The sequence below is a fragment of the Scleropages formosus genome, chromosome 7 (assembly GCF_900964775.1).
Source record: "Scleropages formosus chromosome 7, fSclFor1.1, whole genome shotgun sequence".
NCBI lineage: Eukaryota > Metazoa > Chordata > Actinopteri > Osteoglossiformes > Osteoglossidae > Scleropages > Scleropages formosus.
In genome coordinates this window covers 26,404,650-26,456,360 of record NC_041812.1, presented here as the reverse complement: position 1 = coordinate 26,456,360, position 51,711 = coordinate 26,404,650, and the positions used below count along the sequence as shown (strand labels likewise).

General features: G+C 47.6%; 3 protein-coding genes across 4 annotated transcripts; 2 read left to right on the top strand and 1 right to left on the bottom strand.

Moving 5' to 3' along the window:
• Window positions 1-8,626: 8,626 nt before the first annotated feature.
• On the top strand, window positions 8,627-12,538 carry mapda (N6-Methyl-AMP deaminase). Its single transcript, XM_029253550.1, has 10 exons — window positions 8,627-8,659; window positions 9,562-9,692; window positions 10,095-10,155; window positions 10,283-10,370; window positions 10,450-10,531; window positions 10,676-10,802; window positions 10,945-11,025; window positions 11,371-11,509; window positions 11,980-12,080; window positions 12,175-12,538. Exons 1-10 carry the CDS (start codon window positions 8,627-8,629, stop codon window positions 12,364-12,366), a joined length of 1,035 nt encoding a protein of 344 aa, XP_029109383.1. The 3' UTR covers window positions 12,367-12,538.
• Window positions 12,539-12,982: 444 nt separating this feature from the next.
• Window positions 12,983-17,040, bottom strand: LOC108926247 (la-related protein 6-like). Its single transcript, XM_029253380.1, has 3 exons — window positions 16,263-17,040; window positions 15,021-15,222; window positions 12,983-14,656 (listed from the first exon to the last, which is right to left on the bottom strand). Exons 1-3 carry the CDS (start codon window positions 16,940-16,942, stop codon window positions 13,568-13,570), a joined length of 1,971 nt encoding a protein of 656 aa, XP_029109213.1. The 5' UTR covers window positions 16,943-17,040; the 3' UTR covers window positions 12,983-13,567.
• LOC108926246 (leucine-rich repeat-containing protein 49-like) lies at window positions 16,716-51,409 on the top strand. 2 transcript variants are annotated; one of them, XM_029253382.1, is made up of 10 exons: window positions 16,716-16,792; window positions 18,927-19,091; window positions 35,916-35,999; window positions 39,412-39,575; window positions 39,663-39,755; window positions 43,658-43,892; window positions 43,993-44,178; window positions 44,269-44,378; window positions 49,167-49,326; window positions 49,490-51,408. In XM_029253382.1, exons 3-10 carry the CDS (start codon window positions 35,931-35,933, stop codon window positions 49,703-49,705), a joined length of 1,233 nt encoding a protein of 410 aa, XP_029109215.1. In that variant the 5' UTR covers window positions 16,716-16,792; window positions 18,927-19,091; window positions 35,916-35,930; the 3' UTR covers window positions 49,706-51,408. The 2 variants fall into 2 exon arrangements, with proteins under 2 accessions (XP_029109215.1, XP_029109214.1); XM_029253381.1 differs by lacking the exons at window positions 16,716-16,792; window positions 18,927-19,091 and adding an exon at window positions 32,328-32,609 and having other exon boundaries at window positions 49,490-51,409.
• The last annotated feature ends 302 nt before the right edge of the window (window positions 51,410-51,711 follow it).

Sequence of the window (51,711 nt, the reverse complement as noted above, 5' to 3'; positions counted from 1 at the left end):
GTGTGGAGCGAGAGGGGCCCGTCTCCGATTGCCCAACACGTTTCACGTACGTACGGCTCCCTCGCGGGGTTAAATGGTAGGGGAACATGGCTGAGCCCCCACAGACCCCCCCCCACCACTTCAGAGCCACCTGGGTAGACATCCCCCCCCCAAATGTGTACCATTTTTCCTTTAAATGCCACGCCTACTGTTCATCATTGTTTTACACAGAAATGCCCATGCAGTTCCACACAAACTTTTATTTCTCGTTCAGCGCCAAGGTGAGGACCACTCATAAATGTGCTTTACACATGATGTACACTTGACTACATATATATATATATGTAACAGGGACCTCTACTCCGGAAAGGAAAGTTCCGGAACTGAAACCCTAAACAGTCTCTCGCCACGTGTTTCACGAACATCTTCGACATAAGCTGTAAATGATCTAAATGTTGGAAACGTTACTGAGAACACCAGTTCGGAAGCTGCTTGGGAGCAGAAGCAATGCGAGTCGATATCTGATGTATTCTTTAATATTTAAAGAATTGATTTAATATTTAAGGTATAGGAGGAGCCCATGTGCACAGCTGTCAGGAGGCCACACAGGTCTGGATCTAATTCAGGGGAAACAGAATCTGTTAATGTGACGTCTTTAGCGTTCCCACTTCTTCTTCCCAGCAGCAAATGAATGCGTTTGATGTGTCGCTTCAGCAGGGATGTAAAGCACCACGTATGATTTCGTTCGGCTGCTCTTGCTTATGTGGTCGATGGCGTATTTTTTTTAAACGAGAAGTACGTCGCTTTGCGCCGTTAAAACATCGAAACCAGCGGTGAAGCCAAATGAATTTCGAAAAAAAAAAATAAAAAAGCAACACTGAAAATTACCACCTGTACTCTTGATCATACCAGCTATGCTCTGCTGACATCCCAAGTCCGCGTCTTAGCTTTAACAATGGGGCCGCGAAGCAGATTGACGCAAGTCGATTCCGTTTACTTTGGCAGGTCGAAACGGCTTAGGTCGCTCTTACGGACCCTCTTAAAAATCGGATACCTCGAGACCTCCACTCAGCTTCTGGGAACCGAATCAAAACAAACACGAGCAAAGGGGCCTGGCCTGGAGGAAAGGAGGGGAACACAAGGACTGCCGGTGTGCCGGCGCTACGCAAGAGCCGATTTTTTTAAAATTCATTTTGTCAAGTGTTTTTTTTTCCCTCTGAAACAGTCTAGATTTCTCTCGAAGGAAAAAACCCAAGACTGGGGAGGGGGCTTTGTCTCCTGTCCACACAATGACCCATTCATGGCACGTTGAATGGCAGGGGGGGTGTATGCGAGTGGGGGTGGATCTGGAGGATCCCGGTTCCTCAAGGATTAAACCCCCCCATAAAGCTCTCACTCCGACTACCTTTCCCTCATTAATTGTATCAACATACCAAGAGTAAAGAGAACCAGGAGGGGTTTTTACTAGAGCTCTTCACGAGGCTGCGCTGAAACTGAGGCCAATTAAAGCCCAGAAAAGGGGGGAGGGGGGGTAGTAGCAGAGCAGGCTCCTTTCTTGTTTCTGTCTTATCCACTGGAGTTGCCTTCCTGTGCGCTGAATAAGCGAAGTGCTTTCCCATGAACCACCATTAATCGCCCAGGGGGACTGACGAATGGCGGAGTCTTCCGAGCCCTAGGCTTCAAGCGGGTCCTCCGTCCTAAGATGCTCGAGAGCTTTGCCTTGCAGGGCTCACTGCCCCGTCTCTCTCTCCTCTGCTATCATTTCTACACAACGTTGATCGCATGGACCTTGATTAACGTAAACACATGCGGTTTGCTCCCCGGAATCAAAATGCGACAGATGAGCATATATGTATCATAAAAATTCCCTGTGGGTTAAGGCTAAAAAGAAACTAAGGAGAGTGTTTTTTTAAGCTGAGACCCCCGGGGTGAAAGTGGCCACTAACAGCCTGTTTGCTCTACACCTTCATTGAGTATTTCGTTACATTATCAGATCAAATCAAATCACTTTATTGTCACTCCACCATAACCGCAAGTGTGCAGGTGGTGAAAATCTTTGCTGCGTTCTCCACAGCATAAGCTGCAACTATACAGACCACAAACATACACCACCTGTATGGCATCTACACACACACACACAGCCTGAAACCACTTGTCCCAAGCAGGGTTGTGGCAAACCAGAGCCTAACTCGGCAACACAGGACACAAGGCTGGAGGGGACACACCCAGGACGGGACGCCACTCCATCACAAGGCACCCCAACCGGGACTCGAACCCCCAGACCCACCCGAGAGCAGGACCCGGCCAAACCCGCTGCGCCACCACACCCCCCACAGCATGTATAGTGTTCACATAATACAATATAGACAATATACTTGCCAGATCCAATGTACAGATAATATGCGATACACATTACGCAATACACGGTGCGCAAGGACCACAAAGTAAAAACACAGCGCCAATAAAAAACACAGTAAACATACACATACGTAGTAGTACAATGGGAGGTAGAGTCATTACAGACTTAACATGGGGCAAAGGGCATTCAAGGGAATAATTATTTATGTTAATATAACCTAACGCATAACAACATTATCTGCTTTTATACGAACCATATTATATAGAGAACACAACAGCTTCAATGGGTGTATATTATTGTCATATTTATGCACAAATGCAATTAGATTTGATCAGCTGCTGTATGATATTGTGTGCGGGGTCTGCAGGGATACATTTCCAGACATATTTCTAATTTTTAAATAATTTTACGTTAAGCACACGTCCCACAATAGGCCTTTACTCTCTGCGCGAACCCTCAGTTTGGACTGAGCCTTCGAATGGAAAAAATGCAACATTAAAAACGTGAAACAGTGAAATGTGCGCGAGAAGCTGCAGGAGTTCAACCCGCCTGGGTTATTTAACCTCCGCCTTACGCACGCGAATGCTCGCCTACGCCTTACGACCTCCTGCTTGGCACGGACGCTTGCCTCTCCCCGGCGTGTTTGACGTTCCTAAGGACGTATGTCCGCGGGTGTGAGTGAATTTGTAGCGAGGACCTGGTCCGACCCGTCCAAAGACCATCCTCAGGGCTCTACCACAGCACAACTCCACGTGAAACCTTGGGGAACCCTGTAACCCTGGGAGAACGTTCACATACCATCTAACAACTGCCCAGCTCGGTTCCTTCAGCCTTTCTCCATCTCCATGAGGTCCCCCGTCGCAGAATCGGATAGAGACACTCGATCAACACCCAACACAAAGAAGCTCCATGTCCTCAACAACCTACCTCGTTATGTCGTTACACCTATATTCATTTTTTCATACTTCGTTTAAATGCCAATACTGCAATATTTACCACCGTCCCCTTATATTCAGCCTTTATTGCTACACATTCTATGCCCCGTGCAGATGTCACTTTGTTGTAATAAAAGAGAGTGAAATCGTTTAGGCGTGGAGAATAGCGGCGGGGTGAACGCGGGGGCAGGGCGGATGGGGTCAGCGGCTGGGGTCAGAAGCGCAGATTGGCTTTCGCTGGTGAAGATTTACTGGAGAGACGTGCAGACCAGGGAGCTGCCCGCGTTCCCCGGCGGTACAGAGAAAGGGGGCCCAGTGGCCGCTTCAGGAAGGGTACAGAACGGGAGGAATGTAGCAGCCGGCGGGTGTCCTCCGCACGGCCCTGCAGTTGTACCCTTGAGAAGGTACTGGGTGCGAGTTGCTTCGCCAGAACGCTCGGCTTCGTGAGCGTAAGGCACCTTAGGTAAACGCGTCAGATGAGCAGAAGCAGAAAGACGTCTCTCACGAGGTGTTCGGTTATTTGCCGAGCTCGGCATTTAGGTTGCAAACGTTTCGAGACGTTTGCAACCTAAATGACGAGCTCGGCGAACAACAGAACACCTCAACCGTCTACCCGAGCTACGAAGACCACCAGTATTCTCTACGATCCTCAACGTCTCTCATGAACTGCAGAATTAATAGAGGTTCTACAGTGCCGCGGTATTGACCGTCGAACCAGGCGCGCGACATTCGCTCGCGAGACATCTCGGCGGATGCGTCCGTGGCAGATCCACCACGAATGACTGAGCCGACGAGGACACGCTGGTTTGCATGGCTTGCGAAAAAAAAAAAAAGAAGTCAGCTTTCGGTTTAGTTGTGGTCACCGTTATGCACGGTGACACCGACAGTCCTACTTTCCTTCCAGGGCTCGCAAGAGGGCATCTGGATGCCAGCAGTCCATGGCTGAAGCCGAGGGCTCGGTCCATTCCCGCAAAAACTCCCCTCCATTCTGAGGAATGAAAGGCGCTGGTGCGTGACCCTCGCGCTCAGGTGCTCACGGTAACCAACAGCAGAGTTCACACTACAGCCACACGCTATACCGCGATACCCGAGCTGTGACCGACCTTCTCGTCGACCGTACAGCCGTTCAAAGCGGAGGATGGGCTGTGCGGATGAGGCCGGCGCATCGCAATTCCTACTGAATTAGGCCCACGTACGCGGCGGCTCGGCCGTCCGGGTCTCCTGCACATGGCTCACATTTGCAATAGCTCTAAGCATGGAATTAAATAGCTTAATGGCCTCCGAGCTTACTTGGATCATCTAGAAAAGATTTCGGGGGAGGCGAGCGGCTAAAAGCCTTTCTCTTTAAATTCAGTCTGTTGGGGAAGGTCTCTGTAAAGTGTACCGGACGGGTTCATTGAACAGGTTGCATGGACAAGATACTTCAGCTTTTTTCGTCTAAAGGCTGCAGTGGTATAATGGCACAGGTGAAGCTGTTTGCGATTTAATACGTCGAACGTCTTGCCTTTGCAGAGCCTCACGCGCCTCAGCAGCACTTGGCAATGCAGAGGAGGAGCCGATGTCATCCCTGATTTTCACGGTCACGGGTATCTCCATCTCCAGGAGCACCGGAGCTCGGTCCACTCAGTCAGGGCTGAGACGCTGTGAACCTCGGCGGAGGGAGAGGTTTGGGTCGCCACCCGGGCGCTTCATCGCTCCGAATCCTGCGTGGGCTGGAAGCCGTTCCGCTTCTCAAGTGGCTTTAATCTAGCTGATGTGCTATGGCACAAATCCTCTCGATCCAGCCTCCAAAGGGTTCGGGAAGGGTGGGGGGGGGGGGGGGCTTAGGGAGTATTCAGGCACTGCTCTACAAGATAATAGTTTTAATTTGTTTCCAGCGTAGAATAACATTGAGAAACGAACTGTGCGCTCAGAATGAGAACCAGATGACAGGGCCCCTCATACCACACACACGCACTGGCACAGAATTCATCCAGAACTCAAGCCCACATCTGGATCCTGATCCTTTCTCCTCCACCACCTCCTAGATGAGGTCATGCGGAGCTGGAGCTAACGAACCCCCGGCCTGGGACGAGGGGAGGCCTCTTTCTAGGAGAAGGGGGGAGGACAAGGACTGCGAACAACGGCGAAAGAAGTTTCGTTGGCCCTCCCAGGCCAGACTGACCCCGAACCCCAGACTGCCAGCTTCCGGAACACTCTCGCTGAGCTCTGTGGCATTTGACATACGCAGCACTTCGCTCCGAGGGGGGTAGCTTTGTTCAGCCGTGAACCGCTCGCCTTGCAGCGCCCGGTCCCGGCCGCTCGGTGCGAAGAGAACGCGTAGTGAGTCATTGCTGAAGCAGATGTGCGCCTGGAGAGCAACACGCGGGCACATCTGTAACCCCAAACAAACGGGAGGGAAAAGCACCCGGCCGGCGAAACACGTTAGCTGGGAGCCGGGTACAAACGTGGTGTCTCTGCTGCCGTCGGAAGTGTTTGAAAAGTCACTCGTTGATCAGGCGAAATGAGAAACCCGTGGTGGCATCTTTTCACGGCACCGTGAAGCCTCCCCTGGCCGGCGCACGAGCCCGGATTCACCGGAAACCCACATACAGGGAAACGGAGAACCCGAGATCCCTGAAAGGAACGCGACCCCGTGTTCTCCGTGCCGAGTAGGCGGAGGGGAGCCCTCCTCCCAACTTCATCCAGCAGCTTGTGCTCTCTCCCACCTGTCTGCCTCTTCTCCTCCTCCCCGAATTTACGAGGGGAAGTGGATTCCCAGACACCCTGAGCAGCCTGCCGTCTCAGGGGAGCCCCGCTGCTCGCCGGCAGAGAAAAAAGCCTTAAACTACTTTGCCCTTGGATTGGAGCTTGCAGAAAGACTTCTTAAGGGCTTCTTCAGCACCCAAAGGCCAGGAGGCCATTAAACTGGCATGGCGACCAGCTTGGAGTCAACCTGTGAACAGTGGCAGTAAGTGTACACTGTGTGAGCTCATAGCGCCCCCTCGTGGTCGGGGGAGGAGTTTCACGTCATTTCCTACAAAGCTCCATATTCTGTTCCCAAAGAAGAGGATCCATTTAAAATTTAAAGTTATGTTAATTATCAAGATTCTCTCTGATGAGGAGATTTGAGATTTTTTTCTGTCATCCGTATACCAAAGCATTCAGAAACACAACATCCTTCCAATGCAATCACAGGGATTGTCGGTCTATGAATGTTTACGTAGCGTTATCAGCCCATACACCTTATTCACCGCGGTGACTTACACTGCTAGATACACTACTTACACTGTGTCACTCATCCATACATCAGTGGAACACACACTCTGTCACTCTCACACTATGGGTGACCCTGAATAGCATGTCTTTGGACTGTGGGAGGAAACCAGAGCACCCGAAGACTTACACTGCTAGATACACTACTTACGAGGGGTCGCTCATCCATACATCAGTGGAACACACTCTCTCTGTCACTCACACGCTACCGGTGAACCTGAACAGCATGTCTTTGGAGTGTGGGAGGAAACCAGAGCACCCGGAGGAAACCCACACAGACACAAGGAGAACACGCAAACTCTACACAGACTGAGTGGGGATCAAACCCACATTCTCTCACACCACCCAGGTGCCAACCAAATGTAGTAAACATTGTCACAGATGAAGCATTAACTGGAACAATGGTGTATTTTCCAGCAGTAGTTTTTCTCAGCAAGGCTCTGGCTACCAAGGGTACTGCTGTGAGTACAAAGGGGGAGCTGCGAGGCCTGGAGGTGCTATGCGGCAGAGGCAGTTTGTCAGAGGAGCGCGTCTCCATAGGGGGGTGGGGGGCTGCCTGTTGGCTCGAATTGCCCATTCTGTCCCCATCCTCGCCCTCCTTTGGAAGAAAAACTAGTCTGAAGATTTTCATAGAGGCTCTAAAAAAGGCTACTAATGTCCTGCACCCCCCTTTGGTTCCCTGTCACGCACTAGAAGAACATCTGAAAGATGTCCTTGATCAATGCTTGCCGCAAACTAGGCTGGGGGGGTTGGGCTGCCATAACCGGTACTGTCATAACTGGAGTCATCAAGTGTGCCAGAAAATGTCAGCGGTGCAGAATGAAAGTCTTGCAGGGATCTGGTGTCACCCTGACCATCTTTGCTGTGCAGCTGTGCGTTGCACGGGGGTCACCAGTGTGGAACCCACACACACACACACATCATCTGAACCGTTTGTCTCATAGGGGGGTCGCGGGGAGCCGGAGCCTAACCAGGCAACACAGGGCGCAAGGCTGAAGGGGGAGGGGACACACCCAGGACGGGACGCCAGTCCATTGCAAGGTACCCCAAGGAGGACTCGAACCCCAGACCCACTGGAAAGGAGGACCTGGTCTAACGCACTGCACCACTGTGCCCCCTAGTGCAGAACCCAGCAGGCCCAATACAGATGTTTCACACACTGACTCACATTTCGCTCCCTGTAGCAAATGGGAGTAATGCTCCCCATTCGCTGGCCCGTTCTCGGAATCAGGATAATAACGATCCTCACATTATGATATATGAGATAATGAGGCAAGGCTGCTGTCTCCGAGTCATCCACGATTTTCTCGAGCATAATGTCTAAAGTGTGAAAAAACTAAGCCTCCTTTATTTGTCCCAGCTTATGTCATATAACAATGTCATCTGTTCAACACATTTTTTCATGTGTTGTGTTTAATCTGACATTGTAAATTGTTTCGGATATAGGCTTTTAAATAATAATAACAACAACAACAACAACAACAACAACAACAACAACACTACGTAGAATTCATCGAAAGTCACTTTGGAAAAAGTGTCTGCTAAATAAATAAATGTAAATGTAAATGTAAGTAATAATTCAGCATGGTGGCACAGTGAGTAGCACTGCTGTGTCACAGCACCTGCGTGGTGTGAGAGAATGTGGGTTCGATCCCCGCTCAGTCTGTGTCGAGTTTGCATGCTCTCCCTGTGTCTGTGTGGGTTTCCTCCGGGTGCTCTGGTTTCCTCCCACACTCCAAAGACATGATGTTCAGGTTCTGCCATAGTGTGTGAGTGACAGAGAGAGTGTGTTGCACTGATGTATGGATGAGTGACCCAGTGTAAGTAGTGTATCCAGCAGTGTAAGTCACCGCGGTGAATAAGGTGTGTGGGCTCATAACACTACATAGAGTTCATCGGAAGTCGCTTTGGAAAAAAGTGCCTGCTAAGTAAATACATGTAAATGTACTATCATTCTCTTCTACAGGGTCTCAACATGCTTTGGGTCTCATTACAGTTTCTTTTTCTTACTTATTTGAACATCAGGACTTGCCTATCTGTTACAAAAGGATGCACAATAAGCCATTTTTTCCTCAGCTGCAAAGTTGACCATGAGAACATGATGATGGAGATGGAGGAGCTGGGTCTGTCAGTACACATTGCACTAAAGTCTGATATTGGCTTTAAATAAAATGGAGTTCGGTTTGCAAGACAGTGGGAATTTTGCTTCACTGCTCCAGTGTTGCTTGACATACAATACGGCCCGAAACAGCAAGACACCGGACGGTGGAAAACGGCTGTGAACGAACTGCTAGCTGTAGCTGCTAGTTGCGGTTAACGGTACAAACACGTTCATCCCTCCTACAAGTGGAACTGCAGTTGTCGTTGCCGAGGAGAAGGGGGAACCATTTGTACGGTGCAACGAATCGGTGCAACACGAAATGCGCACCGACAGCACCCGTCCGGTTTCAGTGTATCAAGTGTTTAGTTTAAATGAAAGCTGTGGTAAAAGTACGGTGTAATACACTACTACAGACAAGGGCTCGAGGGAAACGGGCTAGCTGTGTTTCGGAGAACCGGGGAGACGCGTCGCTGTTATGGACAAGGAAGTAGAACCGTTTTGTCGAGCTCTTCCTAAAGTGGTAAAAATACTGCAGTGAGTGCGCGGGAAAGACAACAAACAATGCAAGTTGTTAGTGTGTGTGTGTGTGTGTGTACTGGGGCCTCGAACTCATGACAAACCGCGTCCACCACTAGTGTATGAACTCTGGTGTTGACACGAAGGCTAGCACAATGAAAGTGGTGAAGTATATTTAGGTGATTCAGTATAATCCTGTATGTGTATTAGTCTGTGTGTTATAGGTTCCCCCTCTAGTGTTTGTGCATCCTGATTTGGACCCCCCCCCCCCCATTTGTGAATAATACCATTGACAACTATTTTTCAGTTCCAAGATCTGAGAAGTTGTTATGCACCTGCCATTAATACATACATATGTATATTGATTCCATTTAGATGAGAGACCACAGATCCATTTTATTGCTGTGTGTGTGTAGGAACTCCATGCCCACCTGAATGGATCTATCAGTGTGGCCACCATGGAGCGACTCATCGCTCGCAAGCCTCATCTCAACATCAAGCACAGCATGACTGCTATCCATAAGGGCCAGCGGAGGACCCTGGACGAGTGTGTATCTCACCTTTATGCTGCCTGTAGACGTGAAGGCAGGATTCTGAGCAGCATGTTTTGCTTCTAGTCCGTTTGGAGAAACAGATTTGTCCCTGGGTTGGAATTGTCATGTAGGGGCAGCTGGTAATGCAGTGGTTATAGCTGCTGCCTTTGGTGCCAAAGGTCACAGGTTTAAATCCGAACTCCAACTGCCGTTCCCTTGAGCAAGGTACTTACTCAAATTGCTCCAGTAATATTACCCAGCTATCTAAATAGGTAAATAATTGTAAGTTGCTTTGGAGAATAGCATCAGATAAATGTAAAATTGTGTTTATGTATGGTGTTTTGGGAAAAAGAAATAATCCTGATTACTTCTATTGTCCTGCCAGTGGAGACATTAACAAGTTGTCTGCCTGATAGGTGCTTTCAGGTTTTCAAAGTGATACACCAGCTTGTTGATTCAGAAGAAGACCTCCTTATGGTAGAGAAATTTACTTTTCTTTTAAACCCATCTCATATGTGCATGTAGATTTAATCCTACTAAACTGTCCACTATATTTCTTTATCCAGTGGGACTGTAGAAAATATAAACTACTGTCTTATCTCAGGCTGCCAAAGCAGTTATTCGGGAGTTTTCCGAAGATGGTGTGAGGTACCTGGAGTTAAGAAGCACACCCCGCGTGGAAACGAACACTGGTATGCCCCCAGTGGAGCAGACAGATATCATCTGCACATCGTGGCTTTCATTAAGATTGTTTGTTTTCGTATGCTTAAGGTCTGACAAAGAGAAAGTACGTGGAAACGGTCATTGAAGCCATTCGTCAATGTAAGCAAGAGGATGTGGACATTGACGTCAGGTAATTATAAACACATTTTCGCAAGTGTGTCCTTCTCTCGCATAACCTCCTTTCAGTGAAGACATGACTTCCCTGCACAGTATAGAAGTTTATTGGTTAAAAAAAAAGACATGGATGTACTCATTGCTATAGTCTATCACAAAGGTTTCTTGTGGCGGTGGATCGAAGAAATGGACCTGAGGTTGCCATGGAGACCGTCAAGCTTGCTGAAGATTACATGCTATCTAGTGAGGGGATTGTTGTTGGGATGGACCTTAGTGGTGATCCAATGGTCAGTGTGCTTCTCTTTTAAAAATATTTATACTTTGTTCATCTGAAGTGTCACTTCATGGTTTCAGAAGTGCACCACATGCCCATGGTACTATAACATATAAAGTTCCATGTTAATAATGCTGATTTTGTTTCCACTGAAGGTAGGACATGGAAAAGACCTACTGCCAGCCTTACAGAAAGCCAGGAACTGTGGGCTGAAGCTGGCTCTCCACATGTCAGAGGTATTCGTGGTTGTATTCATCAAGGACAGGACATCATCTTTCTAACCGAACTGTATAGAGCTCTCAAAAATGGAGAAATACCTGGTTATTCGAGCATGGTGCCATTGAGATAGTAAAGATGTTATAACTATGCATGTCCTAATAATGTCTTATACCTTACAATTTTCATTAGCTGTCATTACAAGAAAGGAAAGCTTTTTATTCATAACTCACTAATTATAACATTTAGATTGCATTGATGTGCATTTGAGAGGTACAGTTGAAACAGGGCTTATAAATATTATTAGTAAGATGTGTTGAAATATATTAGTAAAAAGCTGTGGTCTGAAACTTGTGCATTTCTAGGTCCCTTGCCAGAAGGAGGAGTCAGAGCTGCTGCTGACCCTGCCCCCGGACAGGATCGGCCACGGAACTTTCCTTCACCCAGAAGTCGGCGGATCTTGGAGTCTCGTGCACAAAGTGAGAGAGGGAAACATTCCCTTGGGTAAGGTTTTGATCAAGTGACCTATCCACACACACACACTGACTGAAACCGCTTGTCCCGAGTGGGGTTGCGGCAAGCTGGAGCCTGACCTGGCAACACAGGGTGTAAGGTTGGAGGGGGAGGGAACACACCCAGGACTGGACGCCAGTCCATTGCAAGGCACCCCAAGCGGGACTCGAACTCCAGACCCACCAGAGAACAGGCACAGGCCAAACCTGCTGCGCCACCATACCCCCCACTGTTTTACCCTTACTTTTAATTTGTTTAGAGTTATATTCCTTTCTTAGTTACCTAATACCTTAAATTGAAACATACTTTCGAATGACATTTTTAGGGAGGCAGACATGTATACGCGTTTTCAGTCAAATATATTTCCCAGTGTTATATCGACACTGGTTGTTCAAGTAGTAGCTTAGCCACTACACTACCTTGAAGTATCTTTTCTGCACTTCCTTCCCATTTTTTGGTAGAATTGTGCTTGACTTCAAACATCATGGGCAAGACTGTGGAGTCCTACGAGAAGCACCATTTCCCATACTGGTACAAGTTGGGACACCCCTGTGTGCTATGTGTGAGTTTTGTGGTGCTTGTTTTCCCAATTACCCAGGTTTTGGAGTCCTTTATGTTGTGTGGTGTCTACAGTTCTGCACTGTACCTTTCTGCAGACCGATGATAAGGGAGTGTTCAGCACCAGTCTTTCCCAGGAGTACCAACTAGCGGCATCCACCTTTGGACTGGACCAGGAAGCTCTGTGGATACTGTCGCAGCAAGCCATCAGTTGCAGCTTTGCTCCTGAGGCAATCAAGCAGCAGTTGGAGAAGAGGTGGGCAGAACAGCGGTCCCAGCTCCTCTGCTGAACATCTTGGGTCATCGGAGTACCTCCATAAACTGGCAGAAAAGCCATGACTTCAGAGGAACTAAGCTTTAAGAAGTACAGTTTGACTGCACCTAGGAAATGACAGGAACTAGACAGACAAAAAATAATTGTCCCGTATCTCTGGCAATTACTGCAGATGAGCTGGAAGACATTTCCTGAAAATTAGTTTCTTGTAAGTATACTGGACTTGGCCTTGATACATGTCAGTGCTCACTGAAGAAAAACTCTTGTAGTTCATGCAGTACTTGGAATTATGTATAATTGATGTTAAAGTGGTAATGACATGGCTCCTTTTGCAGCATTGGGATAATTAAGACATGACAGCTTTGTCATATTCTCAGACTTGGGCCTTAAAAGGGTAATACATGAGGCTGTTAACATCTGCAAAGAACAAGCTTGATTAAAAATGTGTACGACTTTGGATGCTTGCAGGGCCAGTTTACATGGGTCACTGGTACCTCGAGTACGCTAGGAAATGTAGGGCATTATATACTTGACTAATATGTCAAGGAGAGCTGTACAATATTTATGTGGACTGAACAATAACCAGCCCGTATGATTTTCACACACACGAAAAGCAATTAAGTACAAAGGAGTTGCCAGTTAAGGGGTTTATTGGAACTGGAGTAAAGACACCATACAGGTCATTGATTTTCCAAGTGTATGTGGGGGGGACTGGAAGAGCATCCACAGAAGGTCCCTGACCATACTGAAATCTAACATCCCACTTGACATGGTTGTGTGTGTGAAGCAGAGCACAGCTCCTGCCATACAGCACAAGCAGAAACTTGTAGAGTCCCCTTCAGTTAACGTACTCCCAAGACTCCGGGGCAAAACGGAAATAGGCAAATTAAAAGGCCAGTAGTAATATCACAGCCCCTTTCCACAGCAAGTGCAAATGGTTCATTTCCCCACAACATTTACATTTAATATTGACACGTGAACCTCTCCTGTTGCATTTAGGCACATCCCAGGGAAATTGTCCTACCCCATTTAATTGCTCAGAGGAAGTAAAAGTTGGCAAGATAAGGGAGAAAATTAGATTTCATAGAAACCATGATAGACAAATCAAAAAGTACCTGTACACAAAAAAAAAAACCCTGGCCAATACCCAAACAAAATGTACTGCAATGTCTCATAATGGGATCAGACTGAAGACTGAGATGCTCTTCAACTCCAGATTAGGTTTGAGTTGCTGCAGTCTTGGCCCTCTCACCCATGGAGAGGGTGTGAAAGCCACGGGTCCCGTCAGGCCCGCGTGGCAGCCGCACCACACCTGGGGGCAGCCCATCTGCATTTTGGATCTTACGGCTCAGCATGGGGCTTCCCACGGGGCTACTCTCCTGCGAGGCCACCTGGCGTCGCCGCTGTACCCAGGGGCTGCCCGAGGGTGTTAGGCTGCTGTCTGAGGAATAGTCTGCCCAGCGCCGGCCAGGCTCCGGGCTCAGCCGGCCCTCGCTGGCAAGCGGGGACTTGTTGGGGTGGGGCGATTTTCGCAGGGCGCACGGGCTGGCGCGGGGGCTCGGCCAGGGGCTGGAGCGAGGAGACACGGCCGGACTCAGATGATTGTTCTGTGGAAAGCCTAGGCCCCCGCCGGTGGGGCTCAGCTTATTGCTGGCATTCATTTTACGGTTCACCCGTGGAGACGTGGGGTTGCTCTCCGTCTCAGAGGAGCTGCAGGCAGAATCCTCCCCCTGGTTCTGCAGCTCCCGCACACGGCTGTTCAGGGAGCGGCTCTTGCGTACGCAGTCCTCTTGCGGCCGCTCCTTGAGTGTCTTCTTCTTGGGAGGCTTTGTCCCGATCAGGACCACTCGGATACCGAGTGGGCCAACTCCCTCTTCGTCCTTACATCCTACAGACTCATGGGCCTTGACTGCAGCTTCGACTTCCTCGAACTCCACAATGGCACACTCCTCCGTGCAGAGCTGCACGTAGCGGCCGCTGAGCTTCCTTAGATCAGGTGGCAGGTCTTTTCCCGGCTTCAGCACCCGCACTGAGGCAATAGAGCCATACACACCAAATGCTTTGAGCAGCAGCTCCATAAGGTGCTCCTGCTGCGCGAGTCCTGCCCCACCCTGCAAGGCCACACCTAGCTCAGGCCAGTGCTGTAGATCACTGAGCAGCAGCATGCGGCTGGGCGTGCTCTCGCTGGCAAATACGGGGACGGATGCTCTGCGACGCACCTTGCGGCCCTCCTCGTTCAACTCCAGCAACGCAGAGTGGCGCAGTGCGTAGGCTGTCGTCCGCCAGTCCCGCGTTAAGTGCTTCACCTAGGGGGACGGACATATGTTGTGCGGGGGCTAGTCGTAGCACACCAATACAATAGCCAAGGCATTAGGTAATAAGGTTTCCCCCCCAGTGTATTAGTAGTCAAAGGTCTTGCTCATGCAAATACAAGAGGCATTTACCTACCATTAAGCAAAAGTGGGGCAACTACAGCACCATCTTCCAGGATGGAGAACCAGAAAGCAGGCAACACCAGCATTTTTATAACCATATTTTCAAACATGCATACATGCGTGCTTGAAAAGGGAAAAAAAATCTGAAATATTTAGCAAGTCTACATTTTATCCTTCCGATAAGCAGATCACCACGGTCATCCAAACATTCCTGCGAGTCCCAACTTGATGGTACCTTCTTGAAGGAGGTGAGCAGCTTGACGCTGACAAAGCCCAACTTGTTGCGGCGGACGTGTTTGAGGAGGAAGGCATCGTGCTCCAGGTTCTCATCGGACAAGTAGTACTCGATCTGTGCCACCAGCTTCTGCGTCAGTTCAGGGTCAGGGGGCTGCCAGCTCTCCTCCTCATCCAGTTCACCCCCACTGGTACCCGCCCCACTGTGAAGACAGCAAAAATCTTACAGAAGAGGAAAAAAAATTCATACTTGAAGTCTACAAGGTAAATCAGGGCTCTGCTACTGAAAGCTAGCAAATATTGGCAGGAGGTAAAGCATCCGACTTTATCTTGACACCTTGATCTGAAAGGCGGCGTAACGTGAGGTAGGCACTATATATACCCCTTCGTACAGCAGGAGCCTACTGGACCAATACAGGGAATGTGCCCTGATAAAGTATAGTATAGCAGGTGTTAGAACACGAGGCCTCCAGCTTGCAAGGTCACATCTCGCCACTAAGCTGCCCGTCACATATTGCACTTTACGTACAAAACTAGATCAATATGTATGAAAGCTGGTTTTAGTTGCAGCTGCGGTTCCACTCGGCTCTGCACAGAGGGACACCGCCATTCTCCAGAGCAGCCCCAACCCGCTGGGGTGGAGAGCACCAGCTCAGACACACCAGCGCACTGCCTGAAGATACTAGGGTACCATGAGGTCCCCCACCTCACACTGGTTCTGTAACGGCGTGAACTTCTCCATGAGGTTCCAAGAGGGACACTGATCACTACAGAACTGGAAGCTTCTGCACTCCGGGCTGCGCTGGACTGGGGCAGCTATTGTGGGCTTCAGTTGCGAAACCACTGGAAGACCGCGCAGGAGGAGGGAGGGGGGATCCGGAATGCCTCGGCTGAACAAATAGGAGCCTCGTATGACTCACCGGCTGTTTTCGCCAAAGACTGAAACGGCATCAACAAGTCTGCGACAGGACGGGACGGGACCTTCCCTTTCATTGTAGGGAGAGTAGGGTACCAGTTCGAGACCCAATTACCCTCCCGCAGCACTGCACGATCGGTACCGTACGAGAGGCGCAATCAACGGCAACACTGACAGCAGGACAGCAACAGGTCCGCACGCACGTGTCCGGTACCACACTCCTGAGTATACTGCATAATAATGCAGAAAATTCCACTGATCGCGGCGTGGTGTCCCGCCACCAGGACAGTTCCTTTAACGAGGTAAATAATAAGCGAACGGGCTCACCTGGACTTGTCCTGCTTCCCCACCTCGTCCTCACTGCAGCTGTGGATGTCCAGATGCTCCAGGCTCCTCTCCCCGGGGGGCTCCTCGTCCTCTGCTGCTTGAATGGCCACCGTTATAGTGACCGGGGGGCTCATGTCCCCCTGTCCCTCGGCGCTCTTCTCCTCCTCGTCCTCCTCCTCCAGCGCGCTCAATGCCGGCGGATCGGTCGCGGGTTCGAGGGGTTCGGGGACGCCCATCGCCGCGCTCATGATGCCGCGCACGAGCCCGCGCACTTCCTCCTTCTCCGCAGCCTCCGTCTCGGTGCAGCGCTGCGCGTCGGACTCGATCTGACACGGCGGCGGGGTGGGACTCGACCTCCAGCGCCGCTGCAGGGCTGACGGGAAGCCGAAGACGTGCGCGGCCGCTCGCCACAGCCCCCGGAATCTGCCCCGGAGAGACCCCCAGGGCGGCGGGGAGCTGCAAGGAGGAGCCGGAGGGGAAGCGGGCGGGGTGGAAGCGTCGCGCGTCGGAGCTTCCTCGTCCGCGAGAAGGTTCGTGTCTTTGTAACGAGCCCTGCGATTGGAGCGCGGCGTCTTTCCGCACTCGTCCCCCAGCGAGCTGCACAGGGCGAGCTGGGTCCACAGGGGGGGCAGGAGGAGGAGGGCGAGGCAGCGCAGGAACGCCTTCACCAGAGAGCGCATCCCTCTTTCTGTAAAAGCAGCGGCTTTCTGTCGAACGCGGTCGCGGTTTGACCGGGAGCTGCTGCTGCTGCGAGAGAGAGTCAGCGAGCACCTCTCTCTATGCGTGTGTTTATGATCAAAAGGGACACGAACCCACATGGGGGCTTAAAAGTCACTAATGAGGTGGGGCACCGTGCCAATCAGGTTCACTAAGGAAAATTGGATAATGGGCTTCAACGCGGACCGCTACGTGTCTGTATCGGTGTGTGAGAGAGATGGATGGAGGGGAGCTGGTAGTGAATTGTTTTTTTTTTTCTTTTTTTATTACGGATGATCTAAAAAAACTCACTCCAAGAAACGTCAGTTTTACCATCTTTCAGATGTACCGGTGAATTACGTTCCCGATTGCCTTATGCTTAATGAATATATGATCATATTAAATATACCCATTTCTGCATCTGCAAACTAACTACATATTGTGCGTCCGCTTCCCCGCGTCCGGCCCCTTCACACACACCGCGTCAGTGTCTGGGGGAGGGGCCGTTAATTGCGCGCCTTCCTCCGCGCTCTAAGCCAGGCGGCGCGAGCCACTCGCAGGCTCCGCCCACCCTTTGGAACGAGGCGCCCGGCCGACTGAGTGACTCACCGCCCCGCGCCGCAGGGAACCGCGCGCGAGCCCGTGCCGGGCGCCAGAAGACGATGACGTAATGGGCCGTGCGGGAGGACCGCGGTTATTGTCTCCGCGCTGAGGTGTCCCCGTGATGTGAGGTGTCAGAGTGGGAAGTAACACTTATGGGCTCGCAGGGATGGTGGCGAAGAATCGAGGGATGAGCAAACATCTGTCTATGGCTGACAGTGACACAGGGCGGTGAAAGATGCCCACGTAAGACTGGCTGAACCAGCACTCCTCAGCAGCGCTGCTGTGTCATTCATTGTGTCCCCGGTGTGACATGCATGCGTGTCTCTGAGACCTGCCGTGATTTTAAAGATAATTTTTATTCCAACCAACCTATGTAAAATCACAGTGACCCTGCTTTATTTAAACCCATTACATCTTTTTCTGTTCATTTTGCCGAAAAAGAAGTTTTTTAACCGCCATTCTGTGGAAACCGTGAAAGACAGGTTAAGCAGGCGGATATAAACACAAATACTCTCTGGAGCAGCTGAAAAAATGCGCTTTACGGTTAAACGATGGTTTTTTTTGTGCCACTCTTGTTCACATAATTGAAGAAGAAATCCGGCAAAATCACAAATAGACACCAAAGACGAATTAGATTAAGCAACAGGAGCCACATTTATTGCTGTACAAATAATTAAATAAAAAATGATAAATTGTGAAAGTGATTCTCATTGCACAAGTTTACTGTAGTTTTGTTTTACAAGAAAACTACTTTGAATTATATTAAGTACCATTTAATAACATGTTACGCCGACTTTTAAGGCCTCTCTTTAAAATCAATACGCAACAAGCAGCAAAAGAAGTGACGTATAAGTCGAAGGCTCGTGGCCACGTCACCACCTTTGCTATGGCAACGGGAACGTTTAATCTGATCTGCGTTCACGTGGGTGACGTCATTGGTGTAATTAACGCCATAAAGGCTATTGTTTTTGGGAATAAGAGCGTTAGAATTGAAAACTTGGGATAAACCAGATTTTTTTTCCTTTACAGTTAAAGTATTAGTATTTAGATACTGAACACCCAGTACGGCAATGGATGGACTACAATGGAACAGTTTTTTTTTTGTTTAAACTAAACATATGTCATATATAGCTTAGTATAAGTATATAGTATATGTGTATCGGTATACATACATGCATACATATATAATATGTACACAGTATATAAATGGACAATATTAAAAAATAATTTTCCATTTTCAATTTTTGAAAGTCTTGATAGTATTATTCAAGCAGACTTTTCCTTCGTGGATGCTGAGCTATGAATGTCTTGGAATTTCTTCTTTAATATAAATGTGTGATGTTTCCTTTGTTTGTTTGTTTTCAGCATCCCTGCCGTCACCCTAACCCCTTCATGTCTGAGTGAATCGCTGGTTCATGCATCAAGGCTGTGGCGGGTTCCCACTAATACTCTTTACGGTACTTGAGATTTGCAGAAGACACCATGTGCCAGAGCTGCTGCTCCGCAGATGAATGAGACTCGCATCACACAGTAAGTAGGAAAAATCACTGTGTTAAACAAAAAACACGCGTCTGGGGGTCTTTTCCGTGCTTGTGCTGCCCCCTACAGGACGTCCTGAAGCGGTGCATCCGAAGTCCTTTTTTATTTTTTGTGGTTTGTCCGTCTGAAGTCCTGCAATTGACGGATTCCTCACTTTTTTGCACAGTGTTATTTGGTTCCTGGACATGTAGATGTTTAATGCAGCTGAACCATATTTGCAGGATGCTGATTATAGAACAAACGGGGGGATGCGGTGGCGCAGTGGGCTGGACTGGGTCCTGCTTTCTGGTGGGTCTGGGGTTCAAATCCCGCTTGGGGTGCCTTGCGATGGACTGGCGTCCCGTCCTGGGTGTGTCCCCTCCTCCTCCGGCCCTACGCCCTAAGTTGCTGGGTTAGGCTCCGGTTTCCTGCGACCCCGTATGGGACAAGCGGTTCAGGAAATGTGTGTGTGTGTGTGAGATTACAGAACAGCTTCCATCATGAAACCGGAACTTTCAAGCAGGGGACACTTTTCATAATTTTAGTTTTAGAGCACCGGGGGGTGTTAGGGTTGGATACCCTAGAGAGTTGGACATTCCTCAGCAGAAGAACAACCAGCTAATATGTTTTTAAGGCAAGGGGGGTTAATTTCTACATGACATACAGGATATCAATGTGTCGTGACCCTTCACTGCAGTCTATCTCTAGATGCTGTTGGTAAACCTGAAGGGTGCCTGATTGAACTGCCTGCGTTGCCTCAGTCAAGTGTAATCCTAACCCTAAATAGGTTCTGTGCTATTTGCTGCAAAAATATGGCTCACACATGAATTACAGTAAGGAAAACAGTTCCCAAAGTTAGTCCTGGCTGCATGTTGCATAGATCGTACATTTAAATAAAATAGGTTTGGACATCATATAAGATAGGTCAGATGTGGAGAGGAGATGGGACGGAGGCATCTGAGAAGACCTTTGAGGCTATTATGGGACGTAATAATTTTGTCATGGTGTAGTTGGTAGTGCAGTGGTTGGAGTTACTGCCTTTGGACCCAGAATTTACAAGTTTGAATCCCACCTCCAGCTGTAGTACCCTTGAGCAAGGTACTTACCCTAAATTTCACCAATAAAATTACCCAGCTGTTTAAATATGTAAACAAGTAACTTAGCACTGTAAGTCGCTTTGGAGAAAAGCGTCTGCTAAATGAATAAATGTAATTAGGAGAATTAGTGACGGCAAAATCTGACCCCCTAGATTTGCTGTACTTTTTGCCATAGAGCCTGATATAGAGTATGTTGTTTGTCATTGGTATGTGATACCTTGTGTTATCCTATCATGTTGTGTACCATAAATACATTGTGCTAGTTTTTATTACATTTACCTGACACTATTCTCCAAAACACCCTACAGTGTTAAGGTTATAGTTATTACAGGATTACAATTATTTACCCATTTATGCAGCTGGGTAATTTTACTGGAACAGTTTAGGGGAAGTACCTTGCTCAAGGGTACTGCAGCTGGGGATCAAACCTGCAACCTTCGGATCCAAAGGCAGTAGCTCTAACCTCTACACTACCAGCCGCGTTTTGTTCTATTTACCCAGTACCAGTGTGAGCAGTGAATGAGCTGACTGTTGCGTGGAAAAGTACTGAATGATGCTATAGTACATATATATATATATAATATATATGCTCTGTTTCTTCATGTATGCCCGATACCCAAGTAACCACTTCTTGTTTCTGTCAGTGTCATGGTCGTTATTTCCTTATTGCGTACAATTTCTTGAACGTCTCGCTGAGCTGACCCCCCCCCCATCCCGAAGCGTGCTGCAAACTGTTAAGCCGCCTCCTGTTTTCGTATAAAAAAAGACACTGCCCGCTGCGGAGTCGCCACCGTCGTACCCACCAGAGAAGGAAGGCGAAGCTGCGTGGAAGATGAGATGCGTGCGGAAATGTTGCGCGGTTGTAGGCCGGGCTGAGTGCCAGAATACGGCAGGCCGCTGTTAGCGTGCGCTCCCTCGCCGGTTCTCACTTTTCACTCCACTGAGAGGAGAAAGCAGAAATACAAAAGAGAGCAAATCCAGACTCGTCGGGAGATCTCTCTCTGCCCCCCCCCCCCCAACCCCCACCCGGAGGAACAGAGTTCGAGCTGTGCAACGTCTCCTTTCATCACAACATCGAGCAAATATGTAATTTCATACAACAGCAAGTGGGAGGACTGGAACCGCTTGTTCTCCAAAGTCGCCGAAAGCTGGAGACGGCGGCCTTCTTGGGGTAATGAGAGGTTCTTGGCAGGACTTGTGAAAAGCGCAGGATGAGAGGGAAAGAAGTAAAAGGGGAGATACAGTAAGTTATTGTTAGATGTGCGTCTGTTGCCCGCAGAGGTCGGAATGCCCCTCACCCCTCTTAACTCAGTTACGCCTCTCATTTTTCTGTGATCCTGCACTTAACGGCAGCTTGTCCTTTCATTTTTTCACCAACCTTTAGATCAACCTGCGTAACCACGGTGTCCTTGTGGAGGTACGGGAGCTGCAGCCGCTTTCCCCGTGGTGGCCTGTGGAGAGCAGCAGATTTCACCGTAAGATCGCTTGCAGGCAGGCGCCTTTCTCCCCGAAACGGGAGAAGCAGTGTTGTGCGGCGTCCGTGGAGAAAAAGGCTTCATTGGATAGGAAAGGTGCGCCACGTTTTGTTAGTACTGTCAAACTAAGTGAGAGCACGTTTGCGCGTCAGAGTCCAGACAGCTTTCCCTGTGCTCCAGAGCTCTCCAGCCTTATAGCAGGATGCTGACGGCTGGTCAGAAAGGAACCTGGTTTTATGAAAACATCTGAGACATCAGCATATCTGTTTTTTTTTCATGTGTGTTGTGCTCTTCCTGGGGAGGAAAATGGAAAAAGACCTGAAAGGCCTGTCTCGCAGTGCCTGCGTGGCGCGAGAGGACATGGGTTCGATCCCTGTTCAGCCTGTGTGGAGTTTGCATGTTCTCCTCGTGTCTGTGGGAGTTCCTCTGGGTGCTCTGGTTTCCTCTCACACTCCAAAGACATGCTATTCAGGTTCCCCCATAGTCTGTGAGTGACACAGAGAGAGAGTGTGTTCCACTGATATATGGATGAGTGACCCATTGTAAGTAGTGTATCTAGCAGTGTAAGTCACTGCGGTGAATGCGGTGCTGTGTGGGCTGATAACACTGCATAGAGTTCATTGGAAGTCACTTTGGCGGAAAAGCGTCTGCTAAATAAGTAAATGTAAATGTAAAAAAGTGCAATGAAACGCACCGCAGGGTGACATCACCGTAGTAGCCTGTTTGGGATGGCCGGTGTGGTAAAGGGAGAGGGCCTCCATTGCAAGCGATAGCATGACAAGGTTAAATGGATCATAGCTGCACTGCCCAGTGTCCAGGTGTGAGTAATAGCGGAGATGCTGGTGCACAGGGACAGAAGCTCAGGAAGACCCCATTTGCGTCGCTGTGCCAGGCAGAGCGCTCCAAGAGCTTCTGCGTGGCATCTGCTCAACTGTCCTCTGCAAGTCCCAGGGCTGCGCAGGAGCTGTCCGGCAACCGCCACCCCCCAACACACGCAGGTCCCACAGCTCTCGAGTAACGCTCCCCATGCCAAAGCGGGACAGAAGCGCCGCATTCTCCTCGCTCAGCTGCTCTCATTAGCCGTCATAACAGAGTAATTGCCTTTACTCCACTGCCCCCAAACCCTCCTGCAGCTCTGGGCTCAGAGGCTGTTCAGCGATCCCCATCAAAGCAGAGCAGTCCATCCAGCTGTGTACCCCTTACACTCAAAGTGCCACTTGGCTGCTCCGTGGCTGCTGGCCCTGGGAAATCTGTCTCCTGTTAACGTTACGTGGAAACACTCTTGTTAAATCCAACATCTGTTCTTTGTTCCAGCTCCCCGAAGACACCGGCTGAATGGATCATTTGTGAAACATAATTAAGATGTCAACAGAAAAAGTGCCCCCGTGACCCTTCCTGTTACTGTAAACACGAACCCTTGTGCTTTTAAAGACACAGAGACACCGTACTGTAGTGTGTAGTTTTCTAGAAGATTACCGCAGGACCTGTTTACTGTAAGATTTTACCTGTTTAAAACATTTGCACCCTGTCCTGTAATCCAGAGACAGCTTTTTTTCCCCCAACGGAAATTAATGGGGAGATTGATTATACACATTCCTACGTGTATAACTTCAATCAAGGTATCTCTCTGTTCCTGTGATATGTGGGTGTTTCTGTGTATTTTTGCTTTTCTGCAAACAGACCAGTGCCCAGCATCAGGCCCAGCAGGTGTTCAGCAGCGTCCAGCCTTCCTGTAAATGCTGCGCTCTGGTTCTGCTCTGATCTCGGTTTTGGGCGGTGCCACTTCCAAGTACAGCCCCTGCACTTTTAACTGGAGATGCTAAATCCCACAATGCTTATACGCAGATGCTGGTGGCGGGTCTGGGGTTCGAGCCCTGATTGGGATGCATTGTGATGGACTGGCGTCCCGTCCGTGGTGCATATCCTCCCTCCTTGGCCTTGCACCCTATGTTGCCGGCTTAGGCTCCGGTTCGCCGTGACCCCCGCTTGGGATAAGCGGTTGTTGGTTGCTATGTACAGATGTAGAAATTTACCTGGATCGGACCACGGTGCGGACTTTGTACGGTGAGATTTTGCAGGATTACTTTTATGGGTAGAGCAAGCGAACTGTTTACCACGGCTGATTTATTTCCTGCTTTTCTGTTCTCCTGCATCACAGACAATGGGAGATAGTGGCCTTGATGTCTGGAAATGTTTCTGAATGTGCTTGTCTACTAGTGATTTTGTTAAGTTCAACGATGCTCACATTTTCAAATGTCACCTAATGTATGAGACATACTGGAGCTTCTTGAAACTATGCAGTTCAACCAGCCGCACTTACCATGAGTGTTTGTCTCATGCGATATAGCTTTCCGGGTAAAGTAAAGCCCTGTAATGCTTTCTTGGGGGCTGAAATGGGAAGAATGACAATCCAGCCTGAAGTCATTTAGCTGTTTTCAGTCCCGCCAGCGAGGCCCCTTGCTCCGAACACGGAAATCTTCAGGTGGCTATAAAAGGTTTTGGCTTTTTTCTACTCCTGAAATTTAAAGTGGTTTTTTGGAAGGGGCTCAGAAGACAAGATGTAAACATAGAATGGCAGTTTTGGAATAGAGTGGACCCATAATTAAACACAATGCTTGTAAAAAGGGCAGCGCATGAGGTATGGCTATAGATTGCTCAACAGTTTATTCTATGTACATCTGATTTTCCTTATGGACTATTAAAGGCTGTTCCAAACTAAACGGCCACAGCAGAATTAATGTGAGCCGAAGGCCTTTACTCTGTTAGTAAGTGGTCAGAAGGAGGCAGGAACTAGAATGCTGGTTGCGTGACTGGATTCCCACTGTGATCATTAGTGCTTCTGAATAACCCTGCAGACCTAGGTTCAACTGGCCGCCAAGCTGACGTTCCCGTCAGGGACCCCTCTGCGAGGTACATCGCGGTGTGTGTTTGCTGCAGGGTCTCCGAGTGAACTTTGGCGGACACGCAGGCCGAAGCACCCTGTTCAGCGACTGCCTGCTCCTCAAGCACGCTGGTGCCTGGGTGGGCGTCACTCTGGCGCACAGCCATTTTCGAGGTAAATCCTGAGCGGGGTAACTGATACAGAGAGCTGTATGAGACAAGGACTGGCACGATTGTTGGAGAGAAGCCTTGGCCTACTTCTGCTTGTCTCCCGCTGGCTAGCTCTCCGGAGTTGCCGCATTGACGCAAAGAGGACATCCATGTGGTCTCCCGGAGGTACATCTGCTAAATTTAGGTTGGGTTGGAATGGCAAAGCACTGCTGTACTGAGAGAGAGGAGGAATGAGTTCAGCGAGGGAGTTTTTACGTCCTTGACACGTGGATGGTTATATTCCAATTAAGGGGTATTGTCCGGGATCCGGAGCGCAAGATGATGCTGCAGCGGCGTGCAGGTGTAGTAGTGCCGAAGGCTGTGCGCGTTGATCGCCAAGGAGCAGGTCACAGAGAGTGTCTCTGCAGACAGCCGGCTTGGATCAGCTGGAGATTTGTTTCGTTGGGGTTTTTTGCCCCAAGAGCATGAACCCCAATCCCATCATCCCCACCCTGATAGGCTTTTCACTTCCTGGCTCTTGTTTTCTTCTTTCTCCCTCTTTTATAATTAACAGGTAGGCTGGGAGCCGTTGAGAGTTCTTCTCTCTCTATCAATGTGCAGGAGGAATGAGGTGCTGTAATTTTCGAAAAGAGAACAGCTTTTCTGTCACGCGAAACTCAGGGAGCCGGGACGGCTGGACCCAAGTGCAGTGTCGTTCGTCCGGAGTCGAGGGATGAGGCAGGTTCTCGGTGTCTTGGACAGGCGAAGGATCGGTCGATTGGCGATCAGGGTCGGAGCGAAGATCCACGGGCGTGGTCAGGGGACGAAGCGAAGGGTCGGTCGGGCAGCAAACAGCGTTGGAACGAGGATCCGTGGACGTGGTCGGGAAATGAAGCGAGGGGTCAAATACCAGAGAACGTAAACTGAGAACTAGCGATACGTGTAAGCGAGGCGTTACGAGGAAGGGCGGTTGTTCCTGACGAGATTCCGCAAAGGTGTGGTTGCTGCGGAGGGTCTTTTAAAGGGTAAGCAGTTAGTCAAGTGCTGGACCGGAGTCAGGTGCTGTCGACTGGGTTGTGGGTGTGAATGTGACATTTACTTGTGTCACCATGAATCAGACACATTTTGAAGGAAAACTATGTGGGTGAGGCCTAAATCCCCCCAGCTCAGAGATAGCTGAGAGGGCTTAGTTTGGGTCTGATAGACAGAGCAGAAAACCGCCCCCACCACTGTTCTTCTCCTTAAATTCCACAGTCTTTGTGGTAGGAATAGAGGCAGGCTTTGCTTTGACTCCTTTACACCTAGTGAAGTCCAAGATGCACATGTCAAACTTTTACATTAAATTTAGTCATTAAGGACTGCAGAAATTTCAGGTATTGGTTCAAGTCTTGAACATAATTTAACAACGAACAGAAGTGTTATTTAACGACAGAACAGAACCAGATCACAATTCAGAGTATATCGAGAAAAAGCAAATCCATACAGGTTTTGGAAAGTACAGCACAAGGGCAAAAGTTTATCATTTTAGCCGAAAGTGGTCATGAATCAGTGAGAAGTTTCAGAAAGACTAACAAATATGCAAAAATCAATTAAAATTATGAAGCAGGTTGAACATTACCCTTTAAAGTCTAATTAAGTTAGCCAATTGAGTCAACATCATATTTGTGGATGGAGCTTCATTTAAAAAAAGTTACAGGAAAAAAGTTTTTGGAATTATCTGAATTTTTTTGTAAATGACTCCTAAAATGCAATCTGATCCTAATATGTTATAATAATAAAGAAAGGCTGTTATTTAACAAGGGGGTGCAGTGGGTTTGGCTGCGTCCTGCTCTCTGATAAATCTGGGGTTCAAGTCCTGCTTGGGGTGCCTTGCGATGGACTGGTGTCCCATCCTGGGTGTGTCCCCTCCCCTTCCAGCCCTGTGCCCTGTGTTGCCAGATTAGGCTCCAGCTTGCCATAACCCTGCTCAGGACAAGTGGTTTCAATCCATGTGTGTTATTTCACAAGCACAGACATATATTTAGGGAGGCATGGTGACACAGCGGGTTTGGCCAGGTCCTGCTTTCTGGTGGGTCTGGGGTTCGAATTGTGCATGGGGTGCTTTGTGACGGACTGGCGTCCCCTCCCCCTCCAGCCCTACACCCTGTTTTTCCGGATTAGGCTCCATCTTGCCGCGACCCCACTCGGGACAAGTGGCTTCAGCCAATGTGTGTGTGTGTGTGTGTGTGTGTGTGTGTGTGTGTGTGTGTGTGTGTATACTCTACACAACATTCTTTCAGCTCATCTATATTTTTGGATGTGCTGCTAAAACATCCTGCTTCAAATCACACCACAGCATTTCCATGGGCCTGTGGTCTAGATTCTGACTTGGTCATTCTGAAATTTGAATTTTTTCTGTTTAAGCCAGTTTGTTGTTGATTTGCTCCTGTGTTTTGGATCATTGTCATGTTGGAAGATTCATATTCTTTTGAGTTTCAGATCAGATGCCCTGCCATTCTGCTGTAGAATTTTTTGACACATCTTGGAATTTATTGAACCCTCAAAGGTTGCAAGACACCCAGGCCCTGAAGCAGCAAAGCAGCCCCACACAATTATACTTCCTCCGCCATGCTTCACAGGTGGGATGAGGTTTTGGTGTCGGAATGTATAATGTTTTGTTTTCTCCAAGCATATATCTACATTTACCAATAAGTTCAACTCTTGTCTTATCAGTCCACAGAACATCGCAATGATTTTTAGCAAACTTGACACAAGCAGCAATGCTTTCACAGTTTTCCTCAATCGATTTGACATATTTCTTCAAATTAATGTAATTGTTCTCCAAACAATTAACACAGCCAACTAAACACACTTTTATCTTGGGCATTTGCTTCTGGTCAACCTGTGGAAAGAGGATTTCGTGGAGGGAGTTTAAAAAATTTTGGATCCTTTCGGTGTTGTATGGCCCCAAAACAGCATTGTGTGCCACAACACCAGTGGTTTAAATTGCGGCAGACATGGTGATATTGCCTCCCCGTTGTCCAGGGACATTGGCCATTGTGCCACAGTCAATCACGTTACTCCCTCTTCTCTGTTTGTTAAGATTGAAGCTTGCTTCCTCAATCTACAGGTACTCAAAATAAGTAGCACTGCTATCCAACTGCAAACTCCTCTAGAGTAAAAAGAACACAAGGTACAATAAGTTCATGTTTTTTAAAGTAATGGGATTGATTACAAAGTTGATACTGTAACTGTTGTGGAACGGTCTGGGTTCCCACTTTGACACAGCACTATGCCTGGATATGCCTGAATTTTTCCACTTAGAGTGGAACAGTATATAGACACATAACATCCAGGAAAACAACATCTTTGTACTTACAGTAAAAGTGCAGTAATTGTGTGGCTTACACATACTTGAACAAGCTGGAATCACAACTCCTTCACTCTGATAAGAGTTCCTCTCAAAGGGCACTTTGTATACCTGCTTCATCTGGATGGCATTTCTCCTTACAACATCATCAGTTGTGGCAAGACTGCATTGCTGAATATTCTGGAATACTTGGTTGTCCTGTATTATTCTTTGCTGAATTTCTTTGAGGCGGATGGTGTTGTTATGGACCATGTCAACAATGGTATGCTCTTGTTCAATTGAAAGAGTCTTGTTCATCCTCCTGAATTTTGTCGAACGTCCATTCTGAAAAACATTTGGACAAGTAGCAACATTTATAGTAGAGAACTAGACTACTAGACTCTAACTATAGAAGTAGAATGGTTTAGTTACTTACCGGCTTTCGCTCTGAAATGTGCGGATAACTGAAGCCACTGTGGATCTGTTTATGTTGGGCTGAACTCTGTGCCCAGCTTCTCTCAAGGAGAGCCCATGATTTATTACATGGTCTGTTACGGTGGCTCTCATTTCATTTGAAACCCATCTGTATCCTATCCTTCTACCTCTCCTCTCTCCTCTTCCACCCTGCTGTCCCCTTCCTCTCTGCTCATGTCTTGTATTTTCTTCTCTTGCTCTTTCCTCTACACCATTGCCCTCCACTCTGCCCATCTCTTCTTCCTCTACTCTTCCCCCTTCTCCTCTTCCTACATCCTCGCCTCCTCTCCCCCATCTCTTTCTACCTCTTCCACTACCCTCTCCACCATCTCTCACTCTTACACCTCTTTCTTTTCCCTTCTCATTCTTAGTCTTTTTTTCTTTTCCCCTTTTATAGTTGTTGTAACAGAGATAGCTGTGTAAACAATTAGGAAACTTGCATTTCCTGTGTTGTGCGTATTACTAACTCAGCAGATATCAATTTGGGGTTCACTGAAAACACACCATGTGTAACTGAGAATTTAACAAATGGCAGAGTTTTGTTTGTTGTGTTTGGAAAAATGGTACATAAATGTTTGTGATTTGTGTTAAGCCAATAAAAAAGCTGCAATTCCTTTTTTCCTGATACATTAAAGTTCTGGTTGGCTATATGAACTATCGTGAAAACACTGAAGAATTTAGTGCCTAGCGTTTTGAGAAAATTATGCATGTAATTTGTAATCAGTATGAGACTGACAAGAACTTACACGTCTGTTGCATTGGGACAGTTACAAAGTGTTCCGATGGCTGTGTTCATTGTTTTGAGAGCAGTGACCTGAGTTTGGAGTAATGTGTCAAATCCATTGAGAAGAACTGTATTGGAGAGCAGTGGTTTCCTCCATGGTAATCTCCCATGAACACCACTCTTGTTCATTGTTTTTGTTATGGTATCCTGCAGATCCTTGGTTGTCACTCGAGTTCCTTGTCACTTGTCTGAGGATTGTAATGGGGTGCTCCTGAACTGAACTTTGAAGGATGGGCACTCCTAAGAAGAGTAGCATTAGTGCCGAACTCCTTCCATTCGTAAACTATCTGCCTGAGTGTGGGCTGATGAAAGTCCATGGATTTAGAATTTCTTATGTAACCCCTTCCAGTCTTACGAGCTTTGAAAACTCTTCTTACATTTACATTTATTCTTTTAGCAGATGCTTTTCTCCAAAGTGATGTACATCTCATAGAAAAGACATGTTCATTACATTAGCAGAAAGAGACACTTAGATGTGGATGCGTGATTCTTAAGTATAGGTGGTTTGTCACATTCCAGCTCGTGAGTACATCACATGGGTAGCTGCATAAAACTACCAGAATATCGCTGATTCTTGATCACCTTCCTAGACTTTTTCTTTCTGAGATGCATCTAAACATTTATGTACATTACAGGAGTAGCTGCGTAAGGGTTTATATGGGCATCGTCTTAAAGTTATAGTGCACGAATTCTTCCGAGCGCCGTTGAAATCTCTATGGATGAGGCTTCAGCAGAACCCTGTTATGAAGAGCACATAAATGCACTTGCGTGGTTTTTTAACATGGGAAAGCAGGAAAGCCACGCTTGAACTGGTAGGAACACCTGAAACATTTATTGGAATGTCTGACTCCGGCTAACATCTTTCGAAGTTGTTATCCTAGAGGTTCTCATACTTTTCCCCAATCAATTAACTTGATGATTTATAAGACCGCCTTATGGCTTAGATGCAGGTGAGATTATATTTGAGGAGTTTGGGGTGTTGGTGGCTGCATGATTAGGGCACAGAACAGAAGGATTCAGCATCAAAATGCAGGGTTATTTAGAAACATGACATGGACCTTCTAAAAAGGACAAATGTCAACAGGCAACATCCAAAACAAGTACTAAGCAATCAAATGAAGAGATAATACCTATCTATCAGAAATTTGGGAGCCCAGATTCTAGGTAGCCCTTCTGCACCCTTCCAACAATCCCCAAAATCCCTGCCAGTTTCCCTAGACGTCAGTCAAGCTGCTGAAGAACCCACTCACTTGCCCTAAAACGGAACCTGCTGATTGTCATTATTTCATTGAGGCAAGAGAGGGCAGAGAGTGGGCAGTGAGGAGCTGTCTGTCAGTTCAACCCCACTCCACTCCATGCCATGGCTGTACCAACCACTTAATCACAGGAGCCAATTGTGCAGAAATCCAGATAAATAGAAAGGTTTACAAACTGACTTTTTATGACAACTACTCATTTTCTTGCCAAATATATAAGAAATTGCATTGGGATTTAACAAGTATATTAAAGAGAAAAAATCTAATAGATGTTTATCGTAGATGCATAAAGAGATGGCAAAACAAGTTAATCTGAGTGCAAGGTTTAAACAATGTGTTTAGAAATGTATGTATGGCACTTGTTAGGTTCTATTAGAATAAAGACTGTAATAACATATATGTCAATGGGGATATGGCTATTTTTAAACTGTTTTATGCAGAAATGTTTCACTGAAACACTTCCGGGTGAAGCAGTTGCTTTTTTAATTGTGTACTAATTTTTATTTTAGAGCGTGAGACATTCATAAAACTATTGACTTGATCTTACTTGGCTGCCTCAACATGTCTGCATGGCTTTCGTTTTGTAAGCATTTTTCAGGTTTCGGGTTTATTTAGCTGTTGGGTGTCCTTTTTAGGGGGTGCGGTGGCGCAGTGGGTTGGACCGCAGTCCTACTCTCCGGTGGGTCTGGGGTTCGAGTCCCGCTTGGGGTGCCTTGCGGCGGACTGGCGTCCCGTCCTGGGTGTGTCCCCTTCCCCCTCTGGCCTTACGCCCTGTGTTGCCGGGTAGGCTCCGGTTCCCCGTGACCCCGTAAGGGACAAGCGGTTCTGAAAATGTGTGTGTGTGTGTGTGTGTGTGTGTGTGTGTGTGTGTGTGTCCTTTTTATTTGTCATTCCGGGTGGTATTTCCTATTGTATTTAATGAGAACATACAAATTAAGCTTAAATATATCTTATTATCTTAAATCTTATATCTAATATATCTTAATGTCCCAGGGCTGGATAGACATTACATTGCAGATTAATATTATGGTGTCTGTCTAAATGTTTTTTTTTTTGTTCTGTGCCCTGTTGTGCTTATGTAACACTCTCAGTGGACGGACACATTTAGAGGTCGTGGGGTAGAGTTGCTCTGTGCTGGCTGTACTGTGAGCCGAGCTGCGACGGGGGCAGGGATGGGGTCGAGGGCGGCCGTGCAAACCCACGCCCCTATGCAGCAATCAGTCGGCCAGAGATGTGGCAGCGCTTGGGCTTGGCGGAAGTCGTGGCTGGACTGCAGCGCGAGAGCTGGAATCGGCAGCACGTCAGTGGTGAAGGAGGCACGGGTGGCGGGAGAGCCGAGATGGGAGGTGCTGCAGACCTGCGTCTGCAGTGACAGCTGATGCCGCGCTCCCTCACTCCTGTGCTCATTCCTCCTCTCTCTCGCGCCCTCGTTTTCCGTCTCCCTCTCGATCTCTCTGCCTGTCTGCGTCATCACAGCCCTCCAGATATAGCCGAGGGACCAAACCTGCCTTAACATCCAGCTGGTGTCTCTGCATGTCCTCATCGATCCTTTAGATAGCCACCTCCCTCTTCCATTCCCTGCCCCCTCTGGCGATCTTGCTCCAGAGAACCCCTCCTGATGTCATGGTGACTGTGGTCCGTACGTCCATGGCAGCATTCTCCCCGAACAAATGCAGTTCCCCTGCCCTCCCTCCTTTCATCCGCGTGCCGTGGTTTAGCTCTCTTAGCCGCTTCACCTTGTACGTAGCCGAGCTGCTCCTGCGGTGAGGATCTCTGCATTAGCGCACAGTGCAGCTCCCCTCCCCCTCCCCCTCCCTCCATCCGTTCCCGCCTCCCCTCCTCTCCCCTCCCTGCTAGCAGCCGCGGCAGCGGCTGAGTGTGCGCGTGGCGGAGCCAGTGCCCGTGTCCCTGGGAACCAGGCGGAAGGCGACAGAGGGACAAGGGAATGGTGTGGGCTGCCCACTGCCGGGGCTGGGAAGGTCTGACTCGCTGCCACCCGCTCTCCGCCTGCCTGGCCCCGCCCGACGGAGGTGCACTGCCCGCTGTGCCTGCAGCGCCTCCCCCGCAGCAACGGTCCCTGCGCCAGGTAAGATGCGCCTTCCGGAGCCATCCTCCGTGCTGCATGTCCCCGGTGCGGCCGGCTTCTCCGCGGAACCCGCCCCGGAGTCTGGCCACGCAGGCCTCTGGGGGAGGCAGCATACAGGATGAACCATCATCTGCAGTACTGACTGACAGTTTGGCCAGTGGCTCCTGTGTTCCTCTCCGCTGTTCTTCAGATGTAGCAGCGATGGAGGGAAGGAAGGACCGAGCCTTTCTTACAGGAAATGGGCAAGGGCTACTTTAGTCCCGACAAAGGTATATATATTAATGGAGAGGGGTGATTTTTCCTGTTGAGACACTTCTGGTCGTCCTCTTGTTAGTTCTTAGTTAGTCCTCCTTCTGTGTATCTGCCTTGTGTAGATTTCAACCTTCCCGTCCAATAATCCGGCAAACTGGACTTCATTTGTGGAAGCGAATGATTAATAATTAAGTGGCTGCCAAAACAGACTTGAATCGGGAAATATTGGCAGTCAGAGACGAACGCTGCAGAAGCTTGCAGTCCCATGGCTTCCCTTGTCTCTGCCCCTGGTCACGGAGCCCATTGTGAGCAGTTTGGGTGAAATCTCAGTGCACCAGCTTTGTTCTGGCCTGGTTAAAACAGAGGTTTACCGGCATGGAAACAGGAGCGTTCACTGGATTATATGTGGGTGGGGGGGTTTATCTCCTTTGCGGTGCCTGACGGAAGCGGCTCGGGTCGGCTCAATAGCAATCCAAGGTCAGAAGCCGTTCTGCAGAAGTTAAAGCTGTTCGTGTTTGTTGCAGTAGTCTCTATGTGTCCGAGCGTGTCTGTGTGTGTCCGTCTATTAGGGGTAACCGCTCCTTTGTTCTGGATCCATCTGACCGGCCTGCGCTAACTGCTGTGTGTATGTGCTGTATAACTCCACAGCAGGCCCGCTCTTGGGAGGGACCTACGGCTGGCTGTGCGCTCGGTCTCCAGCGTGGCCTGTATGCGTGGAGCGGCCCCTCATCGAACACAAGGCCCACCCTGCCCCCCGCGCTTCCCCATCCCCTGCACTCAAACCCTGGCAGAGCCCACCTAGCTGCTGGCCTAAATTTAGAAAGAGCTCTTCCACAGCAACTGGCGCAGGCCCTGCGGCGCTGATGAAGCTTTCGGAAAAGCCCTCTGCATTCTTTGGTTACATCTGCAGCTTCGTGGATGTTTCCGTGCGCTCGTCTTTGCGGGACCGGTGCTGCCAGGAGCTATGGGACAGTGATGACCTGCCCTGTGTGCACCTGTACTCTTACCTGTGGTTTGCTCATCAGCACAGATGTACTCACCACACCGGCACAATAAAGAGATTAAAATGCTACCTGCCGACGGGGTTTCTTTAATGTGTAGTAAAGGGTTGAAATTGAAGCTGCATGTTTATCTGACAAAAGCAAGCGTGATGGGTTGCTGTGGATTCTCACAAGCTGTTATATATTGTATTTGATCTATTTCTGCTTGTGCCTAACGTTATGTATGTACTTGCTGACTGCTGGCATTAGAGCAAGTCTCAGGTCTCAACTTGTCCCTCATCAGATGCCTCATGCCTCTGATTTACCTTTTACTCCATGTAAAGATGGTGCCATCGCATTTCCAGCCAGGAGTTTCTTCACAGCCACGTCAGGGAGGTGCAGCCTAAGTGTAAGTCCTATAGCACGTGGGATGTCACCCCCACCACTGCAGTCTGAGTGTTTCCAGCCAGTGTTTGTCCACTTTATGAAGGGAACTTGGCATATGGTATCTGATGGGGAACAAAAACATTTGGATTTTTGGCGTCAGTGTTTAGTTCAATGAAATGGACGTTTGTGCCGAGCGCTGACAAATATGACAAATTAGGTATACAGTGTGCTGCCAGATGTTGCAGGTTGTGGTTTTGCGCATTCACGTTTTGCGTAGTCTTTGAGTCCTTGGGAGATGACCACAGAGATAAGCTACCCAGGGCTTCGGATCTCCTCCACTTACCTGGCTGCATGTATGAAATGTTGACGTAGTGGCTCAGAGGCTCTGTTGGGATGGGGTCCTGTTGAGCAATGGGGGGAAGGAGGCCAAGGGAGGTGAAAGTGGAGAATAAAATCAGTCAGCAGGACAGTGCCCCCAGCCAGGTGCAGTGTTTTTGGGGAGTTGGGCGAAAGCGAATCAGCCAAAGTCACCACCATTTCTTTTTGTCAGGCAGTAATTAAGAGTACCATTGCCTTGTTTGGAGTGTCATTCTAGGGTCAGGGGTTTCCTGGATGGAAGAAATGCCCAAAGTGCTCCAGGTCTAGGAATGCTTGCATAGTGTTAAAATCCAACAGCTGTTAAACTTCAAAAACATTGAATAAAATAATACAGAAACAGAATGAACCTTGCGTTGATCAGGAAAGGAGTGTGCCCAGGGAGTGAGAGGCACTGATTGATTTTTGCAGATGACTTCAGGCCCTGTGTTTTATTCAGGTGGTGCCCGATTTTCGATGGGGTGATGTTCCCCGAAACCCATAATAAGTTGAAAATATTGTAAGTTGAAAATGCATTTAATACACCTAATACACACCTCTGTGTGACAGACTGGGAGATGCGAACCGCTGTCGCTGCCCAGCATCGCGAGAGAGTATCGCTCCGCATATCACTTGCCCGGGAAAAAGTCGAAACTCAAAATTGGAAATACAGTTTCTACTAAATGTCCATCGCCAACTCACCATCGTAAAGTAAAAAAAAATCGCAAGTCGAACCATCGTAAATCGGGGACCACCTGCATATGTTTTCGTGCACAGCTGGTAATGCAGTGATTAGAGCTGCTGCCTTTGAAACTAAAGGTCACAGGTTTAATCTCCACCTCTGGCTGTACTACCTTTAAGCAACATACTTACCTTAAAATTGCTTCAGTAAAATTACCCAGCTGCTTAAATGGTTAAAATATTGTAAGCTTATGATGATTTTAACCTTAACATTGTAAGTTCCACTGGAGAAAAGTATCAGTATAATGTAAATTGTGGCGGTATGTATTTTAAAAGGAACCTTCTAACATTTTTTTCCTGATTTTTCCCTGAGTTTTAATAATCTTTGAGGTGGAGTTCAAATAAGAAAAGTAAGAATAATGAGAATCAGGAAATGACAGTAGAGTGTAAATGGGGAAATAATCGTGGAATACCGGTGGTTGTCGGTGCTTTCCCGGAGAGTCCGGGGCTAACCCGAACAGCTGGGTGCACTCCTGCCAATGAAAGGCTACAACAGTCTGCAGGCCTTCGCTCATCTCCTGTAGTATTCCATACATAAGCGACATGAAAATGCATTTTAGACCTCACATCCCCGCTGATACCTGTGTTGCAGGAGGAGGAGGTGCGCATGGCCTGTGTTTTACCGCGAAAGGATGACGAACGGAAGAGAGAGAGCCATAAGTTCGCAGTCCATAAGGTATGTTTACTGAAGGAGGTGTTTGTCCATCTTTCAGGTCCTTCATCTTCATCTGCGTCATACACCCACAGTGAGGTAATCGGAACGGTGGCAGCTGCAAAAAGAACACAATGATTTTTTTTACTATATTACAATAAATGATAAATGTGAGTGCAAACAGCTGACAGTTTAGTGGATAGATTTATTACCTTTGGATCTCATGGTTACAGGTCTGAGTCCTGCCTACTGCTATAGTACCCTAGAGCAGGATACTTACTCTACGTTATTCTGGTAAAAATTACTCAGCTATACAAATGGGCAAGTTGTGGTAAGTAGCTTAACGTTGTGAGTTGCTTTGGAGGAAAACGTCAGCTAAATGTATAAATATTAAAAGACAACATTTTTCTATATCATCAATAAAGTAAATAACCGTCTCAACAACCGCTTGTCCTGAGTGGGGTCATGGCAAGCCGGAGCCTTCCCGGCAACTTAGGACACGCCCAGGATGGGATATCAGGCCATCGCAAGGTACTCCAAGCAGGGCTCGAACCCCAGACCCACCACACAGCAGGTACCGGCTAATCTGCCGTGCCACCACCCCCAAAAACCCCAGACTCTTAAAATTTCCATCCATAAAAATATTCATGCTACTCAATTAACAGCGATGATAAAAACATGATTCATTTACACATTTTCTTCCCTGACATCTCTTGAGAACCTCAGTATTCAAATATTTCAGAAAGAACACAGTGAGACTTCTTTAAAAAAGAGCACAGAAATTTTTTATTTTAAATTTCCACAAATGTAGGATCTTATCACTGGCTAACTGCCCTGCCACCTCATACTTGCCTGGTAATTGGGACCTTTGGTCACCAGCCCAGTTCCTGGGGAAGCAGTGATCCACGTGTGCAACTGATTATAAGGCAGCCAAGAGGCTGAACCATGAGCGTTCCCTAGCAGAATGGCGATGTCTGCAGTGCATTGTGGGAGTGCAGAAGTCTGGGCAGCAAGTGACCTCACAACATAGATCTTTCGGGGCTGAGAGCCTTCTTCTAAGATATTTATTGAACCTAGAATAAAACAAGTCTCTGCCAATAGGGTCCATCCTGATATTTTTGGGCTATTTTGTACATGGAGACACTTTGGTACGGTAAACTGTTGGAAGCTTAGCGTGAGGACCCCTCAGTGCTCCTGCGTGTTCATACCATTTTACGTCAACCACACCGATCTTGGTATGTGGCCTCTGCAGATATATCTTTGACATGTCTACGTCTTGAGGAAAGAAGGCGATACTGCTGTGCTAGAGTGATATATTGGGTGGGGGCTTCAGGTCCAGCAGGGGTCTCGCCTGTAACCTCAGCCTTGGCTGCAGCACGGCCGTGATTTAGGAGGCCTCTGAACGTTCAGCCATTTCTTTGGAAAAGGGTGTTTTTGCTCTCTCCAGGGGAACTGCTCAAAGGGCCATGGTGGAGAAAGGAGCCTCTGTTTCCATTCAGGTCATTTAGAGGCGTTCCCCTTCATGCGGATGGGGAGGCGGAAAAACAGTAGCAACCACTGACACTAATTTTGAGGAGAGCGACGTGTTTCCTTTCATTAACCATTGAAGTTTGGTCGAATTGACTCTTTCGGCGTCTTAACAGTTGGTTCTTTGAGGGGGGCACAAATAATTTTATGATCTAGTGTGAAAGCAGCATGACTGCCCCCCCACCCGCACTCCCATCACCCACTCCACCGCCCCGTACGCCTACAAATAACCCCTGCATCACCACAGCATCCAGTAAGTCCAGTCACTGAATGTGGTAGCACTGACCATTGAACCATCCATCATGTGTTGCCTGCCATTGGCACCCACCTTTTGAGAGCTTCTGCTAAGGCTTCTTTCAGCTGTGGCACGGTCCTGTGTAGGGGAGCCCCCCGCCGAGCTGGGAGGCTTTATTTACTGACATAAGGCCCGTGAAGTTCTCTTGTCTCCTGGAGTAAATGTGTGAAATTCTTTCCAGTTGGCAGAGTCCTTGGTGTGTCCTGCTGCCTGCGGGGAGCGTGTTTGAACAAGAGTGAAGACACATTTGCCGGTGCGCTGATTGCACGCACGTGTTCCTGTGTCTCGGCGCAGGCGTGTTTTCATAAATCATTTTAACAAATGCTTTTGTTTTCCCTCCCCATTGTCCGCTTTCCCTCCAAATATGGCCCCTATCTGTGAATTGCACACATATTTCTTTTGAGAGAAACAAAAGTTCATTTTCCTGATCCTGTATTTATAATGAGGGGTTTGTGTTGGAAAAAGGAGAAAGGCTCAGTGGTATCTCGTTTTGGGAGCATGTGTTTCTTTGCATGGCTCCTTGTGCGCACTTCAATGCTGGATCTCGACACGACCTTGGCAGGACATTAGGCGGGATCCTTTGATAGCGCTCTGATCTTGTTCCTGGTGGTGTGGTTATTCTCGTGAATGTTTCCATCGCTGCCCCAGTTGATGGAATGAAGCCCACGAGCACATGGTGGGATGCTGGAGCCAAGCAGACCCTCAAAGAAGGGTAACGGCCTGAACAGTGTATACCAGGCTGTACTGGACTCAGAGGTGATTACACAGTGAGACACTTTGGCCTTCTGAACAAGCCAAATCAATGTCAGTCCAGTCTTTGATGGGGCATGGAACCACTTGCAAATTGTTGCTTTTGACCTTTCATTGTGATATAGTCCAGGTAAAGATGGCCCTTACATGTTCTTTATGCCTGTAACTGTAACTTAAGAACTTTTCCAAGACAAATGGGTGTGGATTGCATGTCAAACATCAATGAGACACATCCCCGGTTCGGCGTGTGTGTTTAGTGCCAGCATTAGCAACGACATCACTCTGTATGTTTCCCTGTTGCGATGCCAATCCATATTGAAAAGCGAATTGGTATTTTAAATGAGATGCTTTGTTAAAAATTAATCTTTCAGTTATTTACATATCATAGGGAAATTGTGTGGATTGTTAGTGCTATATGCTGAATAGGTATTTTACATGGCCCTAGAGACCTTGGCAGTGCCAAACTATAAACTGTCTCAGATTCTTGGGAGAGAACGTTCTTGGAATATACTATAGGCAGATGTTTGGGATATGCTGTGTATCTTCTGTTTGACACTGGAGCTGCGTTTTCCAAATGCTGCGTATAACATACTGAGTAAGTGTATTAGCAATACATTCACTCAATGTGTTCCCATGGTTTATATTTTGCTCTGTTTACTAGCGCTCCAGTATGATTTGCAATGCATTTAAATCATTATGAATTATTTTTCGGCTAGAAATGAATAAATATACGTATGAGTTATTTCTGACCTCGGTTTATGACTTTGCGGTTTAAGAACGCGAACATGTGGTGTCAGCTTTTGCGTGGTAAGGTCGTATTTTCGTGTACGTCTGCAAATGGTCACGCTGCTCATGTCGGTCCAGGAGAAGCGGCGGCTGGCCATCCGCAATGCAGCCCAGCAGTGGGAGGGCTTCAAGGCTTGCCTGGACTTACCGACCCAGAACAGCTCCCGGGACGAGGCCAGTCCTGAGCACTGCCCTGCCCACTCCAGTGGGTCCGCTCAGCAGCTCTCTCCGGAAGAGTCCAAGTAAGGAGGAGAGTTAGGAGGGGAAGGGGGGTCCCAACAAAGAGGGTTCTGGGGGAGTGACAGTCCCTTGCACCCCGTCTTTCACAGGACCGTGAGTCCAGTTGGCGCTTCAGAGAAACCAGCAGGAGGGAACGAGAGCAGAATACGGACCAGTCGTCCCAGCAGCCCACGGGACCCCAGGTACCCCAGCACAGTTAAACACCAAAGCCACGGGTCACTTTCATCAGGCAGATATTTAGATTTCTCTACCTTTCATACAAATCATTGTGTCATGTTTCCTTCTCCTTTGGCTGGAGGTGCGGTTTGACCGAGTTCATATTAGCATGGCCCAAAACTGAACACACACACACACATACATTTCCTGAACCGCTTGTCCTATACGGGGTCGCGGGGAACCGGAGCCTACCCGGCAACACAGGGCGTAAGGCCGGAGGGGGAGGGGACACACCCAGGACGGGACGCCAGTCCATCGCAAGGCACCCCAAGCGGGACTCGAACCCTGGACGCACTGGAGAGCAGGACCCGGTCCAACCCACTACGCCACCACGCCACCGCGCCCCCTCTCCCAAAACTGAACAAAGAGTGAAAATTCCCCGTTTAGGTCCCTGTTTTTCATTACGTGCCGTGCTTCTTTTTATTTCTACGGAGAGCGATTAGCTGCCATTTTCTCCCACAGAGCTTGGCCTCCTTATGTTACAGCTCCCAGCAGCGGCAGCGCGCCCCATGTGCACTGAGGTTAGCATCACTGGCGCTCATTGTAGTCACAGGGTCTCCTTCTGTCTTTTGCTGCGACGCCCAGTTTGACCGAGTTTGTCTTAATGATTCATAGGGAATTGCCTTTGGAGTCGAATATCATAGTGCCCCGCAGGGTGAAGCTTAAATCGTGACCTCAGTGCTACAAAACAAACTCCATGCTTTATGAATGTATGTTGAGTGTGGCGGTAAGGAACTTCCAAGGGAAAGTGGTCCACATGTTGTAGCGGTACCCTAATGACGCCGCTCCGTGTTTCTGTAGGTTCTCCCCAGGCAGGTCAGTTGAGTGAGATTTAGCGGACACCGAGGGTTTCCTTAAATCATCGGAATCGTTAACCTAAACAATCGGCAGGGTTCGAGGATCCAAAACATTGTGCAAGACAGTGGAAATGGCTTTTCTTACTTTTTTGGTAAGGGTTGCTGAAGTTGCTGTGATGCTCAGTCAGTATTATCACCATGCTTCTGAATATTCCACGACTGGGATATTACGAGGTAAATATCAATTCAGGTGAGCACTAGAGCACTTGGTTTGTCTCAGTGGACCGAGGCAGGATTGGCTGAACTGTCAGAGCTGAGTTAACTTAACTTTAACTCTATCTTACCGCACAGATAACTTCGGTTCGAGCTCAGCGTTCGATGATTACACTACATGACATGACATCGTTCTTTTCCATACTCTTAGTCAAGCATTTCTCAGTGACTAGGTGCATGACCACAATCGAAAATCTTGAAGTATGTAGGAAATCCACTTTTAATTGTGATAATAATTTAATAATATTCCTTAGAATTTGAATAATTCTCTACCAAAGACCACCACACTAGTCTGATATTAGCCACAGATGTGTACTTTTTCCCCCAATGTATTGCAGCTAGAGTTAAACTTTTATGCAGTATGTTTACGAGAATAAACAAACTTTGTATATATTGTGTTTGAGCAAAGCTAATAATTCTAAGATGTACTTGATGTAGTTTGACTTGTGTGGAATTTTCAGCATCAACAGGAAGGAAAACATGAGTCTATCTCCTTTCGTTGTGATCAACATGCTGTCACAGTGTGAAAACGAAGAAGGGGAAAAATATAAACAGTGAAAGTGAGCGGACATAGTTTTGACCCCATGGACCGTGTGGGTGTGTTTGTGTAAGTAACAAGAAGAGTGGTGTGTGACTAAGACTTCTCGTGATATTTACATGTATTTATTTAGCAGACACTTTTCTCCAAAGTGACTTCCAATGAACTCTATGTAGTGTTATGAGCCCACACACCTTATTCACTGAGGTGACTTACACTGCTAGAGACACTACTTACACTCGGTCACTCATCCATACATCAGTGGAACACACTCTCTCTGTCACTCACACACTATGGGGAACCTGAACAGCATGTCTTTGGACTGTGGGAGGAAACCAGAGCACCCGGAGGAAACCCACGCAGACACGGGGAGAACATGCAAACTCCACACAGACTGAGCGGGGATCGAACCCGTGTCCCCATGTCCTGCTTGCTGTGCCACCATGCCACTCATTTACATTCAAATGCCTCACACAGGGCTCTCTTTAAGTGTGTGAGATTTTCCTGTCTCTATGTATTACGAGAATGAGTGTGTTTGTGAGCACACGGAGAACTCTGAGTGTGTGTGCTTTTTTGTATGATCTATCCTGAAAAGACACAAGTGAGTATGATGGTGGAACAATAGTAGCTACAGAAGACGGACAAGACAGTCATAGAGTCAATGCTTCTTGCAGATGTCATGGGTTAGCCATTCCATGTTGGCACCTAACAGTTGCATCCACAATGGAGATTAAACTGATTTTTTTGGAAGAAGACTCCTCCAGGACAGAGCCAGGACATCTGCAGGACAGACTAATGTGTGACTTTGACTTTATCATGTGGACTGAAGTCTCACTTGCTTTCAAGAGGCGTGACATACTGTTACCCAGAAATCCAGTGAAGGGGGCAGCGCCATGTATGGAGGCAACGGCATCCAACTTCTACTCGTATATTAACCGTGGCCTCGAAGAGCATGAGCCTTCCAGCAGGTGGAACACAAGAATGTAACCTGTAAAAGTCATCAAAATGATGAATGTTGGAAGTTTGTGAGCAGAACAAAAGAGGAGTCATGGTGACACTGTAAATCAAGGGAAATTTTTTTCCAACCTCCAAAACACTGCATATGGTATGGGAATGTTTTTACGTAGGGTGGTCCAACAGCAAAACTACAAGAAGTTATAGTGTTTTCAAGGGATACATATAAGGTGGAAAGCTGTTTCCAGTGCGAAGGAAATTACTTCATCAGCCCATATTGACTTACGCTGAAATGGAAGGCTGACCTCAGGGCTCTCTGCATGTTACGGGGGCCATATATCTGCCCAGAGAGTGAAGGTATGTGGGACTCACATACCACCCTGCAATACAGCTTTATGGGTCCAGGACACAGCCCATTCCAATACACAGGCATTTTAGCGTAAAGGCTTTTCTAGCTGCAAGGAACTTAGAATATTCTTTCTGAGTACTGAAAATTCTGTGATATTTGGGGACCGACTGCTGGTAATTCGTGCATTCCTCAATCACTCCGAGTGCTTTGACCGGGCCGTCCCCTTCAAAACACAGAGCGAGCCCGGAACATGACTCGGCCGGCGCTAGAGAGCTGCCCTTCCAAGAAACGTGACGCCGTGTTCTTCGGAATTCCGTGCCATGCTCGCGCCGTGCTTTTTCTTCTTACTTCGCTCTGAAAGTGATCGTAGACAAAATCCATAATTTATCCCTTTCGTTCATCGTTTTCTCCCACCGGGGTTCCAATTATCTTTGCTTAGGATTAGGGGTTTAACGTGTTCTGATTGCCATGGTGTTGTGACTGGACTGAATAATCTCTGTTCTGTCGTGATGAAAGTACTTTCCTTGGATCCCACATTCCAAGGGCTAATGACAGGACTCAAACTGCCTCCGCTGAGTCCCTGTCAGCTTTGTTATGATTGGGAGGCACAGGCTGGGGAAGCGCTACCTGCGAGTCTGAGCATGGGCACGAGAGGCACTGCCAGCACTTTAGATCTACTGCCTGTCTCCGGAGCCTTTGCTCACTCTTTCTGGATCCTTCTACCTCGGTGACTGCCGGATTCCTTCTGAGACACTGTAAATGACTGTGTTTTTGCATCATTTCTGATGAACGACAGCTCAGGAATTGAATGAAATATTATTCAAATAGAAGTCAGGCTACTAAGAAAAACGGGGAGGGAATTATTAAGAATTAATAACAACAGGTTAAGCTGTCCACGTTTTCAAAAGTTTGGCGAATCAGTCTTACCGGTAGCTGTGCGGTGTGTGACATTTACAGGTCCCCAGAGGCAGGGGGCACAAATGTGCAGAGCTTGTCTCTGTCAGACAGTCACCTGGCTGAGCTGGATGGGGACACACTGCGCCTGTTTGGTACAGGAGCTCTGGAGGCCTTGGAGCGTGGCTGGGGTGCGCAGACCGCCGGCGCCGTCACCGTCATTGCCTTCCGCTACATCGCTTTCGATGCCATCGTGCCGCTGCTGTCGCGCATCAGGTTGAAGTTCCCCAACTTATCGGTAAGACCGTATTGATAGAGCATTCCCACACTACACCGGAGAGCCTTGATTTTACTGGAACTCCTCCAGGGAATCGAGACTGAGTACGTGTCTATGGCAGCATCTCGTCTTCCTGGAGACCAACATCAGTCGGTTACCTCAGCTGGGCGCCCTGACCCAGGTCCGTCGTTTGGAACAGCTGACCATCCACCCTGATGGGAACCCAGTGGTCGGGCTGACGTTGTGGCGCTCCTTTGTCATCTACCGGCTCCACCACTTCAACCTGCAGAAGATCAACGGCCAGGAGGTCAGCTCTAGTTGTGCAGAATCAAGACGCCACCGGGTTGGTGCAGCCTCGTTCGCTCTTCAGCGATAATGCTGGCTTTTTGTGCAACAGGTGACCGCCGACGAAGCGATCGCGGCGGAGAGGCTGTTTGGTGCATTGGGTCACATCACCGCTACGGAGACGCCGCACTACCGACTTCTGCTGCTGCTGGAGGAGTCGAGGTGAGTCTCAACCCCGGCACGTCTTGCGAGCGTGTGCTCTGCGGAACGGCGGGCTGCAACAGGAGGCTTCCACCTCCCTGGCGGTTTATAGAAAACAATGTGGCTTGGCATCCCCCGGTCGTTCCGTTCCCGAGCCGGCAGCAGTTCAGATATATCACCCACGGTCAGCGAAACGCAGCCGAGAGCGGTGTAAACATTTTATTTCAGACGGGACGCTTCATATGTTAGGACCGTCTCGGCTCGCTCTCACGCTGATGCTAAAATGGAAGGGTAGACAAAACACAGGCAGTGTGATCCTGGTCACCTGCAGCTGAACCTCATGGCCAGTTTCTCATGTGGGAAGCAGAAGCAGGTTTCACTGAAACTGATTTGTGCTTTTAAACTAAAGTGTAATTGATTACCTGGACAGGCTTTTTTCTAGAGAACATGTACAATTTTTTTCGATTATGCTATGGTCATTCTGTTTCTCTGTTGACATTTTCGGTTTCAGCTTTATGCCCTAAAACACTGGACCGCTAAGTGACTGTATTTTCTGAATGTGGCGCACAGGTGTTTTTTTAACATGCTGGTGACATGAGGGCCATGACTTTAGTGAAGATCGTTTTATACGCTAAACCCTGACCGATGGTGAGAATTCACTGAAACGGCCAACAAGAACCAGAGGCTCACCCAGTCTGGAAGTGGACACCATGAGTGTGAGAAATAAGATGTTTTAGAACCAGGAGTGGGCAAAATATTCAAAAACAACAAAGTAAAAGTATATATATATATATATACGTACACACACACACACACACACACTGGCTGAAACCACTTGTCCCAAAGGGGGGTTGCGGTGAACCGGAGCCTAACCCGGCAACACAGGGCGCAAAGCTGGAGGGGGGATGGGACACACCCAGGACAGGACGCCAGTCCATTGCAAGGCACCCCAAACAGGACTCGAAGCCTGGACCCACTGGAAAGCAGGACCCGGCCAAACCTGCTGTGCCACCACACCCCAACGAGGTAAAAGTATTGTGACTTAAAAAATACTCGCGTAAATGTAAAATACTCCGCCAAAAATCCACTTGACTAACAGTAAAATTGCATCTAGTCAAAAAATTACTTTAAAAGTAATTTTTTAAGTAAGTTAAAGTAAAAAAAAAGATTGTCCACGTTGCGTAAGTTACTTTATTCCTATTAAGCTATTTAATGTTATGGAATATTGGCACGTTAGCAACTTCAATATACAACTTTAGCTGAGTAAAATATATCCCTGTTTATCTTTTCAATAAATATGCAGTGCCAAAAAAAAAAAAAAACGTATCTGTCAGGTATTATTAATGACAATTATGTAGCTTATGTCTTTGTTGAAGGTGACCTGCAGTGATACCTTCGTACACTAAGCTATTTGCAGTTATTTACCCATTTGTACAGATGGCTCATTTTCGGTGATTTAAATTTATACAGCTGGAGCAATTCCGGGGCCCAATTTCACATCCTTTCACAAATCATTAGTTAAATTTCTTTTAATTATAAATTCAAATTTTATTTTCCCATCTTCGTGATTTTATGCATGTATGTGCGCCTAAAATTTAAAACGATTTTTTTTTTTGCCATGTCTGTGTGTGTACCTTTATTATTTTAGAGAAAGAAGTCAGTGGTGTGACAGATATTGATGGATTCTTGTGCAGGACTGCCAAAAGCCTGGCCTTGAACTTACTCAATAAATTTCTTCAAGACCAGGTTTGACAAACTCATAGAATTCAGTGCTCACAAGTTGGAAAAAATTTTTTTAATGAAATAAACTTATTTAAACACATTTTATCCTCGGTTCTGCCATTGCTTCAGCTGAACGTGAATTAACTATGAATGTGTGATGAGGCATTACAAAATTCGACAATAAACTGACTGGTCGATGATGAACAATTGCCAGCGAAATCTGCAGAAGACAGCTGACAGTAAAGAGCCCTTCCACAACAGGGTTCTTGGTAAAAGGTCAACATTTATTTCGTGCAGAAGTTTAAACGCTACACAGAAAGAAATCAAAAATAACCAGTAAGTGCACTTTTTTATTTGCAAACGTCCTAAAGTAAAAGCGAAAAATATTGAAACCAGAAAATACAATTTATCCATAAATTTGCAGTACTTGGGTACAAGTAGCAGAGTAAATGTAATTTGTTAGTACCCAACCCTGTTTAGTACACAATGAAGAGAATTTAGAGGAGGAACTTGTGTGATTTTTGAACAATTATTCAAATTCTTGCTATTGTTTTCAGATGAGTCTGTACAGATGCCTCAGCTAAAAAGAAAGAGAACTGCCTGTGAGGGGGGTGCTGGGTTGGACTGAATCCTGCTCTCAGGTGGGTCTAGGGTTCAAGTCCTGCTTGGAGTGCCTTGTGATGGACTGGCATCCTGCCCTGGGTGTGTCCCCTCCCCCCTATTGAGCCCTGTGTTGCCAGGGTAGGCTTCAGCTTGCCATGACCCCACTTGGGACAAGCGGCTTCAGCCAGTGTGTGTGTGTGTGTGTGTGTGTGTGAGAACTGCCTGTGCTCGATCCGTTCATCTATACTTTAATAGTTTGGATTTTATCTGTTCGGTCCTTCCAAATCAACTGGAACAGGAAACATTCGTTCCGTCCTCAACAGGTTCATTCTTGAATGTCGTGCATTTATGGGGGGAGGCACGATTTGACACATCTGCAGTCTTGCTGCGCTCTTACTGTGGCTGAGTTCCCACCATGATAATTAAATTGTGGTTTAGTGCTCATGACATTTCTTGTGTTCTTTTTTGGCATCTAAAACAAACAGTTTCAGCTCATGGACAGAGTGGCCTTTTTTTTCCCTACAACCACTACTAACATGCACCGACATCATCGCTGACATTTTAAATTAAACTTGTCACTCTTTGGCTATGTTTACTTGCAGGGTCAAGAGGAAATGCAGGGATTAGCTTGTAGTGTAGGGATAAAGTGCTGCTGCCTTTGCACCCTAAGGTTGCTGGTTCGAATCACACCTCCAGCTGCAGTACTCTTGAGCAAGGTACTTACCCTGAATTACTCCAGTAAAATACCCAGCTGTATAAATGAATAGATGTAGTTAATGTTTGTAACTCATTACAGAGATTGCCTTGCAGTTGGACCTGGGTTTGAATCTTCACTTTGGCTGTAGTACCTTTAAGCAAGGTACTTATGATAAATTACCCCGGAAAAACTTACCCAACTAATAAATAATTGTTGGTGGCTTAGTACACAAACCCAACATTGCATTCTATATTTCCATGGACAAAGGCATGAGCTAAATAGGGTATAATAACAGGTATCATCATCAATGACTTCCACCCCCCCGGGGCATAGACCGCCAACAAGGGCTCTCCAGACACATGAAGTTACCTTGTTGGCGTTTCTGTAGCTGGCCAGGTTTTCACGGTGTGGGGTATCTAGCCCCCCCGCCCAGCCTTCCTTTCTCAGCCGGGCTTGGGACTGTCCATAATATACATCCCAGGTATGTATGTTATATAATGTATGATATTGTGTACTCTTGATTAAATGAACAGAATGGAGAAACTTTTACTTTATCCCTCAAGGTTCTCCTCTCTAAAGTGCTATTATGCTCTGGTACTGTAAAAAGAAATTCTGTTTTGTCAAAATAAACCTGTTTTACACATACCATAACCCCCCCCCATGTCAGTAGAAGACAGGCTGATCTCATTAACTGTTTAAGCCTTTTGTCGAAGCCAGTAGTTTTTGGAACAGGTTGGTGCAGCCGTGTACTGCAAGCAATTTAATAATGATGGATGGGACAGGAGTAATTCATGTTACATCCTTTCAGATTTTTTCCACTCGTGACACGTGTGTATAAGCCTGCTGCTGGAAAACCGTACTGAACCGTGACTGTTATTTACAAGTCGGTGATGGAAAGGTCATGAGTTGGAATTTGAATTTAGAAGGAAGGTTTATATTCTTTACTGTGTGTTTGAGATATATCCAGTACACATGAAATTTCTACATTTCAAGGGTTTTGTGTGCAGCGACCTGTGTAGGTTTTACACCGACTGTAGACAGCAGAGATTCAATTCACTTTTATATTTACTTCTTATACTGTTGCAGTATTTAGGTTACACATAATATTAGGGCATTTTATATTTTTAAAGAGCATTATTATTTTTCAGGGTTGATCATAAGATTTTTACCACAGTCACTTTAGATGTTCATAGCAGTGTTTTTTTTTTTTCCTTTTAACAGTAGTCATCTCGCTGGATAATCTCCTTCCACGACCCAGGACTCCTTTCTCACATCAGAATGCCAGCTCGTCTTTTGTCGTGTACCACCCACACGCTACCAGTTACTGTGAAAACAATCCGGTTCTCGACAGCGGAGATCTTGGCAGGCTGCTGAACCGCGAGCTGTGTTGCCTGAGTGAAGTTAACACTGAAACGTGATACAATTGCGTAGAACGTCTGCTCCGTGTGTCTGCAACTCTGAATCACTTATGATATCATTTCTGTGATCCAACCCTTCTTTTGCAGTTATATGGTGTGAACTTCCAGTGCCTTTTTTGCAGGACTTCATGGCTTCTCGCTGATACAGGGACAGGTTGCACTGTAATGATTTAGCACAGCTCTCCTGTACGGATGATGACGATCTCAAGTTTTATTAGCTCTAGCCACAGTTATAGTGATGTCTTTGCGGGTGGAACATCGCTTCTCCTTGACCTTCTCTTGCTTGCAACTTTCCGCTCCCTCCCATTTGCGTTCTCTCGCACTGCTCTCTCTCTGCTCACCTTTCCGCCTCTACTTGGGGCAATGCAGGAAACGTCAGCTTCAGTTTCTTCTGGAGGGTCGCGGCCGACGGGCGGCGGCAGGGCAGAGTCCGGAGGAGCTTCGCGAGAATGGGAAGCTGCTGGGGGAAGGCCTTAGCCGGGCGCTATTCAGTCACCCGAGCCGAGATGCCGGTGTGGATGGCACCGAGGTGAGCTGTCACCCGCTGCTCCTTTACCAGTTTCACCATTTCCCACAGCAGTTTGACTGCAAATCTAAATGTGGAATGCGCTGATTTGTGAGCTGCAAGCTCTGTAAGCTGGTCAGTGAGCACACTTGTGTGTGTGAACCAACGATTTCATTGTGTGCGTTAGGAGGGTGCCGTGGAAGCGATGGAGAGAGCCGAAGCTGCCCAGCTGTACTTGTGTGGGCTTCTGACGAGAGCCTCTGACACCAACTCAAAGCGGGAGGCTCTACACAAGATATGGCCTTCCCTGTTTGTGGAGATGGTGAGGGACTGCATGCTGGACATGAGGGACCGAACAGCCTACCGCCAGGCCTGTCTCAGCAGGCTCTCACACAACAAGTGAGCCGCGAGGCATGTCAGCCAGATGTGCGCCCCACCTCTCTCCGCACCCAAAATACACACTCCTGTCGACCTCCCGACAGCCTCCTCCGTCTCTCAGCGTGGGACCAAACCGCTGAACCCTCCGTGACTGATGGCTCAAAACGATGTTGAAAAGTGTTCTGGTCCCGCCTTTGTGACGCGTTTCTCCATTTTCGTGTCACCGCACTGGAATTTGTGAAGGACTTTCGAAATGCAAGTTTACCGACAGCTGCGGGGACTTTTTACTTGAATGTGCAGGATCTTGCACGTTGAATACGTTGTTTTCCATCTTTTTTTCAAACTGTTCTTTTCGAGGTTCACTGCTGCTCTTTAAGAAACTCGAGACACACTTGAACTGAACATAATGCATCTTCCTTGATGATTCTCCCCACTATTACAGTATTATTCACTAATAGCTTTACCTGTTGGCCTTTTAACTTCTTTTTTATTGTTTTTTTTTTTTGTTTTTTTTAATTACTGTCTTTGTTTTTTGGACTGTTAATTGTGTAGAATTATTTGGACAAGAATGTTCTGCATAGAGGTAGATGGAAGGGCAGCGAAAATATTTTACAAGTACTGTATTTCTGCATCAGATTTATTATAAAAAAAGTAAATGGCGTAAAAAACCTTCCATTCTTATTAAGTGCAAATGATTAACTTCGGTAGCCTGGGAATGATATGTGCGAGTTGGATGCAATGAAGCACACCGACAGTGATTGACAGTGACTCTACCCCATGCTGACAGATGGCTGTTTCCGCTTTGCCTGCCGCAGTCTTTGCTCCTCCCCGAGCAGGGTCTTGCTCCTGTAGCTGCCTTAACTTTGAGCTGCACGTCAGAAAATCTGACCAACCTTTGAAGAGAGCACCTGACAGCGCAGGTCACTGCTATCCGTTATACGCTCGCTGCTCAGTGACCTTTTAAGGAGCTGAAATGCGGAAGGACTCGCCGTGTGTCGTCGGGATTCGTGCCTCGAGTGCCAGGTTAATTTCTCACGGGATCTTCGAAGAAGTGGCCGATGTTGAGAACAGTTTCGCTCGCTTCATTGTCTAAGTGTTTGGTAATTTTATGATGTCTTTTCTTGGGACACCTCTCAAAGACAAGCACGAGGTATGTAGAATTTGAGCTCCTCCAGGGTGTTTGGCAGCTTGTCTTCAGTCCTGTTCGTATAACTAACGCTGACAACCCCCTATGTCTTGTGAGCATGTAAGTAAAAGTGTTTCGCTGTGGTCTGGCTGCCAACATACTTATCCTTGGAGTGGGATTTGGGGGACCGCAGGTTGGGGGGGAACTAGAGAATCAAAAAGAGAAAGGTAGATTCTCGGGTTGATGATGGGATGATGGCATGATCCCATGTGCCTCTGCAGTTCCACTCCTCACTAGTAGGGACCGGTTTTGGAAGAAGCGGTTAAGGAACCCTTTCATACAGTTTATTCTAAGCTAAAAAAAGACATACATTAGTATTCAGGGCATAGGGGGACATATCAATATATTTTCCAGTAACTCTGCTCACTCCTTACATATATTGCCTCCTAAACCTGTTTTTTTTCTTTAGACATTATAGGAAAATGAGCTACAGGCAGGAATAATGTTACTTCTTTTGCAATAACACTTATTTACAAGCAGATTTTAAGGCCCCTGGCAATGCCAACAAGTAATGTTCACCCACGCTGGGACTCGTAGCAGATAAAAAAAAAAAAGCCCAGACTCAGGATGAAGTACATATGTTTTACAGCTGCAGCGCTGATTAGTAGTAGAAAAGTGGACTGAATTGCATAGTATTTCTTATTTATGGCATATTGTTTGACTTTTAGTGGTGGGGTGCGGTGGCGCAGTGGGTTGGACCACAGTCTTGCTTTCCGGTGAGTCTGAGGTTTGAGTCCCGCTTGGGGTGCCTTGCGATGGACTGGTGTCCTGTCCTGGGTGTGTCCCCTCCCCCTCTGGCCTTACGCCCTGTGTTGCCGGGTTGCCTCCGGTTCCCCGCGACCCTG

What these genes read in the sequence shown, in the direction of transcription:
- mapda (XM_029253550.1), top strand. Translation starts at nt 8,627, where the DNA reads ATGATGATGGAGATGGAGGAGCTGGGTCTGTCA. An exon ending in TGGCTCTCCACATGTCAGAG is followed by an intron (nt 11,026 to 11,370) that starts GTATTCGTGGTT and finishes GTGCATTTCTAG; the next exon opens with GTCCCTTGCCAGAAGGAGGA. An exon ending in GACACCCCTGTGTGCTATGT is followed by an intron (nt 12,081 to 12,174) that starts GTGAGTTTTGTG and finishes ACCTTTCTGCAG; the next exon opens with ACCGATGATAAGGGAGTGTT.
- LOC108926247 (XM_029253380.1), bottom strand. Translation starts at nt 16,942, where the DNA reads ATGCGCTCTCTGGTGAAGGCGTTCCTGCGCTGCCTCGCCCTCCTCCTC. An exon ending in GGGAAGCAGGACAAGTCCAG is followed by an intron (nt 15,223 to 16,262) that starts GTGAGCCCGTTC and finishes CTGTCTTCACAG; the next exon opens with TGGGGCGGGTACCAGTGGGG. An exon ending in TGCTCACCTCCTTCAAGAAG is followed by an intron (nt 14,657 to 15,020) that starts GTACCATCAAGT and finishes CCGTCCCCCTAG; the next exon opens with GTGAAGCACTTAACGCGGGA.
- LOC108926246 (XM_029253381.1), top strand. Translation starts at nt 32,469, where the DNA reads ATGGTGTGGGCTGCCCACTGCCGGGGCTGGGAAGGTCTGACTCGCTGC. An exon ending in CTGCTGCTGGAGGAGTCGAG is followed by an intron (nt 44,379 to 49,166) that starts GTGAGTCTCAAC and finishes GGGGCAATGCAG; the next exon opens with GAAACGTCAGCTTCAGTTTC. An exon ending in CCGGTGTGGATGGCACCGAG is followed by an intron (nt 49,327 to 49,489) that starts GTGAGCTGTCAC and finishes TGTGTGCGTTAG; the next exon opens with GAGGGTGCCGTGGAAGCGAT.